Below are 64816 nucleotides of genomic sequence, written 5' to 3' on the forward strand. Positions count from 1 at the left end.
TTTATATTCCATTATTAAACCTTGATGGACAACTTTTGATGTTGAAAAGTTTAATAAATTTATTTACTATTTTATTGTAGTTTAAAATGATACGTTTGTAAACTACAGTACAAAAGCTGGTTATTCTATATATTTAACTGTTGAAACAGTAATATTGTGGTAATATCTTGAATTCAACCAAATATTTATATTGATGGTTGCTTATATCCATATCTTGGACATCATAGGGCCCAAAACCTTATAGGACAGTATTATTCTGCAGCTGTCTTTCTAAGTCCAAGTTTACCAAATGTCTTCTAATTATTTTAACCACACATTCCTAATGATTTGAATATGATATTAGCTAAAAAATTCCACTCTGATTTTGGTGATCAAGTCTGTTGTTCTTCCTGTCTCTATGCAAATTATATTTGCATCAGTACAGACAGTGACACTGTGTCATTGATAACAGTGGATTTCAAAATGTGAAAAACCAAAGTGACCATGAGTTCCCAGTTCCCATGACCAGCATAGTTTTAGTCTTATGAAGTAACAGACAGTGATTTATAAAGCATGTCACATTGACTTCATCGGGAATGGCGCGTGTGATCTTCAGATCTCAGTATTGAAGCAGATCTCCTGGAAATCGAGGAGCTCAGATTCATCAGCTTTAGTGTTATAAAGGGCACAGCAGTCAAAAGCGGGAATTCCTGTGTAATCACACTGACCTCTTTTCTGGGAACTAATGGATGTTTGGGATAGTTGGAGAGAAAGCAGCATTCTTTATCATCATTATCTTATTTTTTCTCTCTTATTTTATTTTTTTTTAAATATAGAAGTCAAAGTTCACCAGAACACGAAGAATGGCGTCATTTATTCAACCTGTGCCACTGGATCTATGCAGGGTGGAATATAGTTCCTGAATAAATTTAACTTTAAATAATTTAGAGCAGCTTAAATATTAAATAAAAATGTTAAAGGCTGACTAGCTGAAATAAGATTTAGTTTTTTAAATTTATTTGTTTGTTTGTTATACTGTTTATTTATTTTGCAGTTGACGTTTATTTCAAGGAACGAACCATGTTTTAGTTTAACCATAACTACTCTGGTTAATGAGGGAACAGATGCAGATTCAAATCTAATCTAAATGTCACTTTTTAATAATCATAATCTCAAAATGCACACCCAAAAAGGTGTTTACTTTTCATGTAATGTGAACACTAACCAGCTTTAGAGAACTATGAACATGCAAACGATTAAAATATTAACAATTAATCAATACCTTTTAAAATATAAAGTTTTTTTTAACTTGAATGTATAACTGAATAATAGTGTAACAGAATAATAATAACTGAATAATAAGTTGGATCTGGAAATCTGAAAGAAGTGCATGGTATTATGGGGACTGCCTGATTTATGAGACTGCATATAGTGTTTTTAGACTTGTATCTGGTTTTCTCCTGACCACTAATTAACTGTTGGTCACTGCAATGGTGTGAACCACAGGCCTGTGTGTGGCACTTTGAGGACATTCAGAGAACACAGCACGGCCATGTGCAGTCAGACCTCATGCTATCTGCTTCTTCAGGGTGTCCGCAGGGTCTTAAAGTCTTCAAATGTCCTAAATTTCCAAAACTAAAATTTAGGCACTAAAAGTCTTCACATCACTGAAATATGGCATTGTGTGTCTTAAATACTTTTAAACAGGTCTTAATTTTGCTTTTGTCCATGTAAAGTTTCCCAATTGGTACAACAAACACATTTAACAACAGTTAAATTGATTAATTCTATTTGTCAATATGGTTTAATTATCTTCCTTACATCCTTAAAGTAACATTTCTTTAAAGTTCTCCATGTGTTTATGCATAAAAGTTTATTGTGAATAAATTTAGTCCATTATAGTATAGTGTATTATTTTAAAGTAATAAAAATATATATTATCAATCATCGAAGAGCAAACATTCCCAATAAATTCTGAAATTCTGATGTTTCAGTTTTTTTTAAAAGAACATTTTGTTCCCTAAGCATTCTGAAACGAGTAGTAACACTTGTATATTTAATATTTCGAAAGATTTCTAGCAAGAATAGTCCATGAAATACTGAGAACAAATCACTAAAATATGTTCTGCTAATTTTTGACAATGCTCTGATTAAAATAAAGCATTATTTCTGAATTTTCTCTCAGCATTCAAAATGTCCTTTTTTAAACAGTTTTTGAAACTAAAATGTATTTATAAATATATATTTAATATTTATAACCATCTTTTGACACATTATTTAAAATATGTGGCTAAGTAATAACAGAATTTAAATTTTAATAGGGGAAGTAAAAAAATAATTCACTGGCCATTACAAAAAATCCTTAGCATTTTGCCCTGTAAACGTCTGACATATCATTCATAAAGGTCTTAAATTTGACTTGGTGAAACTTGCAGAAACCCTGTGCTTTAAAGATGTTTGTCACTGTAATCTCAGCTCTAAAATAGATCTCTTATTTTTCTTTCTAGGATGAGAAGTATTGGAGTCGCCGTTGTAAGAACAATGAGGCAGCGAAACGCTCTCGCGACGCTCGCCGGCTGAAGGAGAACCAGATCTCAGTGAGGGCCGCGTTCCTGGAGCGTGAAAACGCTGCTCTCAGACAGGAGGTGGCCGATATGCGCAAAGAGCTCGGCCGCTGCCGTAACATCCTCAACAAATACGAGAGCCACCATCTGGATCAGTAAATGAAGAGGAGGAAAATGTGATAAATGCGATGATGGATGGAGAACGCAATGAATGTCCTGTGATAGACAAGCTAAGAGACAGAGGAAAGTGCATCGATTATATTGAAAGATGTATGAAGACCGCACAAGCTCAAGTTGTAAACTGGAGAGAGAGAGAGAGAGAGAGAGAGAGAGAGAGAGAGAGAGAGCATGTCACCTCTCTTAATAGTTTTTCTTTTTCTTTCTTTATTTCCAGTAAGGTACAATGGTAAGATTTTAATTATGGAGAGAATTGTATATTTTTATATGATAGAACGGGAAATGGAAATTTTTGAAATTAATTTTTTGTATATTTTCTATATCTTCGTGAGGGCTGTAAAGTAGTGATGGAGGGAACGGGTCGAGGTATCACTGTAATATAAAGTCAGATTTATGTGGTATTTTTGAATCAATCAACGCTTAATCCCAAAGTATACTTGAGTTTTTACACATGCGCACGGGTCTTTGTACAGTAACACAAATTTTGTCATCATTCAGGACAGTGTACTGTACACATGACGCTCGAATTTTGTAAGCACGCATACAATGTACATGTCGCTAGCACATGCTTTTGGACAGTTTTTGTACAATTCTGAACCAGGCCACTGTAAAAACCGCTAGACGCTAAGTGTGATGGGATTTTTATTGCTCATAGAGAGAAAAGATGCAGACAGTGGTTGACAATGACTCAAGTGGATTATACTCTGAACGATTGACTGCTACGTGCTAACGTTGGCATACAAAACAAAGTATACTTGGGGCTTTAGCAGTTGAAGACTTTTTATTGTTGTGAAGGAGAAGAGCGAGCAGCAGAATTTTAACCTTTTAGAGATTTAGAAAAGAACTTTCTAGAGAACTTAAACTGTAAAATACTGAGAAAAAGATATACATTTAAATTTGTATAGAAATGTTAATATAGATTTATTCAAAAGCACTTGTGATAAACCTGTTCGTAATATTTTGGTGAAGGCGAACAACCATGAATGAGGAAAATGATGTGGGGGGGGGGGGGGGGGGGGGGGGGTTATGGGCAGTTAATCAGTTCACTGCATAGGGGTGTGTGATATTTATCATCTACAATGCTTGCGGAATTGTTTTAATCATTTGTGAGATGACATTATCGGTAATGCAGTAGTCCAAAGAGAAGAAAGAGCCTCAGGTTACGAATCAGATGACACAAGCAAGACTTTATTTTATAAAATAGCTCAACAAGAAATAGGGTTTATTAAGTTCCATTTTAGACGCACGGATTTCTATTTTACTCCTTTGTGGGGAAAAATGTTTGTTTATTTCCAAAATTAATCAGTTTTGAAATCATCTGAGCTAATGTTTCTAAATGAATCAGCCTTTTTGAACAAATCAGTTGAATTAATGATTGAATCAGTCCCTCATTTTCACCACATTGTGTGATCAATTAGTTCTGACTACATATGTTTTAGGCCGTTGTAACTTCTTAAACTAAGTTAATCATGGTCTAATTTACAGTGCTCCGCATAATTGAGTACAGCCTATCTTGAAAATGCCTATATTCACTGAGAAATGGATAAAAATATTCAATGTATTTTGGTGCATTTAAACAAAACCGATTTATTAAACGGATATATTTATTAAAATAATATTTTACTCACCAAACATATTTAGAAATTCAAAGGTAATACAAATAAATTCAAGCAAAATTTTGTGAAAAAATTTACAACCTACAAAATTTCATCAGAATTGTTCACTTTTTTTTTTTTTTGCTTCTCTTGATTTTTCCTCTTTTTTCAAATTTGTATTTAATATTTTTCTATAACATATACATTTTGGTGTACTAGTTTTTGGACCGTTATCGTAAGCTATTATGTTAGATAAGCTCCAAGTTTGGCTTTACTACAGACTAATCTAATCTCTATGCACAAATATAATATTGTATAGCTTCCTATTAAAAATATGAATTTAAAAGATTGATTTCTAAGGGGTGTACTTGTATATGCTGAGCACTGTATATAAATAAGATACGCAGGCTGTTTTAAGTCAGTTAGTTCAAAGGACTCCAGGCAACCAGGATTATTTACAGTGCACTGCACTTACAGATGTTTTAGTGTCGCATTATCCTCAACAGGCCTAAATAAGCTGAAGTAGCATTACAAAAATAAACTAACAGGTAATATTGTTCAATTATTATCTGAATTTTTTTTTTAAATATCACACACCTCTATTTACTGCTGATATTTATTTGCCATTCTCAACGCAAAACTGAACGTGTAATGATGGTTTAGGAAGATGGTGAAGAAAGACTTGCATTAAGTATCACATTTTATCGGCATTTTTGTCTTGATTTTCTTAAACGGTGAACTCGGTTGCATTTTTTTTTCTCTCTTCCTCAAGTTGCTATCTCCTGTCTACAGTGTACTACTCTTTTTATAGGAATCTGACTCATGGTTGAATACTAAAAACGCTTTTCAGCAGCAGCAGCACACATCCACAACATGCAGATCTTAAGAGTGAACTTTCAGAGGCTGTTCTTGCTGTGCAAAAACACAATTTGAGCCTCGACGGATTGAATATATATATTTGGGACGTGACTCTCATCTGATTGTATGAAAAGATATTGGATGCACATTTCAGAACAGGCTGACATTGAGACATTTGTGCTATTGCTGGTTTCGCACCTGTATATGCAAAGACATTGAAGCGCTTTTACTTTTATCTGAACAATATTGAATTTTTACAACCTGATTACTGGTGTCAGTATGAAATCTGTTAGTTTTGTGGTTCCTCAGTTGTTTTTTTCTTCTCCGGTCATGTCTGTCTGTTTCTTTCCTTAATGACCATTAAAGTAACTTCACTTATTATGAATTATTATTGATCTGATTGTTGTTATTACTATAAATGAATTATTTTTCTTGTTTATTTCCTTGATGCTTTCAATGTTCCTTTTATAGACTAACGCGTCTCCTTTTTGGCTGTGGAGATTTTGTTCTGTTTGTCATCACGTTCATCTTCAACATCGGTTAGAAGTGTATCATGACTGCAGATCAATTCAAAGAACGCTGGAAATAAAATGGACCCCCAAAATGGATTTCTTTTCCTGTACACTAGCATTATAAAGACCCATCATCATACTGTTTGCTCCGTCTTTCTCTTTTTTCGTGCATGTAGGTGTTTGAGCGAACTGCCTTTTTTTTGCCCAGTAATTTGCCGCCTGTTTTTTCCATCAGTGACAATATACTTTTTTCATATGGATTATGGGTAATGTAGTCCTTACTTTTCTGCACTTCCACATGTGGATGACTATGAACATTTTGTGTTGTGATTCTCTCTTGTTTTATTTTTGTTTGTTTTTTTTTGATGTACAAATGCCCTAATGCATCAGTGTTACCCACACTGCACCTAGCCAAAGTAATGCAGGGGAATGTAGTCTTTTTCTCCAAGACCACAAATAAAGTATTGTTCTTACTCACTAAACACACTCTGGGGTATGATTCTGTTGCATTTTATGTAGGCATGTTATGTGTATCACAAAAAAAAAAAATTTCCAGTCAGTCGCTACAGCCTTATCACCCTGCAGCCTGCAAGACTCACTGAAGCTAACCAGGGCTGAGCCTGGTTAGTACCGGAATGGGAGACCACATGGGAACACTAGGTTGTTGTTGGAAGTGATGTTCGTGAGGCCAGCAGGGGGTGCTCAACCTGTGGTCCGTGTGAGTCCTAATGCCCCATTATAGTTATGGGGACACTAAACTGTCAGTAAGCACCATCTTTCGGATGAGACGTTGAACCGAGGTCCTGACTCTGATCATTAAAAATCCCATGGCACTTCTGGTGAAAAGTAGGGCCAAATTCCCTCTCTCGGCCTTTACTGATCATGGCCTCCCAAGCATCCCCATCCATTAAATTGGCCCTATCTCTGTCTCTCCACACTGTCAAAAGCTTGTGTGTGCTAAGCGCGCTGGCGCCGTTGTTCTGTGGCTGCCGTCACATCATCCATGTGGATGGTGCACACTGGTGGTGATGTGGAGAGCTTTGGGTGTATGGCCATACACAGTAAATGTGCTATATAAATACACATTACATAATGTACTGTCATGGACTGCGGTTCATGCGGCCAAAAATACAATATTTAAAAATTTCATAATGTAAGAAGTAACGAAAGAGGTGATAAAAATAAAACAAAGACATAATAATAATGAAATGTGGTGTAAGAAATGTGATTTCTAGAATAAGAAATTATTCTAAAATATTGTTAAGACTTTAGTTTAGGTCACAATTCACTGTATCAACAAATCTTTAACCAACACTACTACTTAATAAACTACCAATTAGCTGTTTATTAATATTTAGTAAGGTAGGAGTTGGGTTTAGGTATTGGGTAGAATTTGGGATGCAGAAATGATCATACATTATAACTATTAATGAACAGTTCATAGCTTAATAGGCAGGTAATAAGACAGTATTAATAGCATGTATTGTGACCCAAACTAAAGTGTTGCCAAAGTATTTTATATAAATTTGAATATACATTTTGGAATGTATTGTTCATGATATGGCAGAATGAAGATAACATTCATCTGTTTTTTCACATAAAAAAAACATTCAATAATAATATTAAGGGAAGTCGATTTTAAGGGGTGGTCAATCAGCTATGTTCAAAGGTTTATCTGTGTTTATGGTGTGGACTGCAAGTGTTCATGCTTCACATATTATTATTTAAATTAATTCTACACCTCCGCTACCGTTCTCCCAAATATGGTCAGTTGACTCCTGGTTCAAGCGTGGGCAAGTGCTAGAAGGGATACAAATTAAGTTAACATGATTATTTCCTTTTATTAATAAAATTACCCATAAATTTTTGTTTTATAAGTGAATATCCTCACTTAGATCAACCCTAATAATCTACATCACGTTAATGTAAAAACAGTAAGTAGCCAGAGATGTATCCCTTTTACCCCTGAATAGTTGCAGCCCTGTAGAGTTTTTGATCCGGTCTAAACATCCTGTGTCAGATTATGCTACCAACACTGTATTTTAATGCTAAGGTTTGGTTAGGGATTTGGCTAGGTCACGGCAATACCACAGCCTGATATCCCTGCTGAAAAATCCAGCTTAAACCAGCCTAGGCTGGTTGGCTGGTTTTAGCTGGTTGACCAGCCTGGTTTTAGAGGGGTTTTGGCCATTTCCAAGCTGGTTTCCAGCCATTTCCAGCCTGGTCTTGGCTGGTCAGGCTGGAAAATGACCAGCTAAATCCAGCTAAAACCAACTTGACCAGCCTGGTTTAAGCTGGACATAGCTGGTTTTGGCTGGGCTCCCAACCTGGCTAGCCTGGTCAAGCTAGTTTTAGCTGGTCATTTTCCAGCCTGACCAGTTAAGACCAGGCTGGAAATGGATGGAAACCAGCCTGGAAATGGCCAAAACCACTCTAAACCCAGGCTGGTCAACCAGCTAAAACCAGCCAACCAGCCTAGGCTGGTTTAAGCTGTTTTTTTCAGTAGGGATCACACAATTCCACATTAAAAATTATGCTGACAGCACAATCTGATTTTGATGCCGAAATATGCCACCTAGTTTTTGAATGGAAGGTAGGATTTGAGAGAGTAAAGGACAAATCGACAGAACACCAGCTTTGATTAAAACTCTCCTGCCTGTTTTTTATGCTGAACTGCTTCACAAATTAAGGTCAGCTCAGCACTGTTTCTTATGGATGGGACGATAAAACGATTCTGAGGATCAAATTTCCTTTCTTATAATGCCTATTAACATGCTTTAATGTGACTGTTTCTCTGTAATAATTATCCTGAAAACAGTCGCCGTCAACATAATTCGTAAATGTATAGGATAGTATTTATTTAGTCAGATGATGGACTTTGCTATTTCTGAAAATAAGGGAATTGTATTATTTGCAAAAGCCAGCACATCGGGCCAAAGCAGTAACATGCAAGTCAGGGAGTTGCATGAACTTCTTAAAAAACAGCATATATTTACGGTTCAAAAACATCCTTGTGCATCTTGTAGTTACATCTTCCTCTCCATCACTGTCTGACTTATACATGTACAGTAAGGCTACTGGTAATTTTGAAATTACATTTTTGTTGTGTTAGAATAGCATACATAGGCTTCTGTCTCTTCTGGTATGCAGCAGCTTATTTGCATTTAAAGGGACACACACACACACACACACACAAAATGGGGTTTTCTCACTCCCAAATGGGACAGGCTTGTCAAGATCCCAAAATGGCTATAATAAATGTTCTGTTGTTTTTTTCATGGAAACTTCACAGAAATACTTGCTTGGTGATTTCCAAAAATTGTATATGTTTTTAAACTATTAGAATGACCATATTTTATCTATAACCTACTGAAGATAAAAGTAGCTTTTTTTAACTTTAATATATTTAACATATACTTAATACCCACATAGCAAAATTTCTCTGGCTCACACAATCAGGTTTTGCTTGGCCCACATGCCGCAGTGAATTACGGTACATGACTGGACCAAGTCGGGCTTACAGACAAGGGCTAAAGATGGACCATATCTGTGTCAATTCTCAGCCAAGTTAATAACTCATAACTGGACCTGAATTGGGCCAGATAGGTTGGTGTGTCATGACTGCAATGAAATTGATAAACCAATAAACTATTAATAGTTCCTATTAGTGTGTGTGCACCATTGTGTGCAATATTTGTATGTTTATAACCACCTTCGAGCGTAGTGGGGGTCACGAGTCACTGGAAATGTTATTTTAGGGGTCGTGTCCTGAAAAGTTTGAGAACCCCTGAACTAAGCTAATCTGTTTTATTGTTGGCTTTGATTGAATTTCGATGCGTTTTTTATATTAATCTGTACGTCTGATGGAAAAGATTGTTTATCTTTGGTCTACAAAATATATGAACGGAAAATGATGCAGCTTGGCTCACAGAATATGGAAGTTTGTTGCTAGTAATTCTCAGTCATCTTTGCAGGAATGTAATACGATTATTGTACAAAGTAATATTTATCTTTACCAACAATTATCAGCATATTTCACAATGTGAGTACAATGTGCATCCCAAGAGCATACGTCATCATTTTCACAGAAAGTGTACACAAAAAGATGTTTTCCATGACCACATCCGCATCCAGCTTATTGTCTCCATAGCGTGATGTCCTCACCCAGAAAGGGAAAATCAAAACAGGCTTCAATGAGTTGTTTCCAAAGCCTGTATTTAGGCTTTGTTAGCTTTGTTAGCCTTCCTGTCTTCCAAGAACGATACGATAACAACATAGGTGAATTGGATGAACTAAATTAGCTGTAGTGTATGAGAGCATGTGGGAATGTAAGTGTGTATATGGGTACTGAGTTGCGAGTGGAAGGACATCTGCTGCGTAAAAAATATGCTGGATAGGTTGGCGGTTTATTCTGCTGTGGCGACCCCTGATAACTAATGGACTAAGCTGAAGAAAATGAATGAATGAAAATTCTGTCATCATTTACACACCCTTCACTTGTTCTGGGCAAAAACTGATTCTTAAAATACATCTTTAGGTTAAGCAGAAAAGGTTTGAAACAACTTGAGGTTGAGAAAATTTTCATTTTTGGGTGAACTATTCCTGTGTGTAATTCTTGTATGGCACTAGCGTGCTAACATTAAAAGCTAACATTCAACATATATATTATCATATATATGACTAATTATTTGGTCAAAACCTAAATAAATGTTTTAAGCAATTAATCTTTATGGTTGTCAAGAGGAATAGATTGATCTTAAGTTGGAGTGGGCAGTATGACACGTTGGACGTTGGACAATGATACTGAAACAATGGCCAATTTAGTACTGGAGGTTTCTTGGCTGAATTTGACCAGTCTGGGGTGGTTTTCCAAAATTCATCCTTAGCCAACTAAGGTCACATGTTTCATTTTTACAAACATAGTTTGTTGATTTGGTGTTTTCCAAATCCATCGTTTCAACGAACATTCGCAAACTGCATCGCAAACTTCCATTGCAACTACACCTCTGGAGCTGTAGTTAGAAACATAGTTCCTGGCTGTGTTATATTCCCAGTTATCGCCCTATGCCCTATTCATTTAGAACCTTCTAACATTTAAACTTGGAATGATTTTTTTAAAAAGCATTAAAGTCATCACTCTTAAGTGTAATTTGTAATTTAAGTGTTAAAGTTCAGTTTTAGCGATCTTCATGTTTACAATTGTGCTCCCTTCACAGTGCACTGAAAATATTTATGCCATTTTGAACGCAACCGTGACTCATGACGAAAGCTATAAAAGCGGAATTTACGATATGTCTCCAAAGCTTGTGAAAACAAAAAACATAGCATACATTAATGCTTTTAATTTATAGGTTATTTATTAAGTATCTGTACTGTATATGACATGGGCCTGTTGGTTAGAAGATTTCTGCAATGGTTTGCATGTGTCAAATTGTAAAAGTAGACTTTTCCAAAAAAAAAAAATGTACAAACAATATCCTACTTAATGATAATAATAATAATAATAATAATAATAATAATAATAATAATAATAATAATAATAATAATAATAATAATAATAATAATAATCAACATCATTAATATTAATAATATTATTATTAAAGTATGATTTTTTTCATTTCCTAATAAATAATAAATTAGCTAATATTGGATTTTTTTTATGTGTGTGCATGTAGAACAATATAATTTACACAAAGAAATGATGGGGTTCTTCTCTAAAGAAGTTGTCACCACCCTGTTTAGAGCATCATTATGGGTATTTTACGTAATAACTAACGTGGGTCAAATGATGGATCTGCGACAGAGAAACTATGCAATGTATACTATGCAAAAAATACTTCGATAGTTCAGCCGCGAGTTGTGTCAATATTTGGGAAACGCACCCCTGGTGGACGATCTTCATTAATTGCTTATTCCACCAGCAAGTGCAGAGGGTGGTGCATGTCTTGCTGGCACATCTGTGACCAAGAGAGCAAGTCTTTGTGATGTGTCAAAAGCCACGCTATCCAGGCTAATGTCAGCATAACACCTAGAAGAGGAACCACATCCAACAGGACTAACTGTGGACGCATTATGAAGCTGTCTGAATGGGATGTCCAGGCTAACCCGAATTGTATCCAAACCTTAGCTACCAACTCACTGCAGAATTAAATGTGCACCCCAACTCTCCTATTTCCACCAAAACTGTTTCTCTGGAGCTCCACAGGGTCATTATACATGGCTGGGCTGCTAAAGCCAAACCTTTGGTCGCTTCTGCCAATGCATGTTGTCGGCTTCAATGGTGCCAGCAGTAAAAATCTTGGGCTGTGAACAGTGTGAAACCATTATTGTTCTCTGATGAGTGGTTTGGCGAACATGAAAATGAAGTTGAATCATGGCCTGCACAATCACCAGAGCTAAATATTATTGAGCCACTTTGGGGTGTTTTGGAGGGTAATTTCAGTTTCATTGCCCAACCCCCTGTAAACTATGATGCAGGACTATTTTGACATGGTAGAGTGAAATAAATATAAACATACATGAATGAGAAAATAAGGCATAGGATCTGCAATAAGAAGTGACAAATAATGTAATAAAGATCAACATTCTCCAACAATAAAAATTCCATAGGAGTGGAATAATTTTATTTTAAGCGTATTTGGTCACATTGGTGTTTTGTATTTGAACCGTTTCGGACCCTGAATCCATTACAATGGACATCACATGTCAGGCTGTATGCATGTGTGAGCATTTCACCTAATTCAAAGCCTACTGTCCATGATATTGGAATTTTGTCATCCAGTCATCCAGAAGGGCTCTGTTAGTTGTAATTTGAAAAATATCCACTAGGGTCAAGAGAAGCATGGCAGCACTTTGTTCCAAATAAAGAAATAATATACAGTTGAAGTCAGAATTATTGAACCCCCTGAATTATTCGCCCCCCTGTTAATTTTGCCCCCAATATCTTTTTAATGGAGAAAAGATTTTTTATACACATTTCTAAACACAATAGTTTTAATAACTCATTTCTAATAACTGATTTATTTTATCTTTGCCATGATGACAGTAAATAATATTTGACTAGATATTTTTCAAGACACTTTTATACAGCTTAAAGTGACATTTAAATGCTTAACTTGGTTAATTACTAGGCAGGCTAGGATAATTAGGCCAGTTATTGGATAATGATGGTTTGTTCTGTAGACTATCGAAAAAATATAGCTTAAAGGGGCTCATTTTGTTTTTAAAATGGGTTTTAAAAAACTGCTTTTATTTTAGCGGAAGTAAAACAAATAAGACTTTCTCCACAAGAAAACATATTATCAGACATACTGTGAAAATTTCCTTGCTCTGTTAAAAATAATTTGGGTAATATTAAAAAAAAAAAAAATGTAAAGGGAGGCTAATAATTCTGACTTCAACTGTATTCAGTGGTTTTATTCACATTGATACTCTTTAAAAAAAATCCAGAAATTTCACAACATATTACTGTAATTTTTTGACAGTAAATCAAATTAGTATCGCTTTAAATGATATAACTGTGAAATTTGATGTATTCAAAATTTATTGTGAAATTAAGACAGGCATCCTGATTACATGATTACAGCAAATTACTGTAAAAATGGCTTTTGCATGTCAGTAATAGGAATTCAAACACTTTTTATTTTAATCCAACACAGAAATTCATACATGCAAACTTTTATGCTAGTACAGGCATTTATATATATATATATATATATATATATATATATATATATATATATATATATATATATATATATATATATATATATATATATATATATATATATATATATATATATATATATACAGAGAGAGAGAGAGAGAGAGAGAGAGAGAGAGAGAGATTTTTACAGAATTTTTGCTATTATGAACTTACATTATGAATTTACATACAGTACCTTACTGTGAAATTAATTTACTGTAAATTTATGGTCACATTTTTACATTGTTTGTTCAACAATATTTTCATAGATTATATAGAAAAATTAAGAATTGCATTTACTAATTAAAGAATGGTTTGTAGAATTGTAGAATTACAAGCTTTAAATCAGGGCTTCATTAAAGAATACATACAGTTGAAGAATTATTAGCCCCCCTTTGAATTATTATTATTATTTTTTTATATTTCCTAAATGATGTTTAACAGAGCAAGGAAATTTTCACAGTATGTCTGATAATATTTTTGTCTTCTGGAGAAAGTCTTATTTGTGTTATTTCGGCTAGAATAAAACCAGAATTTTAAGGTCAAAATTATTAGCCCCTTAAAAATGTCTATCCTCTCGTCCACCAGCCAGTGGGTTCTAATAATGTGAAGTCTATAAAACAAAAAACTTAAAAGTTGAAGTTAAATGCTTCAGTTTTTAAGTTTGTAAAATTCAGAAGTAACTTCAGGTAACACCAACAATTTGTATTATTTTATTTTTAAAATAACCTTGGTATAAAAGGTTTTGCAGTAGGCTACAACTGTGTTTTGACCTGATGGCCAAATCAATTAAAGAATGTTGCCATTTTTATTACTTTTATATAGTCTCATTTATGGAAGCCTTAAGAACAAATAAAATGGTTCATTCAGAAATCATAATTCAGGTCTGAAGGTGTTAACCTAACACATTTAATAAGCGAGTATTTGAAGCTTGTCACAAAACACCTTTAAATGTATTTGTTCCCTTCTCTAGCTGAGAGAAATAAAGAGACTGTGTTTCTCACAAGGTGTGACATTCATCAAAAGAGTGAGATGTAGAAATAAATCAGCGGACTTAACCTGAATGTGCCTGTTTGTTGGCTTAGCTGTTCGCTCTGTGTGGGAGCGCGTCACGTTTAACTGTCAAAGCGCGCGCGTGTGTGAGTGTGTGTTTACTCTTGTTAAAAAGGAAGTCGTTTCCCTGCCGTCTGTGGATGCTGAGTTTAACGGCGGTGTGCTGAGATGAGTCAGTGTCAGTCAGGTCACTCATACTAATACACACTCACACACAGTCAGTGTTCAACTTGGCATGGTGTGTGTGTGTGAATGTGGAGAAGAGTGTATCCACGAGGCCTGTCATTTGAGTGTTTGAGCTCATTTGGCATCAGAGGAATTGGGTGAAAGGTCTTTCTCAATCCGGCGTTCAAAACACTCCAGATACGATCCAGATGTGTGTGTGTGTGTGTGTGTGTGTGTGTTCTTGCTTGTACGACGGCTCCACTCCTCCCTCGCCATCACACCATCAGAAAACCCCCTCCTCCAGACTCTCCCCATCTTTAAATCCCCTCTCCTGTGTCACCAGCGTTTTCATAACCTTTGCATTGAGAGTACGGGAAAGATGGAGCGATCTCTGCTCGTAGCTCTTCTGTGTGTGTGGGCCCTCAGCAGCCTGTCTGCAGCATCAGGTGAGTGTGAGCGGAGGTGTCTGTGAGAAAATGATGGGTAGCTTTCTTAGCAGCAGTCTTTATTTATCAGTTTTTATTTTAATTTTTTTGATAATAAATAGTGAATGAATGACAGCTTTTGTGATATGTAGGAAAACACAGACTTTTTAATGTATACTATTTTAATGCTCAGAATTTATTATTCATATTTTATCATATTTGTATTCTAATTTAGTTACACTTTACCAAAAATTTTCATAATGGCTATTGTATTTACCAACATGAACTAATAACGTGCAATGCTTGTACAGCAATCATAGTTCAACACTTAGGCCTCCTATTGCATTATTAACCCTTTAAATGCCCCACCAAGAATTTTTTTTTTTTGGATTGTATTTCTTAACTGCTATATCGCTAGTTAACACACTCAATGCATTTTTTAACACATCCAATAATTTCTAAAATATCAACCTCTACCAAATGTTAGATATGTTGGTTTATGGTAAATGTACTAGAATTAATACATATTCTATAAAAAATCTAAAAATATGAAGTGTAAGACTAATTTATTTAAAAACGTAATCAAAATAAAACATTTTGAATACTAAATCATCTTTATTTATTGAAGTATACCATGATATATTTCAGATTCTCATTCAACATGTTTTGTTGTTTATTATTTATTGCAATAAAACCAAAATCAAGTCTAGTAGTGCAACAGGATTGTGTTTGTTTGATTTTCCTGTAAACCAACAATGCAAACCATTATTTAAAACAGTCAATCTTTAAATGACATTAACAGTCATTATTTAAAACAGTCGTAATATGGTAGAGCAGGCAGTTAAAGGGTTAAAATACTAATTCATGCTTGTTAACATTAGTTAATGTACCTTGAGTTAACAAGAACTAACAGTGAACAAATTTATTTCTAACTCCTAACATTAACAAAGTTGAGAGTAAATACTAGAAATAGAACCTTATTGTAAAGTGTTAATAAGGGCGGATTTAACCAATAAACAAGATAAGAGGACGCTTAGGGATGCAGGAAATCTGAGGGCCCCTAAATAAATACCTAGAAGTATAAATTATACCTATAAATTATATATAACATCATTTTGTCTCTAAAAATATAAAAGTTTAATGTTTATTACATCTGCGCAAAAGTCCAGCACTCAAATCAGGCAACGATTTAGTTTTGAAAATGAAATAGTTTATATTTCATTTTTAGTTGTGAATTCATTTTAAGAAAACAGATCATTTAAAAGTATAACTAGATGCTTTGCGTGTTGTTGTTATTATTTAGCATTAAGACAAAATGTGATTGAGTGATATAAGAAAAAAAAAAACAGTAAAATAAATCCATTAAAAATAAAGTACAGAAGGTGCATTTTAGAACTTTTGGGCCCCATTGCTGGAATTGCTTAGGGCCCCCAAATGACTAAATCCACCCATAGTGTTACCCACAGTTATTAAAACACAGTCTCCATCATGTTTTTTTAAATGAAATTTCTGTTCACCCAAGATTGAAAATACTATCATCATTTACTTCATATTGCTCCATATCCTCTTTGGAATTCATACCTTTTTGCTTGTATAGTGGGAATCAATGGGGTCCAAAATAATTCTGGATTCCTTTTACTGTGGGAATAAAAACCAGAGAGACATTAAAAAAACTTTTTTTAATGTCATAGGAAGTTTTCAACATAGGCTCGTTCTGAAAACGTAGCCCTATATACATTTCTGCAGATTCTTCAGAAGTACGTATGGCTGCATTTTGTCTTTAAAACAAACAATACGGGGCGGTATTTTCGTGCTTATCAGCTGGCCGATAACCACCTAATGAACGGCTTTCCCGCTGTTATCAGTTTGTCCAGTAGCTTGCTATGTACGTCAGCAGACTTGAGATGCAGAGAGGAGTTGACCACAACGACAGGGTTAGGGAAGTGGGTGGGCGGGTCAAGCAGTGCTTTTGAAAACACTATTGGTTGGGTTTACGAAAGGAAGAGGGTGGGTCAGTAGATCGGTCAGTCAGTCAGTCATTCAGCCAGTCAGTCAGTCAGTTGACAGCGGCCTCTGGTAGATTTATATGAGAATAGCAGGCGTGAATTGCACTTGAGAGAGATATTTGAGTTCTCAAAAAGATACACAGCGGACTGTTGGATTCGCGAAAAAACGGCAAAAAAAATGTAGCTCCTGGGATGTATTATAGCGGTACTTTTCAGAATGAGCCTAGGTTGGAAGTTTTGTAATAACGTGGGTAAGTAAACAGAATTTTAACTTCTGCTTTACAAAAATGTCGAATTTGTAAATGTTTACTACCATACTCTCAGAAAATTGCCTTGAATCTGTTTTAAAAGCTAGTTTTCCATGAATTTTGAGTACATACACAGTTAATAATCTTCAGTTTCTATCCAAAATGCGTAACTGTGTTAAAGAAAATTTACTCATTATTTCAAGTGGTTCCAAACCTTATTTCTTAATTCTATTAAACATTAAAAAAATATTTTAAGGAAAGCTGAAAACCTGTAATCATTGACTTCCATAGTAGGAAAAACTAATATTATTAAAGTCAATGGTTACTGTACATGTTTCCAGCATTTTTCAAAATATCTGCTTTTGTGTTTAACAGAAGAAACGAGTAAAATAATGGCAGAATTTCCATCTTTGGGTGAACAATCCCTTTAAGCTCTTTATTTTGCTACGAGCATTCTATTTTGTTATGGGCTTGTAACATTTAATTGCTGCATCCTGTTTATGGGTGGGCTACATTCATCACTGTCTGCTTTATGTGGATATATTGTGCTAAACACCTGGTTTCAGTTCAGTGAACAGAGTCTTGGGCAGATGGCCAGACATTTAGGAGCATGATATTTTATGGCACAGAGTAAATAGTTAGACAGACAAATTGTATTTAAACATTGTGTTTAAAGTGTGAGGAGTCGCCTGCATGCACATTAGTCCACTGGTCAAAAAGAGATTGAATTGTATGACTTTGAATGTATGGACTTTATTTTGATGGTCCCTATTGCACATTTTGTTGACTAAAAGTTGCATTGCAACTACATGCCAATTAATTCTCATTTGAGTATTAGTAGGCTGTTTGCTTAATATCTGTTGAGACTGCTCCTTCAACAGACATTTAACTGACTATAAGAAACTTTGCAAGTATATATCAACTTACTCTAATCTTAACCCTAACCCCAACCTAATGGTCCGTTTTTCACTGAGTGGTACGGTACGGTATGATTCAGTTCGGTTTGGTATGCTTTTATGGTCTACTGATAAGAATTAGTTGGCATGTAGATGCAATGTAACTTAAATTCAACAAACGGACCATCAAAATAAAGTGTGACCAAATGTATTCTCTTATGCATTGATTGGGTAAAAAAAATACAAAACAAATTCAAAACTGTACAGTACCGCTATTTATCCTTTTTCAAAGAACACTTCTCATGTTGTGTGTTATTTGTGAATCTAAAAGGTCCATTTCAGTAACTGATATATGTAGATGTATTTTATTGGCTGCCAGAAGAAGCATTTACTGATGAGTGATTTATTCTTGCATGACTTAAAAAACACTCCTGTTAATGCTTGGCTATTTCAACCCATTTTGGTAAATTATGAATAATCCCAGCAGTTGTGTTAAAGTTGGGGTCTACATTTAATTAAAAAATTAATTCAGGCTTTTAGGCTTGCCCATATTTTATATTTGGGTTGAAATAACACAGCATTTATTCAAATACTATTTTGTTTGTGTTTATGATGAGATAACTGACCGGCTCAGTTATTTGTGGTGAACTGTCATGTCATTGTAAACTCACTAAAAATCAATGATATACAAAATCCAATTTAAAGTAGGTCAAACACTAGACAAGATGTGTAGCATCACACCTTTAAAACATGAACACTTATTTTAAAAAGCCCCTAATATGCATTATAAAAGGTCATATTTTGGTTTTGGTTTACTTTCATTGTCTTATATTATGCATTCATTTTACCTAATTGTACCAACAACTCCCATAGGATTTGCTCAGCAAATCGGGCAATTGTATTAATCATCAGAAATATGACAGAAACAAACACAACACAAGGTTGGCTTGACTATACAGTGTTATTATTGTGAAAATGAACTTTAACCATTTATTCTGCTGTATCTTAATCCATCTCAGAGTGATCAACGTTTACTCATCTTCAGTCATGATCAATCCCATCCCCCGAACTGTTTGACGACGGGTTGAAGTTTTACCAGATCTAACACCTTGTATGGGAAAGTTTCATGTCACGTCAATATGAAACAGCAAAAGATTTGAACTCAAGATGAATCACATAATTCACTCTGAGTTGACTCTTTTTATGGAGAATCAATAGTTTTAAACACGGTGCCCTTTCAGATTTAAACCTCAGCTGGATGTTTTCATTCACCTAGAGCTGTGTTACACACTGCTTGGAAGGCCATTTTCAAAAACCCATAATAGGGGCTCTTTAACACAGTATTTTCTATGGATGCACACAGTGCTCAGCTTTTGTCCCCTTATGGTGCTTAAATTTAAATGTAATTTCATCTCATTTTACAGTCGAATAACTTATTGAATGCTTATGTCTAATTCACTGACTATATTCTGATCATTAACTGATGTTACACTGTCAGTGCTGTTAAAAGCTCATTCACACAAACCTTACACCAGAGGTTTATCTTTTACTGGTTTAAAAATATTCTTTGCGTATGGTGAAGTTAAGAGAAAATAAAATTCAGGCCCTGATTGGCCATTGTATTTAGAAAAGCTTAACAGAATCATGTGATTGGTCGCTGTGGTAAAACAATACCAATTTTTTAACAATGAAACCAAAATCAAGTGTAGTAGTGCAACAGGATTATGTTTGTCTGACTTTTATTTTGTAAACCAACAATGCTGTGTGTAAACCATTATTTGAAACAGTCATTCTTTAAATAACTTTAACAGTCATTATTTAAAACAGTCAAAACATGGTCAACCGTTTGGTAGAGAGGCAGTCAAATGGTTAAATCCAAAATTACAAATATAATAGCAGTAAGGGTGCAATATGGCTGTATATCATGTATAACACCCATATCACAATGCTAAGAGTGTGATATTGTGTTTTTACAACAGTTCAACGGCATAATCGTCTATATATAAAAAAGAAAATCAAACACAGAGAGTCTAAAAACCTTTTTGTATGAGGTACTACTTTCTTCTGCCATTCCTTCACATCTGCAGCTGACGTCAGAACAGCAGAAGCCATTACTAATTCACCAACGTCACTTTAGAGCTAGTATTTGAATAATTCTGTAGCATAATGTCTAAACTGATGACAAAACAGGTGATTTTGCTGACATTTTAAGATTATAAGGCTGAACGGCATGAAATGCCATCAGTCTAGAGACATTTCCCAGTATTTCTCTGTTGCAATTAGGATATCACAATAATTAACCCCAAAAAAGCCAAAGCCAAAGCAACATATTACTGTTGTGTTTGCAATAAGGAAAAATGCTAAACACATGCGGGCATTTCTTCTTTCTTTCTTTTTACTCAACTAGTCTGCAGTAACGAAAACAGTAGACTCATTAGAAACAAACATATGGCCAACCAAAAAGTAACTCAGGGTTATACAAAGAGTGGCCAACACAAAATACATACATTCCTGATGTGTAATTCCCATCTCACACTCAATACACTATAATTATATGGTATAAATACAGCACTACAACATACAAAAAAGAGAGATATATGAAGTTTGTCACTCATCAATGTCCTAATGTTTTGATCAGCTGTACTTAGAAACAAACTACAGCCGAAAACACCTCTAAGAGATTATTATGCGGTCTCTGTCGCCACCTTGTGGATGGACAAGGTTAACTGTCTTTGCTCTGCTCAGTATGACAGCCTTATGGATGCCAACGCGGTGTCTCTCAGAAATGATAAATATTTAAAATAGGCACTATCCTTATAAATATCTTGCATAGATGCAATCTAAACAACTACATTCTCACCTAGAAAAGCTGCAATATTTGTCAAACTGTAGTGAGTTTATTGATCTGAGGTCACTCTATGTGGCCGGAGTAATACATAAGGACGAGGAGGCTGTAGGAGTTCTGATATTGCAGAATATCACACGGCTAGGAGCCAATCAGATTCAAGAACCAGACAGACCTGTTATATATATATATATATATATATATATATATATATATATATATATATATATATATATATATATATATATATATATATATATATATATATATATATATATATATATATAAAAGTACAAATAAGGACAAACATTTTATTATTAAAAGTTTTCCCCAGGCTAAGTTTTTACAATTTGTCCATGTTTTATGCAAATTTTGACTAAAACAACTCAACATTTTTAAACCAAGACTTCAAAAGTCATATTTGACCCAAAGTTTAGCCAAAATTTGGGTCAAACATGGACAAACTTTTTTTTATTATCAAGAATTAACCCTGGGTTTGTCCATGTTTGACCTAAATTTTGTCTAAAACATCCCAACATTTTTTTAACCAATTCTAATCTGCCTATTGTGCCTATTGTGTTTTTGTACAATTGTAAAATTTCTACACACTTTATCTTGAAGAAGATGCAGCGGAGCTGTGCCCAGAGAGAGTATTGGGTAACGAGAGAAGACAGACATGCCCAAAAAAGTGTCAGCAAGATAAAGACTGTGGCAACAAACGCCAGTGTCTCTGCGATGGCCAGTGTGGACTCAGCTGTGTGGTCCCAGGTCAGAGCTGCAAACATCTGAACACACAAACATTTACTGCTAGCCTTAAAAGAAAAGAAACTACAAACAACTGTTAAATCTATGATACATTATGAAACATTTTTCAAAGTTTTTGTGCAATTCTACTTCGTGAACAGGTCGTATGTGTCCGTGGCCTCTCCCGTCTGGAAAACATTCTGATACAGTTCTCCTTTCCCCTTCACCCTCCTTCTCTGCTCTGCTTGAGGTTCGTTGTAAGTCTGGGTACACCATGTCTAACGGGCTGGATGCTACAATACGCCGCTGCCAAGGTGACCGGCAGTGGAGTGGAGATGAGCCTGTTTGTACAGGTAAAAAAAAGTAATTTAAATATCTATGCATCCTTACATCTTGCCATCTCTCTGGGACCTAACACTAACATTTTATACTCATTACTAGTCAGTGACTTGAGAAGATTCACACTGCAAAAAAACACTGCTCAAACTAATTGAACTGCAGGCAGATTATTTAGCTTGTTTTTACCAAAAATTTAAAGGGCACCTATGAGGAAAATCATCTTTTGTAAGCTGTTTGGACAGAACTGTGTGTAGGTAAAGTGTGTACACAGTCATATTGGAGTGATATGAAAACAATAAGTCTCTTTTTTAAAATTTCTTGACGCTAAATAGGATCCAAATCCCTCCCATTTTCAGGCCTTGCTTCAATCCCGATTTGTGGACCTAAATCAGGTTTATTTTGTACATTAACATAATAATATCCATACTGCAGTGGATATTAACGTGTCTCCTTTCACATTTGCCATGCAAAAGCAGTGCAAAGCTAACGTGTGTATGCGTGCGTGCACATGCACGCTAGTGAACTTTATAACGTCATTGTGTGTGACTTATCGCTTCAGAAAGGTTTTAATTAACTCCACAACAAATATATCAAATAAACGTAGTGAAAGTTCTTACTATAGTAAGGGAGATCTGCTTCATTTTTGTCTGTCACTGAGCTGTTTGTCTACATGAAAGTTGTGGCTGTGACAGGAACTTGGGAACGGTGGGCGGGGAGAACCAGCTCATTAGCATTAAAGGCACAGGCAACAAAAACAGATACAATGTCCAAACAGCTCACATTTCCCAGATTTGAAAAGTTATAATAAATAATCTGATGGGTATTTTGAGCCGAAACTTTACAAAAAAAATTGGAAAAATGGTTCAAATTGGTGCCCTTTAAACTTGACTTGTTTTTTCTGAAAACAATCTGATTTTTTTTTTCGTCTAAAAATGCTACCTAATTTAAGAATTTTTAGATATTTCAACTATAAAAGACAAAAACTTAAAGTAAAAAAACATTTTTTGTAGTGTAGCATCCATAAATAAATAAATATATATATATTTTTATATGTAACTGTACATGAATTATTCACAAACTGGGGAAAAACACAATTGTTATTTTCATTATTTAATATTATGATTTTTCAGTTTGTTATGGATTTAATGCTGGTGGAAATTCTCTTTTGAAATCTCTCTCATTTGATGGCAACAGATTTATGAAGTAATCTCATTTGGAGGATATTAGGCACATGTTCCATTTTCACACTATGAGCAACTTATTTATTTATTTATTTATTTGACATGAACATCACAATTACACTGGACAACCAAATACGATTGTTTAAGTGTTTTAGCGGACTTGCTAATTCGCAACACCTGTCCACAGGAGGCTTGACATAATAAAAATATAAATAGATACACATACACAACATTATAATTTTTTACATAAAATTACTGAAGGCAAAAGCAAAGGCGACATGATCAAACAAACTAATAGTAGTAGTATTTGTGTGAACACTGCTGTTTTGTTTTTGACCACTTTTTAAGAACACTACTAAAAATATTTATATTATTTTCTAATTTTTGGCTAACAGGTAAATCATTCCACAATTTGGCTCCCTTAACAGAGAAAACAGGTTGACCAAATGAGGTCTTACACTTTGGTACTAGACAGTCACCATTAGCAGTTGCTTGTGTGAGAGGTTTGATGCCTAATGATTAGACCAGAAAACAGCACTGGAACATGATTTAAACATTTAAAAACAAATTTAAGATAATTAAATTTAATAAAACTATCAAAATTAGAACTAATGTTTACACAAAACATCACAATGATGCCATCGCATAGGCTTTAAGTCCATAACAGAACTTCATATGCAATTTAGTGATAAACCAAAATTTCCCATTGATATGAAAGTTTTAATGATCATTAATAGAGAATTTCTTCACAATTTTCAAAAAACAGTAAATTTACTGTCCATCATTAAGCAAAGTCAACAAGTGTTTTCTTTTGTGTACAAATATGAATCTACATTTTCATTCATACTGTCTGCAGTTTTTGTTCAGACCATAGTTGGTTTAGACCAATGTATAAGTTAGAGCAAGATAACGTAAGAGATTTAGCTATTATATAAAATTATTTAACAAAAATAAGAATATAGTGCACAGAACTGTGCATTGCTAGAATGTTTTTAGGTATGAGGGGCCATTTAGGATTTTGAATGTGAAACTTGTTAAAAATGTGAAAAACAGGTTGCAAACAACTAAAATGAACCATTCAAGACAAGTAAAACAGTTATTATAAACTGCCCACATAAAAAGAACAAAGCTCTGTATACCAGCTTACATATTCTTAGAACTACAATAGTGTTTTCAATTGGATAATCATACTGCATTCATATTATTCTTGTATTGTATTGTATTGTATTGTATTGTATTGTATTGTATTGTATTGTAGGAATTAAGAAAGTTATTGGCGAACTGTTAAATAACATTGTTACTCACATTTGGAGCTTATATTAAGTTTTCTGTTTATCTATAGCAGCAGTCTCAAACTTTGGTCCAAAGCTCTGCATAGTTTAGCTCCAACCTCCTCCAACTCACACCTGCTTAATAGTCTTCAGTAAGCTGCGGTCACACTAGAGTTTGAGCTTGTGAAATTCTGTTGTGTGGCGCTGAGAAAAGGGGCGGGATTAAACAAGATGATTGGACATTAAAAAAGCGAGCGATTGCTCCATTCTTTAAATTTCTGTCCAGAAAGGTCATGTTTTGATCCTCGATTGGTTTCACGCAGTCAAGTGATGCAATTTCGCAGGTCAGAGTTCACCAAGCTTGAACTTTGCACCGCAGCAACCTGCGAAACTTGACGCATGACCTTGCGTTTCTGGTCTGATGCATTCGCGTGCATATGAATGGAAGTATTTGGGGAGAAAAGCCCAGTGTGACCGCAGCTTTAGTCTTGAACAGTTCTTGAACTAGTTGGATCAGCTGTGTTTGATTAGAGTTGGAGCAAAACTGTGCAGAGCCGCGGCCCTCAAGGAATCGAGTTTGAGACCCAGGATCTATAGGAACTTTCAATCTAGAACTCAGCTTTAGAACCTAGCCGTAAGGTCAATTTTCTTATATTCTCCTGGTGGCATTTACACCATCACAAGGTACTCTGAAGTGATGTAAGCCAGTTGATAGCATCATCAAATTTGATATATCATAAAAATCAACAACTGGAGAAAGGATAATGCCATGATCTGAGTATGTCAGTGAAAGAGTGCTCTGATAGGCTCTTCAGTTATGAATCAGAGTGAAGCTCAAAGAAGCTGGCTGTAAATTTGTCGCATTTCTTAAATATTTGCAAACAATCTGGATTATCAAATTCTCAGATATATTTGCATATAAGAGTTCACACTTAGCTGATGATTGATAATAAAGCTTGTTTGGCATGCTGTCCCAGGAGAGAGCCCTGAGCTTATGAGATCCCCAGCCATGGCTCCCTCCCGTTTGTAGGGCGAGAGGGGAGTTTGAGCTGAGGTAGATCTCGATGAACTCCACCTGGCTTATTTTTGGCTAATGACAGATATAGGATGGGTGAGAAGTGGTGTACTCGCTAAGAGCTTGGCTATGGAATCAATTTGGTGTGTTCAATTTACTTAGATTGTGTGTTTTTTGGACTGCGGGAGGAAACCGGAGAACGTGGGGAAAACCCACGCGAGCACAGAGAGAATAAGCAAACTCCACACAGCAATGTCTAAAAATGGCTTAGAAGGGACTTTAACCAGAGACATTCTTGCTGTGAGGCAACAGTGCTTATCACTGGGCCGCCGTGTCACCCATCTGGAAAGGGGGAAGAAAACTCTGGTTATTTATAGTGAATTAGGAATCATCTGATTGGAGAATCAATCATGAGCTGATGCGGGAGCAGTTGAGAACAATTGTAAGCACGTGAGCCTCTCGAAATTAGTTTATAAATAAACTTCACCTAGCGAATCCCTCTGTGGTGAGCAAGAAGTACTGTGAAAACAGTATGTAAATGCTGCTTTGTGTACTGTTTGTATATGTGCAGCACTAGTTCCAGTTTCCAACTGTGGAATGAGAGTGCAGATACTGCCACTTGCAGCTATGGAGAGATACATACTCTCATGCAGGAGCAGAACTTACATTCTCATTTCATTTGGCTTAGACGTAGCTAAGGCAAGTAAAAAATACAGTAATTTTCGACACCACTAGGTTTTTGATTTTTTGTTAGGACCGATTTTAGTTCCACTAAAAGGTGTTTCTATATCTAAAGCAAGGGTGCCCAAACTCTGTCCTGGAGGGCCGGTGTCCTGCAGATTTTGGCTGCAACCTGCATCAACCCACCGCAATGGATGTTTCTTAAACGCCTAGTAAAGCCATGATCCCACTGCACTTTTTGGCCCCATAGACTTCCATTTTTATGCATGCAAATGCGGCAGAACGGAAATGCAAGCTCATGCAACAAGTTTTGCATGTCGCTGTGTTGCAAAGTTCAAGTATGGTGAACTCTGAGCTGCGAAATTGCATCATGTGATTGCGTGAGACCAATAGTAGATCAAAACATGACGTCTCTGTACAGAAATGTAAAATATAGGAACCAATCACTTGCTTTTTTATGTCTAATCATCTTGTTTAATCCCGCCCCTTTTCGCAGTGCCGTATGACAGAATTTCACATGCTCAAACTCTAGTGTAACTGCAGCTTAGGAGCTTGATTAGCTAGCCTAGGTGTGTCTGATTAATGTTGGACCAAATCTTTGCAGGACACCGGCCCCCCCAGGAGAGAGTTTGGGCACCCCTGATCTAAAGTCATTTCCAGTTCTTATGGTGCAAATAAAAATGTTGAACATGTTCTTCAGCTCAATGAAATTTTCTTCACACTTAAAAATACAAATTTGAATAACGGTTTACTCAAATGTTCTTTGAGTTTAAAGAAGGTCCTGCAGGGGAACTTAGGACAGATTTATAGGAGACTAAATCTGTGCTTTTTAAAATACTATTGGTTGGGTTTAGGGAAGGAGGAGGGTGGGTCAGTCGGTCGATCAGTCAGTCATTCAGTCAAACAGTTAGTCGACAGTGGCCTCTGGTGGATTTATGCAAGAACAGCAGGCGCGAATGGTACTTGCGAGAAAAATGTGAGATCTCAAATAGCATACACAGCGGCCTCTGGTGGATTCACGAACAAAAAAACTGCAAAAAAATGTAGCTCCTGGGACGTATTTAGCGCTCTCCAGAAATGTACATAGAGGTACGTTTTCAGAATGAGCCTGTCTGGGTTGCTTAAAGACTAGGTAAGGGTCCTTAAATTTGTAATATTTGAAAACTCCTAATCCGTACATGCTGTTATTGCAGACCTATACAGTATATAAAGGCTAATTCTCACTTTATTGAAAGACGAAAACACTCTTTGTTTGGTATGCAGTATCTGTGCGTCATCCCTGTCAGTGTCTGTTGGCATTGGTCAATGCTCATTTTGGGCCAACTCAACACTCAACACATGCAAAATGATGTACTTTACTCTGGTGATTATCTGGTTAGTGTCTCATTGGGTCAGACTGCCCTCATCCTGTTTGCAAACTGTCAAGTTGTTGTCAGATTTACGCAATTCAGGGAGAATACTACAGTACATAGCAACAAAGTGATGGTGGTGATATTGAGGACAGCCGGCCATGAATGCGAGATAAAAAATGAGGAATATGTGTCAGTGTCTGCATAGTAATGTGTGTGTTTTTTGGTTATTTATGGAACAAACGCTTAGAGCTTGTAGACCTGGGTCACTGCTTGTTTCTGGATGGGGGGGTTTTAGACTCCAGCTCTGTGGAGAGGAGGCGTAAATCGGCAGAGCTCCAGGCTGCAACATTCCCAGTATCACCCCCTCTATCACATGCACGCATTTACTCTCACATTTCCTGGAGTAACATGAGAGGTATTTCTAGGAATGAGCTGTCAAAAGAGCTGAGGTGGGCGTTTAGGGTCTGTGAAAACTGTCCTCCAATTCTCTATATTTGCAAATCAGTGGCATGGAATATTTCACAAGCAGAGGCAGGCATGAACATACGCCGGATTCACACACAAAGTTCAAGCCCATTCAAAGCTGTACAATAGAAGTTTGGTGTGTGTGCATGTTGACTGTGTGATTTCCTCCCCCTTCATCAATCAGCCATCCTCACAAAAGGGGGAGAGATTTGATACATAACTGCATGCGTCAACTGCTCAAGAGGGAATGTGAGAACAGCTTGTTCCAGATGGATTTTTCTGATAAAACTCAAAATCGAGCCACACATTCTGTCCATCCATCATCTGGGTACCCGCTCAGCCACACGGTGACCTGCAAATCCATTTGTCAACCCTAAATATCCATCTGTCTGTTCACCCTGTCATGTATTTGTACTCCTGCTTCCTATTGCAGTAGATAAAAGCCCCAGGCTAGTAGTCACAGGGTCATCCATTTGGATTCCTGTCCCGACCATGGATGAAGAGACTGAATAATGGACCTGAAGCTGAATAACAGAAGGCCTTTGGGTGTATTTATGAGCTTTGACACTAGAGGAATGCTTTCATAGTCCCTGTAACCGTTGGTGGAAGTAGTGGCTTTTTTGCATAACCTTTTTGGGGAACTAAATTAGCTCATACTTTACTGTAAGGCTAAGGTGTCAAACTCAGTTCTCCGACGGCCGCTTCTCTGCACAGTTTAGTTCCAATTCTATTTAAACATACTTGATCAAACTAACTGAATCATTCAGGCTTGTTTGAGACCAACAGGTAAGTGTGTTAAAGCAGGGATGGAACTAAACTGTGCAGGCAGCGGCCCTCAAGAAACTGAGTTTGACACCCCTGGGGTAGGATCTAACCCTTGACAAAAGGAACTACAGGGGTTCAAATGTACATTGATTGGATGAATGCATGCCACATAAAACACAAACACTGCATTTTAAAGTATATACAAGACTTGTTGAAAAAGTGTGAACATGCAGAAAGCTAAGGTTAACAGTATTTACCTGTCACTGTTGACTATGGGTGACACAGTGGTTCAGTGGTTAGCACAGTTGCCTCACAGCAAGAAGGTCACTGATTCGAGTCCTGGCTGGGTCAGTTGGCAATTCTGTGTGGAGTTTGCATGTTCTCCCTGTGTTCACATGGGTTTCCTCCGGGTGCACCGGTTTCCTCCAGTCCAAACACATGCGCTATAGGTGAATTGAATAACTAAATTGGCCGTAGTGCATGTGTGTGTGTGTGAATGAGTGTGTATGGATGTCTGCCAGTACTGGGTTGCAGCTGAAAGGGCAATCACTGTGTAAAACATATGCTGGAATAGTTGGTGGTTCAATATGCTGTGGTGACCCCTGATGGATAAAGGGACTAAGTTGAAGGAAAATGAATGAACGTTGACTATGGCGCTGTGTCTTTTTCTTTGCCTTGATGATATGTAGCACTAGTTGTAGGATATTTCTTTGCCTTTCTTTTTGGTCTTTCAGTGACATAATTTACATTCTGTACCTGTTAATCCCATGACACAATAAAAAGCTCCATGAATGCAACCAGGAAACTGTAGCTCTAGCAGGACTGGCCTGGTGGCTAGTTCCTATAACTGCCTGATGTGGAGCATTTTTTTTTTTTCTTGAGAAACTGCATTCTCTACTAGCAAAACTTTTGCACTCCCCAAAGAAACTTTGCCTTTGCTTGTAAGCTTTTGAATTTTCCAAAGTAATTTGGAATTTGCTCACAAACATTTTGCAATCTCTCATCCTTTTAAATGTACTCTGCAGAGCCAATTATGGCTAGTAAAAGGAAAGCAAATATTGTTGATATAATATGTGGCCAAGTTATATCAACAATATTTGCTTTGCTTTGACTCTTGGATGCGGGAGAAATGGGAAAGAATAAAGATCCCATTGATTTGACAAGGGCCAAATTATTATAACAAGGAAACTGGGTGAGAGTGTCTCTGAAACATCAAGGATTGTGGGTTGCTCTCGGTCATAATAAAAGTAGTAAGAATTTATCAAGAATTTACAGAATTTGTCTGAGAAAGGACAAACCACAGATCAGCAACATGGCGCTAAACCCAAGGTTCATCAATGCTTGAGGGCAAGGAAGGCTATTCTGTCTAAACCAGAATAACTCCAGTGTAACCCTTCTGGCCCCACTCCAAGCAGGAATCAAACCAACGTTTACAGCATAGGAGTGAGCACTAATGGCAAAGATTAAAAACATAACACTAAGACACAGCCTATGACATCAGTTTCTAATGCATGTCATGATGAGGCCTGAAATTAAAGTTTACCAGCTCAACTTTTACTAGCTGGCAATAGTTATACAACCACCTCAAACCTTACTGCTACAGGTCACGGCATCAATAAAACTCCTTCAGTTTTATACATCCTACTCCAAGCAGGATTCAAACCAGGAAGAGAGGGCACTAACAAACACTAAAGACCACAGCAATAGCGCCAGTCACTAGTGCGCATCTGGAGGCCTGGGAAGTGAGTTTTATCTGTACAGCTCTCACTAGTTGGCCTCTGTTACGCAAACACTGCAAACCTCACTTTTATCCGGGTCACGGCACCAATGTAACGGCTCCTTCAGTTTTGCACTTCCCACTCCAAGTGGTATTCAATCCAGTGTTTCCAGCATGAAAGAGAGGGCACTAAAAAACTCTTCTTCCATTGTGCAATGTTCGCTTGCTGTTGAAAAAAGTAAACTCTGAGCAAAAAAGCACGTTATGTCTTTTTCATTCTCGAATCAAATGGAAGCAGAGGCAGGGTTTCCGTTAAGGTGTCAGCATAGACTGTAAAAGATATGGACGTAGTATCCGTGACATCACCCATGGGTGTCTGAAGAACCCAAAAGAAGCAACCAGTAGGTGTGGTCAACCGTCGTCATTTTGTTCACGCGTCATCGCACTGACTGGGGGATACCAAATAAGGGCAAAGAGGCGGAGCGTGAGTGGAGCTACAGACGCCTGCTGGCATTTTGCTAGACGGGCTTTTCTTTGGGAGAAATGCTTAATACTTCACAAAACCAAATTACTTCCAAACACTTAAAATATATTCTGTGTTAGCAAATGCAGGGCTATTGATGAAATCCAGGCATAAAATTGCATGACAACATTTCAGATGACTGTTCTATAGCCTACAGCTAATCAATCTGTCAGATTCTGGAGTGCTGTCAAGTTTTAAAGACAATTATAAATGATAAATTATCCTAAATAAAACAAATACATTTATAGATATGGTATATAAGAATATAATTTCACTCACCTGGGAAATGGAGGCAACTTGAATGGTTTGTGAGCATAATTAAGTGCACACAGCATGCCATATCATCTGATAATTTTAAGAAATAATTCCAAAAGGCAGCTGACTGTGTAAAGCCACATAAAACAATGTAAAAATAGGATGTATATCCCGAGTTCAGCGGCTAATCAGCCGAAATCAGCTGAGGTGAAGTGATGGTAACCAGCGAGACCTAGCTGTCACTCAAGTGGCCACGCCCTTAATTATGCAGACTTAATATAACTTAATATAAAATAAACGGATGAGTTATAAAAAAATTCATCCCTCTCACAATTGTCATGAACGGTAATATTAGCTATATGAACCAAAATCGTTCTTTGTACCAGGATGTAAAGACCTTTTTTTTCTGCTGTAAAGTTGGCCGTTGGGCTCAATAGAAATTTGCTCTATTATGGAGCCAGGACTAGGGGAATTTTGATGAATTAGAGTTTCAGTTACTTCCTTATTTGCTTCACGAGGGAGAGCGGGAGGTTGCCGCTTGGGTGACAGCAGTGTTTGTGTTGTCAAGACAACTACGGAGACTTTTGAAGATGGAGGACAGACTTGTGGTTGCTGTTTTGAGTTATCCGCCCTGCTGAAAAATCCAGCTTAAACCAGCCTAGGCTGGTTGGTTGGTTTTAGCTGGTTGACCAGTCTGGTTTTAGAGGGGTTTTGGCCATTTCCAGGCTGGTTTCCAGCCATTTCCAGGTTGGTTTCCAGCCATTTAAAGCCTGGTCTTGGCTGGTCAGGCTGGAAAATGACCAGATAAATCCAGCTAAAACTCAGCCTGGCTAGTTGGTCAAGCTGGTTTTAGCTGGCAATTTTCCTGGAAATGACCAAAACTCCTCTAAAACCAGGCTGGTCAACCACCTAAAACCAGCCAACCACCCTAGGCTGGTTTAAGCAGTTTTTTTCAGTAGGGCGGTGCTGTATGACTCACAAATCTTGAATTTCACAATATTATTAAATGTTAAAATTATACCAATATCAACAGCAACACTCTTGCACAATATGCAGCTAATTCAGTCGTTGCCTAGTGACATAAAAAGCGCACTGCACTTCTTTTTCTTGTCAACAACGTCTTGTGGTGCGCCGGCCATTTTTTTTAAAAAATGTAAATATGTGTTTGGTGTAATCGGCCCCTAAAAAGTCTTTTTTATTCGGGTCACGGCACTAGTGTAACTTCTTTGCTTCTTGAGGCTAGGAGAGTGAGTTGTATACCCACATAGCTCCGTTACATCAGGGAAACAGGTTAATACATTTTACTTGATTGATTTTGCCCACCAAACCAACAAAGCATTTTAGTGCATATGCACAAAATAAGAGTTAAATAAGCTATTTTGATTTTCCCATCAGCCTCCCCAGGTGGAGGTCTTTCAGCAGAGCCGGGTCTGGTGCCTGAGGTGTCCTGTTCATTGCCTGATGATGATGATCTGCTCTCTGTGCAGGGCAGTGCCACCACGGGATCCACCATCAAGTACCAATGTGCATCTGGGTGAGACTGAATAGAAAGAATTCAACTGGAAAGAGATATCTGCGACTGATAAACAGAATGTCTTGTTTTTTATGCTTATGCAATCTACACACCTCGTCCTCTTTCCCATACAGATCTGTGCTGATTGGAAATAGTGAGAATATCTGTCATGAGAACCAGACGTGGCAATACCCTCACCCCATCTGTCGCCGTAAGTGTGTATGTGTGCGCACGTCTACATAAACACCTTCACATGGGAATCACTAAGACAGAGATCTTGCTTTAAAGAAATAGCAGGTGTATTAGAATGTGTATGGTTGAGCGGAAGATGTTGAGCCGAACTGCTAAAGAGATCTCGGTTGTGTGCTCTTGCACACCATGCTACAAAGTAATGAGATGAGAGGGACAGCGGGAGAGAGAAGAGCAATAAAGACTGTGTGGGCTTGTGAGTAGGTGGATGGGGCACTATGTGTAAATGAATTTTTGAGTGTGAATCGCTACTGAAGCCGGTGCAGGATTGACTAATGTATGGTGGTGCAATGCTGCTCCCTGTTGGATATGTTATGCATTTAGGCCCTACAGTTTTTTTCTGTGCATTTGCTGCATGGCCTAGATAAAAACTAAATGATTAAAACTACTATCTGATACATTTTGAAATGCAATTGGAAACCAGTGAGTGCCTTTTCGCAAAACAAAACAGGGGAAATGTAAAAATGTGTGTACCATTACTTCAATCACTTAATCAGTAATCAATCACTTAAATGTATTGTGGACGGCAGGGGCGATTTTAGGATTTTCATTTTAAGGGGGGCTTAGCTCCTGAGGTTAATAAAAAAAAATATATATATAAAAAAATTATATATATATATATATATATATATATATATATATATATATATATATATATATATATATATATATATATATACATTTATATATATATATATATATATATATATATATATATATATATATATATATATATATATATATATATATATATATATTTTTTTTTTTTCTTCTTAATATTACATTTATACGTAGTAAATTAATAGTAAGAAATTAATAACAGTTAAAATGTTTAATATGGTAAAAACAACTGTACTGCAAAAACAGAGATTGCCATTTAAGTTCTGAATGAGCCAAACGGACTCAACTCACCTGTTTACCATGATAAAAAACACATTTTTTGTTTCCATGTATTAAATAAATAAAACTGACACTTTTCAAAATAAATGGCAAATTTAAATATATATTTTTAAACCTACAGGCTAATTCACATATTTCATGATCTGAATCACAATAATAAATAAGAATTATATTAATACAAGACAACACGTGATGTTTTTATCTCTGTCAGTGACTCTGACAATTAAAATGAGTACATTCACTAAGTGGTTCTGTCACTGTTTTTTAATCCTTTCTGTGAAAGACTGTATGGTATAGTTAATGCCACATGCACTAACACAAAATATTGGTAGTTAATTTTGAAATTAAAATAAAGAAATGCTTGATAAGAGCTACTTTTTCGAGGAAACAGCTGTGATTATGAGGTGAGCTCCGATGAAACAGTAGATGGGAAACCCGATGGCTCCTCCATGACATTGGGGTACAAGTGATACAAGTTTATCTATAGCAAAGAACTGCAAATAAGCAGATATTATAGGCCTAAGTACTATTGTAATGTATAGATAAACACACACCTTGTTCTCTCACTCTGCACAGCTGTGGTTCGCTGATCAAATGAAAAACAAAAGATGGGAAGGAGCTGAATTCTTCCGCTGTTTTCATATCAAATTTAAAGGGGACTGAGACGATAATTTAGTGGACAGTTTATGAGCTAATCGCAAAAGTTTTAGGGGGGCTGAGTAGAAATATAGGCCTAAAGCAAAGCCCATGGTGGACAGAACAAGTATGTAAATCAACAATGTGCACTTTCTATATTGATACTTTTTGTTGTCAAACATAACTGAAAATTCTCTCCAGTCTTTCAATATACTACTTACAGTAATGTATACTTTTGTACTGTTCCATTTATTTTTGGATATAGATATCTAGAAAAGTACAGGCTTGTGAATTTTTAGTCAACACTAAAATTGTCCCCCTAAACATTAGGCATCTGACGAACATGCATATCATGTCTATATTGCATCTGTCAGTGTAATAGATGTTGTTTGGACATGTCTTGCAAAGTGGGGTAGCCATAGTTTACATCAGGAAATACTAAAGAGTGCACTGTTAGAATGGCTGAACATTTTAAAACTTGATTATGAACTGTGTTTGTTAATGAACAATGACACAATTATTTGCCATTTATCAGTATTTGGCAGTGATTTGTTCATTGATTGATTCACAAGTAATTAATTTTGAGAGACGAATAGAGATTTTGAGCATGTTACAGGTATTTGCAGATAATCCATTGAGTGGTGCATTTTCTGCAAGTTGTTTTGACACTAATGGTTTGCAAATGTTATTCAAAAATGTATATTCAAAAATTGTTTCAATGTGAATGAAACTAAACTCATATCCACAGACTCCTTCCGACCTGAATTACGTTCCAAGTTTCAGAAAAAAGTACATTTTCCCTCTTCTTAAGACTTACATAAATTAGAGGAAAAAGATAATCTTGAACAAAATGGACATCAGGTCCAAACTGTTATACATCAATAGCAATATATCAACATGAAATTAAACATAAAATAATACAAATTGTTGATGTTTATGTGAGGTTTCTTCTGAAGGTAACAAACTAGAACTACGCAGCAGGCACACAATGTCATAAGACATAAATATTAGGTTAGATTTAGGTTGTGACATCAGGTGACCAAAATTTAGAGTCTAGTCAGCGTCTAAGGACAACGTTATTTTTATGTCCAGTAAAGACGTTAAAAGATGTTGATATTTGGTTGATTTTAGGTTGTGTTGGAAAGTTACCAAAGTCCAACGTCGAGCCAACATCTTAAACCAATGTCATATTGACCTCAAATACTGACATTTATTTGTCAGGTATGGCAACCAAAATCCAGTATCTGATAGATGTCATAGTGGTAATGTCCACACAATATCCAGCTGTAACATCATTAGGCGTTGATATTTGGTTATTTTAGGTTGGACGTTGGACATTGACATTGGCCTGACATTGGGTTCTGATGTCAACCAGATTTTCATTTTCAAACAAAATGCAACATCCCCACAACGTTGGGGAACAACATCAATCTGACATCATGTTGACGTTCTGTGCCTGCTGGGAATATAAGTGTAATTTTTAGGTTTTTGTTTTATAAACTGCATATCATTAGAACCCACTGTACACTATAATGGAGGGTAAATTCAAAGAGATCTTGTCATCATTTACTCACCCTTTACTTGTTTCAGACTGTTGTGAGTTTTTTTTTCTTTGGCCAAACACAAAAGAAGATATTTTGAAAAAAGATGGAAAATTGATTTCCATAGTATTTCTTTTTCTTATTGTGGAATTCAATGATTACAGGTTTTCAGCTTTCTTTAAAATATCTTCTTTTGTGTTCAACAGAATAGTGAAACTCAGAAAGGTTTGGAACCACTTCAGGCTGTGTAAATGTTCATTTTTGGGTAACAAATCCTTTTAACAATCCACTGTCCATCATAATGGATATTTAAAGTTTAAAACCACATATTTAAAAAGGAAAAAAATTCTGAGCTTGCAATTCTACAGTCAATATAAATATAAATTTACACACATTTACTCAAGTAAATAAACAGAATTAATGATGGGCTAAAAATCAGCAGAAATCTGCGGAAAATCTGCGGAATTCTGCACGCGCAGATTCCGTGTGGGCTTACCCATCAGTGCATGTACACTCACATTTGTGCCAAACTCCAGGAAAGATACATTTCTGGTGGGAAAAAAAAGATCTTGTAATCTTCTAACACCTGACTAGGAGTGCTTCAATGTATCAGGCTTTGCCCTTGGCCAGTACCAAACTGTTTAGTTTCTGTCTGCATTTTACAAAAAACATGTTCATTCATTCATTGATTTTTTTTTCGGCTGATTCCCTTTATTAATCTGGGATTGCCACAGCGGAATGAACCGCCAACTTACCCAGCACATGTTTTACACAGCGGATGCTCTTCCAGCCACAACCCATCACTGGGAAACATCCACACACACTCATTCACACACATACACTACGGACAATTTAGCCCACCCAATTCATCTGTAGCCTACCACATGTTTTTGGACTTGTGTAGGGAAACCGGAGCACCCGGAAGAAACCCACACCAACACAGGGAGAACATGTAAACTCCACACAGAAACGTCAACTGTGCCAGCCGAGGCTCAAACCAGTGACCTTCTTGCTGTGAGGTGACCCACTACCCACTGCTCCACCGTGCAGCTCAAAAACATGTTGTTCACTAAAATTTCCACCACACCGTGAGAGTGAAAAAATGAACAGTGTCATGATTTTCCAAAAACAACAAAAAAAATTCTGACAATTTGGATGACTGTGACAATGGGCTCATTGCTTAGACCCACCTCTACTAAATAGCCAACAAAATGCTAGTTTTAGCATCATGAAACATGATGCTAAAACTAAATCAATTGTCCTTAGCAAAACTGCCGTCTTTTCCCTAAACAATGACTGTGTTCATATTCTCCTCCTGTATTATACACATAAAAAAACACAACTGCCAAAGTGCGCATTCTGATGACTTTTTATTATTCAATAGCAAGTAGCGCCACAGCCTACATTTCAACAAATGTCTGGAGGATCATACGTTCTACATACATCTGATTTATTAAACCCACATTGTGATTTATACTGGTCTTAAAAGAAATTGCTGATTAAGCCTGCACAGTCTAAATAGTAAGTATGTGCATTTGTATGTTCTCAGGTGTGGTTTGTCCTCCTCCTAAGGAGGTTGTTGATCGTGGACACCTGGTGGCCGTCCAGAGAACTGAATATAATGTTGGTGACACTATCTATTACCTGTGCAAAAAGACCTTCTTGTTGGATGGACCAAATCAAGTGACTTGTCTACCTAATGGGACATGGAGTGCAGAGCCTGCTTGTAGAGGTAAGGAAGGCTGGAAACAACACAGCACATTTAAAACTTTTTGTCAATCAAAGGATGTCACAAGTGTAAACAGTCTAAAATGTTTTAAGCTTGTACATGTTCAAACACTTTGAGAGCAACATTTGATTGAATTGCACTAGATGTTCATGTAGTCAAATGCATTTAATCTCTCACAAAAGACCACTCTCTGCCTACTGACTGAACATTTGATCATAAAAAACAAGCTATTCATACTTTTTGTTGTCCCAAAACACATGGATTAAGATCAAAATTGTAGTTTTCTGCTTGTTGCACAATATATCGCAAAATTACTGTTATCACGATAATAGTATATGTAAAACATGTATCTGAGACAAGTGGGATAAATTACATTTATTTGATGTATTGGTTGTTTTTCTAAATTTGACCAATCAGATGGGTCCTTACTATCTTTATCCCCACCTCTCTAGTAGTTGCTGTTCTGCTATTGGCTAGAGTGGCCCAAAGGCGAAACCAGAGCTGAAAATAAATACTTATGGCTGGAGTCAATACAAGAGTACTGAACATCAAAATTTTAAATTAATGTTTGCACCTTGACGGGATTAGAATTAATTAGATCTAAAAAATATCTTTTGCCGGTTTATTTTAATATCATTTATTAAATAAATCATTTAAAAAGATAGCTAATAATTAATTTTTTTCAAGGGAAATTATATATTGTGAAAAAAAATATTGTTATCGCAATACTAAAAAACAATACTGCATATCTTTCCAGTATCATGCAGCCCTAATTTAGTCATTCATTGTTGCTTTTGTGTTGCATTCTGAGTTCTCTTGTGAAACAAAAGTAGTTGCAAGAGATGCACCTGAATGCATGTTAAAGGTGCAGTAGGTGATTGTCTTCAAAAACTTCAAAAAGTCTCTTCAAAATCCAATAGTGATGATTAAAATAAATGATCTAAATGTATTTAAAAAATGTATATAAAAAATTTGTCGGGCCAACTATTGCCATAATTCTGGCAAGTAGCCCAAATTGTCTGTCAACAAATCGTCACCTTAGAATTATAAGGTTCTATCTGACATTTTTGTCAAAATTGAGTTCTTTGACATAGTCTTTTTAAAGGACAACTTATTTTGATTATGGGATTTTTTTAATATAAGTTGTTTACATTTTAAGACTTTTTATTTAAAAAACAAATGTTACACGCACACTGTTTGCTATATGGAACGCAAAACTTTGCAGCTCAATATCTCAAAATCCTTCAGAACGCAGATAGAACCTTATAATTCCAAGGTGACTAAATGTAGATTTGTACAACTGCGCACCCGTTCACGCAGATCCGCCATTTGCGCTTGCACGTGCACCATGTTCACATGCACATGAGAGAGAAAGAGTGACCAGTAAAAACAAATGCTGAATCAAAACATTTTAAAATCCTGAATCAATATCTTCCAAACTAAGATTGTTGTGACTATTTAAAATTTCATATAAGGGACCTTTTACAGCATTGATAATGTCAATTTTTATTTAGTTTAACAACAAAACATAAGTAAATAGCGCTATTCTGCCTAGCCTGCTTTGCTGAGGTGAAGTTGTTTTTATATTTACATCCCATTGGTTCATTTTTGAACAATGACAACCTGTTACACGCTTTGTATATTGTTTACCAGGCTACTTTGAATATTCAGTCTGAAATAGCATGTGGTATGACTTAAGTCACCTTTCCACTGCACATGACATTTGGAAACGACTGTCGGAATACGCCCCCTTGTGGCAGTCACACAGAATTTTCAGTTTTGTCGAACACCATGGGAGAAAAGCTGTTCTCGCAGTGTCCGAAATAAAGCAGTGCAAAAGCAAGAGTCTTTATTCTCTGTGCGTTCACCGTGGTTAAATTAATGAATATTAGAAACTTATAGACTGCAAAAAATTTTGGAGGGAATATGAAGACAGCATAAAAAAATAAATAATATTTGTATTACTCATTTACGAATGTATTTTTTAATGTACATTTTTTCTGATTAAAAAAAACCAAACAAACAAAAAAATAAACAATTTCTCAGTTTGCGCGCACTGACCTGCTTGGACAACACTGAAATACATCACATCTGGTTGGCCGGTCGCATACGTTCTAGTCACAGGAGTTTAAATATTTCAACGTATCCGTAGCTCAGTTTGGATCTGAATTTTCCGCATATAGAGATGATCAGAACTCCACGCAGCTTTCGGACTACTCTCCATGACTTCCGGTCTGTTGCTTGTCGTTTGTCGTGTGCACTGGAAAAGAGGCTTTAGTAATAAGTGTAATTCCTGCACGCCGCTGGCCGAGCATAATGAACACAGTAGTCTCTTTAGGACAAAGCACGTGAGAGAGAAAGACCAGCGATCTTTGCATGCATGAAATATTGCACATTATGACTAGTTTTGCTTGTTACACAACTAAAAACGTGCTAGATATAATACAGTTTTTCATTCGGAATTGTAGTATTATAAAGTACTGTAAAGTTTTCTAACTCGCGAATGACATGATTTAGTAGTGGGTCGTCTGCTGTCATCTTTACGATGCGTATATAGGCAGATCGCCTACTGCACCTTTAATACTGCATAATGTATCATGGCTGACCACTTGTGAATTAATTACTGAATATGCATGTTAAAGCAAGGTGGAGTCTGAGCAGTGGATTCAAGGTTTGCAATGTTTTGGTCTGCAGCCGTACATCATAAACCTTTTCTCTTTGTCATGACAAATGTGTCCCATCATTCTCTTTCCTCCCTCATCTTTCCGATCAGCCCGCTGCCCAGTTCCAGCTCAGCGCAGCAGGGTGATCGTGGGAGGAGTAAAGCGCTGGCCATATGATCTGACGGATGGTGTGGTTGCTCATGGAGAGAATGTGACATTTTTCTGTAAACATCCAGAAAAACTGTGCAGCTTTACTGCCACTGAGGTCTGCGTAGATGGGGAGCTAAAGGCACCTAGCTGCTACCTTGGTATGCAATCAACACAATGTTACACACTCACTATATTCAATTCAAATTTTCAATCCAAGTTTATTTCCATAGCGCTTTTACAATGTAGATTGTGTCAAAGCAGCATAACATAGAAGTTCTAGTAAATTGAGACTGTCAGTCCAGTTTTCAGAGTTCAGTGTGGTTTAATTTTCACAGTGCTAATGGTACTCTGTTGATAACTAATCATCTTGTTTTTTAGACCCTACCTGGCTGCAGTTCAAGCTTTACCCTCATCGACTGGTTTCTGAGATTGACGCATGTGATCCTGCTGATCTTCAGTGATCTCATCAAAACATTTTCATCTTGGCACATAAATCTCAATCTGACTGAAGTCTGGATCAACATAAATTGTCTTAATGTGCCAACTACTTTTTGATTTTCTGGACCGGATCTCAGCAGGATCTCACAGTTATGCCTTATCTAACGCTCATGTTTTCTATTTGATATTTTTCTATTGTTGCTTTGACAAAGTTACCTTAAACAGAGTTTGTGTCATATCTGATGTATGCAAACACCCTCTCACTTGCTGGAGGTTGTGGATGCTATTAGTTGCTCCCTTGTTATGTTGTCGTACAAAGTGTAAAACTGCTTTAGAATTAACTCAGACGTGTATCTTATTATACTATTTCTTTGTTAAAAAGTGTTTTCTGCTAGTTGGTACATTCATCTGTCACATAATCAGGAAAGTCCTTTCAGGCTCTGAAATCATGCCATGTTGTGATTCTCTCTAGATTTACTTCATTCCAAAAGCAGTTTTATGAAATATATAGCATTAACTGAACTTTGACTGAACTGTTTGACTGGATTACATGAAGAGTAGAGTAGACCTGTGTGTATTATAGCATAAAAAGCCTTGCTGAAGCAGCTTTGCTGAATGATTGCTTTCATAAGGACTCTTTGAATGTATTTTCCTCTCTATATACTATGATTCTACAATAAAGAAACTGGAAAATGTTTGTTGTCATTAAAAGAATGGATTTTAGTTCAATTAACCATGAATTTGTGGTAACACACAGAAGCCTCATTAATTAGTTGCCCTTTCTATGGGCAGCAATATACACACCGGCTGAATCCAAAACCCTCCTCCCTAAAGACCCACAAATTCGCTTGTTAAGTCTTGATGTATGAGGGACGTATAGAATACTGTTTCTGGGTCTAAGCCGCTACTCATTTGAATTGAGAAAATGTTTATGACCACTTTTTAGTCATAGCAAACATTAAAGCGAATTTATATCAACTCATGATGTACACAACAGACTGGGCTTGCTGCATCACAAATAGCATAATTGTAACAATTTATAAAAAACGTATCTCTTTTTGGTCATCTGATATTAGACATGGATATACACATTGCGATCGTGATTTTCGAAAGTATTACATCGCTTTAAATACATTTATTATTACCATTTGATGAGTATCCCCATAAAGTTTGATATAGCTCTTGGACCTGGAAGCCGCTTCCCGTGACGTCAAACTTAACAAGCGGATGGGCCTTTTTAGTGGTGTTTGTAACCATAATGGAGATTTAGAAGTGCCATAATGCACAGCAATAACAAGTCTATAACCCACGTTCACTCAAAAGCTAGAAAACCCCCATATATAGTGCACTGTGAGAGTTTATGCGCCAAATTCATTTCCGCTTCTGACCACAAGATGGCATCTAAAGAGAAATCTTATCGGTGTAAGTTTCCAAAAAAAAAATCCAACCATTCATTCATTTTCTTTCGGCTTTGTCCCTTATTTATCACGGGTCACCACAGCGGAATTAACCGCCAACTATTCCAGCATATATTTTACTCAGCGGATGCCCTTTCAGCTGCAACCCAGTACTGGAAAACACCCAGACACACATATTCACACACTCATACACTATGCCCAATTTCATTCATTCATTTTCTTTTCGGCTTCATCCCTTTATTAATCAGGAGTCGCCACAGTGGAATGAACCACCAACTTTGCCAGCACATGTTTTACGCAGTGGATGCCCTTCCAGCTGCAACCCAACACTGGGCAAAAATATGGCCAATTTAGCTTATTCAGTTCAGCTATAGTGCATGTCTTTGGACTGTGGGGGGACACCGGAGCACCCAAAGGAAACCCACAAGAACATGGGGAGGACATGCAAACGCCACACAGAAATGCAGGGACTCAAACCAGTGACCTTCTTGCTGTGAGGCAAAAGTGCTAACCACTGAGCCACCGTGTCGCCCTACCCTAAACATCTCAACTTATAAACGCAAACATCCCAGAAGGACTTGAATGCAAGACTAGTTGACTGTGTGTAAACCATAGTTAAACACATGTTAAAGTAACAATGTCTAGAATACACTTAGCAGATGATGAAGGGATTAAAGTAATGACATGCCAATAAATGATGCCAACGAACAAGCGCTGAGGAAAACTGACTGTGCCGTTGCCTCATGTCACCTTGTAAAGCCTATGTTGGGGCAAAATAAGTTTGAATAGATTGCTCTCACTGCAAGAGAGAGTGCACATAATTCCTCCATACCATGGGGTGGCAGTAAATAGTGCTGGCATTGATAGTCCTTGGTCTTCTTCTTGGGTATAATGAAGAAAAGGGACAGCTGTTTTTTGTGTGTTTTTTTGTGTGTTTTGAACAACATAACCTGAGGATTTTATATGCAGATGAAAACAGAGACTGAACTTTGTGATCTATTCTGAATTCAGAATATATTTTTCTTGGACAACCACATTTTTTTTCACAAGATTTGATCCAATCTAATGGCCAAATTACCAAACGAATGATTGAACAACACTGGCCTCAGGCACATCAACGTATACAGAATGTCTGAATCTATGTATACATATAATTTTAAAATTCTGCATAATTGACTTAAGGGTGGCGCAGTGGCACAGTGGGTAGCGCTGTTGCCTCACAGCAAGAAGGTCGCTGGTTCGAGCCTTTTTTAATTAATGCATCAAACACTATTAAATAATAATAAAAATGTAATAATAATAATATTGACATGAGTGGGGCAGCACGGTGGCACAATTGCCTCACAGCAAGAAGGTCATTGGTTCAAGCCCCAGCTGGGTCAGTTGGCATTTCTGTGAGGAGTTTGCATGTTCTCTCCATGTGCGTGTGGGGTTTCCTCCAGGTTCTCTGGTTTCCTCCACAAGTCCAAAAACATGCTCTATAGGTGAATTGGGTCAGCTAAATTGTCCGTAGTGTATGTGTGTGAATGAGGGTGTGTATGGATGTTTCCCAGTGATGGGTTGCAGCTGGAAGGGCATCCGCTGCATAAAACATACGCTGGATAAGTTGGTGGGTCATTCCGCTGTTGCGACCCCTGATTTATAAAGGGACTAAGCTGAAAAGAAAATTAATAAATGAATAATTGACTTATATGTCTAGACCCACATGGAGTCTATGCTTACAAAAATCTAAAGATTTTTGAGACCATGATGAGTTTATTGAGTCTATTTAATATTTAATGTTCAGTTTCACTTCGGGAAAAAATATTTTGATCTAATAAAGCTGTCAAAGTATCAATCAAATTCATTCATAATACCCAAGAAATCCCAAACTAGCAAAATCTAATAACAATATATACCCTAAATGCTTATTTTGTACTCAATATGATGAAACACTAAATCATTCATTTTGGAAGTGTACTTATTATTATTATTACTATTACTTATTAAAGTGTTTTGGGTTGACTTTTCCAATTTCATAAACAAATTCTTATTTCCAAACTTTTGTATATCCCCAAAAATTGTATTGTTTGCTTACTCTCTAAACTTAGATCCTTCTCATTGTAAATGTATTATTAACTTACTGTTTTTCTGGCTACATTTTACAGCCATAAATGTAAATATTCAAAGAAACACCTTTATTGTTTTTTTTTTCAGAAAGGATTTTGATTTATATGTGAACTCCTTAAAAGACTCTAATAATTATATTGCATGTAAAATTCCTTGTTGGTGTAAATCATTTAAACAGATTGCGTTTTATTTATGTTACCCTTTTTGTCTCTTTGTTCATATTATATCTTTGTAAATGTTCTTTCTTGCATAATAATAAAAATGTTCAGTTGCAAATGTTTAGATGATTTAGACCAGGGGTGCCCAGACTTTTTCTTAGAAAGGGCCAAAAGCTAAACTTAATTGAGGTTGGTGGTCCGGAGGTAATGTAATTTCCTAATTTATTATTAAAAGTCATCATATAATTTAATTAATACTATAATTTATCACATTTAAAATACTTTAATTTTGTTAATAATTATACATTTTTGTACATTTCATAAGGAATATCTTATAAACATGAACAATCCTATTTATAACACAAAAAATACACTGCCTTGATTCGCTTGCAAATGTCTTCTGCAGTGTCCACTATTCATCAAGTGACTGTATTTATTTATTTATTAATTTTTAATCTAATTCATACACAACATTTATTTAAAACTTTTAATTTCAGTCTGCTTTTTGTAGATCAACAGTTAAAAAACAAAACAAAAGTTGTGTTAAATTAGAAATGACAATCTCTGTTAAAAGCATTCCACTGAAAATTCCCCGTCATTCTCATTCTCTTCTCAGATAGGATGGAGGGCCAAATCAAAGGTTACTGTGTGCCAACAATGGCCCGTGGGCCCTAGTTTGGGCATCTCTGATTTAGATGAAAGTAATATTTTCTATCTCTTATTAGATATCATATGAGAGACTTGATTTGTTTACCAAACAAGTTCTAATAGGATTTGAACTGCAAACCTTAAATAAAAGTTAAAAGTCTTTTTTCCCCATGTGTTTTAGTTACTGTACTCTCAAAACCATTCCAGATAAATCCACTGATTTAAATTGTATTTATTTGCTCATTTATGTATTTTTACAAAATCCTGTGCAGAAATGCAAAAAGAAATTCAAAATAAATCTGCAGATTGTGCCTGCTTGTGTCCTGTACAAATAAATGTTTAATATTCCATATAAAAACTATCAAAAAGATTCATTCTTTTAGCATTGTTGTGGCATTATTGTAATTAAGCACTTGCCTCCTCTCATTTGCATTACCAAAATTGTATAAATTTTAACTAATAATAATAAAAAAAAAATAATAATAATAATGATATGAAATAATGATATAATATATATAAAATATATATTCAGTATTTTTGTTAAATATACAATGATTGGCGGGTCATTCCGCTGTGGCGACCCCTGATCAATAAGGAACTAAGCCGAAGGAAAATGGATGAATGAATATGTTTCAAAATACCAACCCTAAACATGTCCAGGTCGGACGCAGAAAACTGCAACACCACGACACCCCCTCCCCTCTGCTTGCTCAGCCTCTCCGCCCAGTCATTCATTCATATTTGGTCTTCCGGAAGTGTCTCAGGGTCGGGCCAGTCAGTGCCTGCGCGAGCTGACTCGTGGGGTGAGAACAGTTTCATATCAAATATTTCACTTAAAAACAAGCAATGTGTGCGAATGGCTGTGCGCTTGTGGGACAGAGCGTGTGTTCTTGCGGCTAGCAGTGAAAGAGCGCTGGTTGTCTGAGAAAGTTTTGAAATATTGTTTCCAGGGAAGCGGTGTGTCTGAACGCTGTCACCGGGCGGCTCGAACCCTCGGTACGCAGAAAATGGCTGGCCGCGGGTTCGAGCGCTGTCAGTGTTTTTCCAACCGAATGTGTTGATAATTTATCGTGTCTTTGAAATACTCACGTCATGGATGAGTATATTTTTTCACACACACACTTTTGTGCATAATATGGCACAGGTTCGACTCTGTCAGGACCCCACGGACGTCAAACGCGGTGTTTGGTTTTATTTTTTTCTTTAAATGGACGCGTAATGGCGTCGAAGGTCCCCGTGTCGAGCTCTAAACTCTCTCGGTGCGGCATGGCTGAGTGTGCGGACAAAAGGCATCGGTGTCAAACCCCGAGCCGCGTGCGCTGACAGATCAACGGGCTTCATTTGTGATCAAATCCATGGGCAGGAGGAGGAGGAGTGGAGCTGCTGTCCTGACAGTGCGCCGTCGAGCTCATTGCGTTACTACTAACTGCACAGCTTTTGAGCGCTTTTAAACATATTACACAAATTAAAACATAAATATAATCTATTCCCAGGACAGTGTAATTCTTCATTAATAACACATTGAAATCACATGTCAGTCATTAAAAAGATTTTTAGATGACTTATATTGTTTAGCATCCTTGAATACATTTTTGTCTTTGTTAATTATCATTTTGTTTAATCTTTTTGTCATAATCATAACCTTTTGTCTTAATGTAACTTAAAGTAACTTTTATTGAATGTGACATAGAAGGGATAGTTCACCCAAAAGTAATATTGTCATAATAATTTACTCAAACTTCACTTGTCACAAACCTGTTAGAATTTCTTTTGAACAGAAAATAAGTAAAGTTTAAACATGTTGGCAACCTGTAACCATTGACTTCTATAGCATTTGTTTTTCCAGTGATAGAAGTCTGTTATTACAGTTTTGTAACATTTTTTCAAAATATCTTTTGTGTTCAACAGAAAAAGGAAACTAATAAAGGATTGGAACCACTTGAGCTTGAGCTAATTTTCTATTTCTTTAAGGTCTAACATAACACAAATCTAACATTTATATAAATTGAAAGCTTTAAAACTTATCATAACTAACAAAATGTTACTATAACACTAATGTAGTAAATAGAAAAAAACCCAATAAAGTATTTTATGGATAATATTATTCAGCAATTGAATATTGTTTTTTAACATTACACATAGTTCCTTTCTATTGAGGACAAAAATGTCCATGTCATGAAAACATTATAAACATTATAGTTTAATATTTATTTTTTTCACTGACACAGATTTCTTTACATCCACATCAGTCCTGATGACAACCAAAGGCTTGAATGCACAAGACACGTCACTTCTATAGTTTTGAAAGTGTAATGGTCACCATGGCGAATGAACTACTAGTACAGGAGCCAATCATCGATCACGATACACTGACGATTCTCTGGGAGAGAGAACACAATCTCACGGCAATTCGTAACTTTTTGATTTAGTGGCTAATTCATATGAATTAGTTTTAATTAAGTTTAATGAAGTTTATTGGTTTTGTAATCTGTATGAAACAAACACGAGGTACAGTCTGTCCTGTCAAACACAAATCACATGATAGTAACTACTCAAATGCTCACAAACTTGTAAAGTGCACCTGTCAATCAATATTCAGAGGACAATAATGTGTAACATGGCCATAAATGAGGTTGGTGTCGTGATCTTGTTACTTTGGAGTGCTCATGTGCATTTGCTCGGGGAAACCTGAAGAAATTTAGATTTAGTTTGATTCGAATGTTTAGAAACTAAACTTATAAGACAGATGTTGTTTAATTTTATTGGTGATTCCAAATATGTTATGTAATCGTAAGTTTGGCAAACCGTTTGGGAGAATTTGATGTTTCCCCATTCAGACAGAATGCCCGAGCATACCAGAGAGGCGTTTTAAAGATGGTCGCCGGATGAAATGACTAACCTTAAAGAAACTTTGTTATAACTACAAACGTCATTCATTGTAAGATGATGGATAAGTTAATGATTAGAAACTCAAACAACATGCATAAATGGTTTATTGATTTTATTTAATACAATTATTGAAGTGGATCAAAAAGGTTTTCAAAAATGTCCTAAGACAACAATGGGTGCTGTTCAATAGGTTTAGGACAACTTTGATGAAATGTGATGATCCACTTTAAATGTTGACTACTGTATATGAACAATTTAGAAACAGAGTTTAAAAAATATAACAATTCTGGCAATATGTGTGCTGATATACAGTACACAATATTATAAGAGAAAACTATCTTATGCTTTTAAACTGAGGATGTCAAAAATCTTTAAAAATGTTTAATTCATTTATTTTAATTCATTTATATTTGTGTGTGAGAGTGTTTTAATAAAAATTAAAATAAAAAACCCTGAAATTTAACGATAAACAAACTGGTTTATGTTTTATGCTTGATTTTTTTACATTTTATATTTTAATTTAATTTCATATTCCTAATAAGACCTCCTATATCATCTTTTCTGTCTTCGTTTAACTGCAACATGTTATAATTTTATTCTGATTGTAAAGTGATTCATGCACCATGTATTCAAAACAATTCCTTATAGTTAGGTTTGTACACAATTCAAAAGATCTTCCACATCCATTTTATTTTATGTACTGAATGACATTATATATTAAATTGTGCACAACAGACAATGCAACTGAATTACTGTCTCAAACACTAATAAATAATGATTATTAAGTATGTATTAAGAATAATATTTACATGAGTACACAAAGTGGCTATACGTTTACAAATATTAATATTGGTTGAAGTTCCAGTTAATTTGTACATTATAGCACTAATGCTTTCTGAAGGATTGTAATTACTGAGTGTGTGTTTTTGTAGGCGTCAGTATTGTATGAAGATAACCTAAAAATAAAATATGCTGTTATCAAAGGTGAAAACAGATTTATTATTTTTGCGTATTGTTATTAAATTATTAGTACTGTTCCTTAGGGGAAATAGATCCTTAGAGGTGATATTGGACAGCTTAGTAAGAATATAATTATTTATAAATTAACATTAAGCTGTCCAGTATCACCTCCTCTGTCTCTTCTGTTTAATTGCAACATCTGTTATGATTCTGTTATGCTTAAATGCTTGCATGCAATTTCTTATTGCTTGCAAATTAACTTTTTTTTTTGAACAACACAAGAACCAAATTGTATTTTATTTGTGTGATATAGTCCTTTATATATTTAAATGCACACAACAGTCAATGCCTCTCAGAATGTAGCAAATTAAAATTATTGTTTTTTAAATATAGCATTGAATGTTGTAATAAATAATTATGGTTATACAACGTAATATTACTTGGTAAAAGTGTGCAGTTAATTTGCACATTGCATTACTAATGTTTTTTTTTTTCCCTGAAGGATTACTGGCTTCAACAGGTGATCATTTGAATTTTGTCATTCTAATTTGTGTTCTGTTATTTAAATCAAATAAAGCATCATGTTTTATTCTTTTTTTGGCCTTTTTCAGATTGATGCCTTAGATGAGACATTCATGACTGATGGCAGTGCTGGAGGCATGGGTGAATATCAGCAGTTACATCAGATGGACAAGGAAATGGAAATGGTGCCATTACATGGATTATGCAAGATTTTGTGGCCCTGTCAGGCAATATTTCGATGTTCTCTCAGGACTGACTTACTCGACGAGTACTGAATAATGATTTCTCTACTGCTGAACGTACTGAGGTTGCTATGCGAAAACAACAAGCATTGGACAGCTTAGGTGAGATCATTTCACAAAATAAATGGACTGACCTTACTGCAACCAAAGATTGTCAAATGTCTGTGGGTCAAGAAGGCGAGTCATCAGGTGAGGGGCTTTCATTGAAGAATGAACATAAGGACAAGGTGCCACCAGATGGGTTTCCTGTCCCACCACAAGACCAGACAGAAGATGTAAAGGATTACAGCAAGCAGAATTCACCAAAATATACATCAATCTCAGACCAGATGAGTCCTCTTGAAAACCAGACTCATAAAAATAAAGATGTCACTTCTGAGGAAAAGACAAGAAGTCTACCAACAAACATGCAGCTGATACCCAAGATGAAGTTTGATAATGCTAGGACAGACATTTGTGAAGTAACAACCAAAGCTACAAAAATTGTTAACATCTCAACCAATGATTTGCTAGAAATTAAGGTTCAAAGACAATCTGTTCTGAATAAAGATTTTCATAATGACAAGCTAGTGCCATCTGATGGATGCAACCTTTTTGAGAAAAAGACGCAGGTCATTGATGTGGCACATGCAAGAGGGAGCAAACCTGTGATTGACATGAATGCAAACATTGAAAGTTTAGAACATATTAGAGAATGCACTGAAGATGATAAAATACAAACTTTATGTAATGTAGGAGAAAATAGACTTTTTTTCAAAACAAACTTGGCAATGACCAGTGCAGGAAAATGTCTGGGACAATGTGATCAAGACGAGGTATTAGATTTAAGTCTACCAAAAAAGAAGGACCGCAATAAGGAGAGGCAGTGTGAATGGGTTGTAGACACTGAATATGAAGGTTCACTTCACATGGAAGTTGACGAAATTGAAGATGAGCCCCAACATGATGAAGTGGAGCAGGAGGATGAACTTGGAATTTGCTGGATGCCATCATTAAGTGAGGCTCACGCATATCTCCCACAGCATTGGGATGCACATCTATCCTCCCCCTCGCTTGAAGCCATGCAAACTTCATCGTACCCTAACGCCATAACCCCAGACCCAGTGGAAACTCTACTTATAGATGACCAGGGCATTCCTTACACACTCACCCTAGATGGGCAGAAAGTCCCACAAATTGATAATATACAAGATGTTGAAGGGTTCAATGAACAAACAGCTCAAAGCCCAAGGCAAGCTGAAGAGAAGCCTTCTTCGTTTGCTTGCGTACAGGATATTGCAGACTCCAGACTGCAGACACAACCTAATTCACTGAGTCCAAATATGTCTCTTGGCCTTGTCTCAGAGGAAGCCTCACAAGTTGCCCCAAACCAGGAGACTACAGCTTCTTCCAGTTCTGTAACTCTTGCAAAACCCACAATCATACCTGCTGTGTCTGACTTGGCATCAGTTCCCATTCAGATTGTGGCCAATACTACAGGGTCAAATACTCCTATTCTTCTCCTTCCTCCATCTCAGCTTCAGTCACTTTCCTCACCAGCCTCTAAGGCTAACCCAGGACTAATTACGCTTTCTTTACCGGTTTCTCTTAGTCAGAACACTCAGTCCTCCCCCATGTTCTTAGTTTTGTCATCTCCTCAGGTGTCCTCAACTCAGAGTTTGTCCTTGCCTGGGCAATTATCTCAAATTTCCTCCTCTTCCACTGTTGCACTTCCCTTAGCCACTTGTCCCCTTGATTTGGGATCTACATTAATTTCCCATCCGTCACTTCTCAGCCTCAGCACGGTTTCCTCTGCCACAGCTACAGACATCTCAGGATCCAAAAACCCCTCTAATCTTCCTGCTAGCCCTACCTCATCAACTGCTTCCTCTAGCACTTTAACAGTGACCTCTACAAGTCCAGCCAAGCAATTCAGCACTGATGCCTGCTCTGACACACCAGTGCCCACTTCCTTTCGGGAGGCTCTTCTCAGATTGGCTGTGTCTGTGGAAAAAAAACAAGAAAACCAGACTGAGGCTCAATCGGTCACTTCTCCTTCCTCATGTTCAGAAGCAACCAAGCCGAATTCCTCTGCCACAGTCCAGGAAAGTAAAAACCAGGAGGTAAACTGTGACGGTGAAGCTGAATCTACCTGTGTAGATCAAGCAGACTCACTAGATACCCCCTCTTCCACCTCATCCCTTTGTCCTGTATCACCCAGCAATCCTTCAAAGAGCCAAGACTCTTTAGGCCCACGTCGCATACTTTACTGTCAGTATTGTCCTCGGATCTTCTACTATCTCTCGGACCTTGAGCGCCATTCCATCACACACTCCCAAAGCAAACCCCATGTGTGTCAGCTCTGTGGCAAGGCTTTCAAAAGATCAAGCCATCTTGAGCGACACAAACACATCCATACAGGACAGAGAAACTTTGTGTGTCAGCTTTGCCCAAGGCGTTTTCGTGAATCAGGGGAGCTAATGAGACACCAGAGAGTACACACCGGTGAAAAACCCTTTCAATGCTTAATATGCCATATGCGTTTTGCAGAGCGCAACACACTGCGACGTCACACAAAGCGCAAGCACCAAGGCCAGCAGCTGGAAGCAGTGGACATGAAGGAGAAGCAAGAAAGTGAAGGGATTTCCCTTGCTGGTGTGCAAGCAGAGGCAGAGGAGAATGCAGAGTGGTACAGTTCAACAGTTCCTGAAATAGAGTCTGACAGTGACTCAGGGGGAGAAGGAACTACATAAGGACATAAACAATTAGGTTATATTTATTTATTTTTACCCAAAAATGTTAAATATAAGAATTGTTGTATGTTTAATTTATTCTATATTGACATAACAATTCCTTAATTCTCATTAGTTTCATATAATTTTCTACATTTCATTCCTTTGATACTTGAGGCTATTACTGCTGATGACTGAACGAGGCAAAATTCACTAAATATTCATTCTAATAAGCTTCATTTTTGAGATATTCAAACACTTTGTTTTAAATCTTCGGTCAATTATTCATTTCATTTTTTTTATGCATGCACGTCATTTTTCCTCATGGGTGTGATGTAGCTATTGTAATGGACTAAGACACTCAAATGCTCTTTGTAATTTTAGATTGTGATTTCTTGAAATAACAACATTGTGACAAGGAATAGCAAGATATCTTTAACTCTCCAAATTATTTGGCCAAACTAGGCCTCACATATGCTTTTCTTGGCCATTTATCGTGTATCATGACTAAAGTGACCATTCTTTAGCTACAAGAAACTTGGGCAAGAGCACAACTTGGGCATTCTTTAGCTACAAGAAATGTGTGTTTCAAACATGTTCAGTGCAAGCCCATTGTGACTGCGTTTGTAACATGCAACCTGCAGAGGGCAGTTTAATAGCACTGTGACCTCTTTATGCTTTTTCTCATTCCACAGTCATTGCTTTCATTTACATTTTGTCCTCTGTTGCTTTATATGCATTTTCCATTATTTTCGGCTAGTTCTTCAAATAACAACTGAGGTATCACATATTGGATCTACTGCTTATTCAGCTCCATGCATCTGACCGAAGGTTCACTTTATGCTTCATGAGGAACACTGATAAATACCAGTTTACTATGGAAACCTGAGTTATTTAACACATTCGATTGTTTTTGTAGAATATGCTGCACATCTGTTGTGTACAATTCTACAGACTTAGGTTTTTATTATGATTATTTCAGAACATCCTCAGATTTATCCACTATAAAACATCTTGCTGTTTGTTCCTTTTGGTTTCTGGCTCTAGGTTATATTTTCAGAAGGGAGCATGTGTGGTCAACAATATTTAGATTTTAAATGCGGTGATTTTTTTTTTCTTTTCTGAACCTGAATTATTATAAAATCCTGACCTTCTTTCAGGGTCTGCTTAATTTTTATTGCTCTAAATTATGCTTTTATATGGACAAAGGAGGTTTTATTTCTTCTTCAGAACTATTGCGGAATGTTCTAGTCCATCTGCACATATTATTTGTAATACAAAATTATTTAACTATTTAATACATTTTCACAATGATGTGCAGATATAATTGTCTGGTGCTCTTGCACTTTTCTATTTATGCTGATAATGTTACATTTAAACGTAGCAGAACACCTAACTAGTAACTACACTCCCAGAAATAAAGGTACAAAATCTGTCACTGGGACGGTACCTTTTTAAAAGGTACACTGTTGTACCGTACAGGTGAACATTAGTATCTTTAGGGTACACTTCTGTACCTTTAAGTTACTGTGAGGTAAACATTTGTACTTTTTAGCTATTAATATGTACATTTAAAGACCTGTTGGGAACAAAAATGTATTTTTTAAAAAGGCAGATTTTCTACCTTTATTTCTGACAGTGTAGGTTATAACCTGAATAAAAAAAGCTGGCTTGACAAAAAGGTTTAACCCCTGATGAACAATTCTGTTTATGTAATTTGCCATTTAAATAACCTATCATCATGCACAGACTGGACACCTTGGGTCAATATAAAATTCTGTTGGTTAATTTTCAGATTTGATTATTAATCTCAATATTTGCACAGGCTAATTAAAGCTTGTCAAACCCTTCTCTTTTCCATGCTTAATTAACTTTGCTCTCAACTCATGGCAGCACATATTCTACAGCTATTTTATGTGCTGGACAGTATCACTAAATTTGATTCACACAGTTGTTTACGTAGTTTTATTCATATATATTAAGACTGGTTTCGTGTGTTTTTATTATTGAGCTCATTTCACAGTAGATTTACCACATGTTTGAAAATACATATTTGGTTCTATCTTACAAGGAGTGTGTTGAAACTGACTAAGAACAATCTTGCACCAATGAGAACTATTTATTTATGGTGGAAATGTTATATTTAAAATGGTGTGTTACGTCACAGAACACTTATATATTTAATACACAATTTAAAAACAAGACTGTGGATATTTAAACAGCCTAATTTCTGTAACCTGTGTCACAGGATTTTGAATAAAATGAATCAAATTCAGATGTTTTCAGGCTATCTATCATTTTTAGACAAAATGATTTTATGCTCTTGATTTATTTTAATTTATTTATTTTTTAAATGAAGACCGATTCATATATTGACTCAGATACATAGACTGCTCAGGATATTAATGATAATTCTGGCTTGAAGTGTTTATGCATGGATGTACTTCGCCTCCTTTAACCTTACAGGCTGTGCTAGACAGGAGTGTCTGTGTACTTGTGATTGACAGCTCAGATGTGCTCATAGGGTCGCTGTTCCATTTGGCAGCATCAAGGAGAGCGGCTCCCACAATCAAGCTGACAGCAGGTGTCTATAAGTGTTGGGTATGAATGTGTGCATTTGGATGTGTGAGAGCGAGAAAGAGAGAAACCGTAGAAAAAAATATAGGAGACTTGCATTTTTCTGAGCTTGTTACATTGATGCCTGGCACTTGCCGTTAATAAGACATTTGCACAATAATGGGAATGAGTGTGAGCGTGCGATAGTCTCTTGAAATGGATATCAGGCAGTATAATGTGGAAGAATTTCCACATAATGAAAAGGAGTGTGAAGAGGTAACGTTTTAGACATGGCTCATGGTTTGTTGGCAGGAAGAAGCTTGTTTTAGTGTAGTCAGCCTTAGACATCACTTCGTGGACCATTGGCTGATTCGTAAGGCACACAAAATGGAAGACATTTTGTGAGCTTCGACGTTTACATCTCATTAAATTCTCCAGGATTTCTGTGGTTGTCTTTTTTTTTAAATAAAGCTGTCATGATGTCAAACCCTCTCATGGAGGACAAAAACTATTGTGACTACGCATTTAACAGGATAAAATAAACACTGGATTTTATCTTCACATCTGAACACTTCAACAACCAAGCACTAGTCTTTTATTGTAGGGACATTAAGCCATTTGGAGTTTGGCACCTTTAAATGAGATTGCCTTCTTTACATGTTGGTCAGCTGGCCTGTTGGGTGGTCCCTGGTCAGAGAATACTGTGAAGAGTTCAGTCCTTCTGCTATCATTGTGAAGGTCAGGAAATGCAAGGCTTGAAATCTGCCTCCACAGCACATTCTTTGTAGGAACTATCTTGTCCTTCATATAAAAGGGTTCTTCTAATCCAAAGTATTTAAAACAGGCCAAAGAGGATCAAATTTCAAATTGTAGTATTTATATTGCCACTTTCTTCTCCCATTTTTTTATTGCGCATATGGAATTTGTGACATAATGCACAACAGTTTTTTCCCATACCCTTCATATGCTCTAAGCTCTCGTTCCGGAGAGGTCCCTAACCCTGTTCCTAGAGATCTACCTTCCTGCAGAATTCAGCCCCAACCCTGATCAAACACAAATTAACCAAACTAATTATAAGATCTAAGGCAGCACTTGTTTGTTCTTCAAGTTCTTGACTGAACCTGTCAGGAAGGTAGATCTCCAGGATCAGGGTTGTTGACCTCTATCAGGTGTAAATAATGTGCTGCAGAGTTTAGCTCCAACTCTATCAAACACACCTACCTGTAGCTTTCTAGTGACCTTGAAATCATTGATTAGCTTGTTCAGGTGTGTTTGATTAGGGTTGGATCAAAACTCTGAAGAACACTTGCTGTTTATCAATTCCAAGAACGCAGAGAATGGACTTGCAATCTTGTGAAAAATTCTTCTGCATTCTTCCTGCATTCTTCCTAACATGCACAAAAACCTTGTAAATACAGTTTGCACAATAGTAATAAAACTGATTAGAATACAAATTTCAGCAAATAAACACCCTTAATGTGTTTATGCCTTTATTCATATTTTGTAGTAATTTTGACTTTCACCGTCTCGTTTAGGGAAACTCCTGATATTAATAAGTTATATCTCTGAACTTTGATAATAAATCTGTATGAAATGCTGCGCTTCCCACCTCCTTTATTCAGTCGCAATGACTTCTGGGACTTCTTGAGTGAGTTTGGTGCTCAAGTCTGCATCGGTGCATTCTCGATACCAAGAACACATCCGGGAACTTTCACACGTCCTCAGTTCTTCGGGTCTTGAGTTTTGTAACTGAACTTTGGCAGTTGATGCTGAAGAATGCATAGTTTAGAAAGAACCAATGACTCTCCTTAAACTTGCCCATCCCCGTTTTATGAAAGCTGTCCAAACCTGCTCCTCAAGGATCACTATCCTAAAAAATAAACCGTAATTAAAGGCCTGAATGAAGCTAATCAAGATCTTCAGACCAAAGCTTATGGTTGCCAAGCCTGCAACCTTCAACCAAAAAAGTACTGTTGTAAAGCTAATGCTCCAACTTTATCACTGTACAAGCAAGGACAAAACAAGCTGTATTTTTTTGGCTATGGATGTTAATGAAAGAGTATCTTCCTCATGCTAAATAAACCGCTTTTGTGTGAGAAGATCTTAAATTATGTATGAACAGTATATTGGGTAATCTTCAAAATGTTTTCCTTTAAATATTAGTTTTATCTGGTTTTAAATTTGCTGTTTATTAGAAAAGTCACAGACAGTTTTGCGACTGGCAGAACTCTAGAGTATATATAGATACTATATAGAGTCTGTAGTCTTTCATTAGTTTCTGTTTATTTTGCAAACAGTAACTGATGTCACACAACTCTGACCAAAGGTCAATGGAATTGGTTATAAAATGCACACATGGTCCAGGTTCTTCAATAGTAGACTCTTCCACTCTTCTATAATTTAGACCTTCTCTGTTCAGACTTGAAACATATTGACAAGTGTGTTGGAGCTGGATGAAGTCCTTCAGTACAAGATTGGGCATCTAGTACATTTGAGGGGCTTTGGCACCAGGTAGCGACAAGAACTCACTCATAAGAACTAGCCACCAAATGCAGTTCCCTGAGAACTGAGTTCTTCCTGGACCATTATCCTGCTTGCATTCACACCGTCAGCAGCTCTGAAAGTATGTAAATAAGCCAGAAGTGACATCAATCTCTGCTTTTAACAAAATCAACAACTAGAAGGTTGACAACTAGAAGCTGTTTTTGTTGTCTATTGTAGGTTTTGTATTAACAGTGATGGAAAGCAGATGTACGAGTTGTGTTGTTGAAACGGCACAATGGGGACTAAATCCTCTCTTACAACGTGTAGTGCTACATATCATCAAGGCTGAGCAAAGAACACAAAGCTGCTGACAAAAGCAACAGGTGAAAGCCTCAAACATTGGTGTTCTGAATGATTGTCTTCTGACACTTTAAAATACTCTGAATATGTTTTGTATTGAATGCATTTGCCCAAACAATGCATACTTGCGTTACTTTAGTTCTGGTTTCACCAATGGTCCCTTTAACAAATTATAAGTTACATTTAATCTACATGCAAAGTAATTCTCATTAAAGTATTAGTTGACTGCAATGTTAGTTGTAAGGTTCAAACTAAGTTTATAGTTCTTTATAGTGAGGGCGCGGTCTGTCGGGGGAGCAGTATCAAAAGATACTAAGCAGACATTCTGCTAATACTCATAGATATATCATAGTCCCTATTGTACTGGATAGACCCTGCATCTTAAGCTAATTTAGTGTTGTTCCAACTGTCCAAATGATTTTCCTAGAAACTTGTAACATTGTTCCCAGTTCCTGTTGTGCTAACATAGATACACTTACCTCAAAATATTGTAAACTAAGTGTCAGTTGCTCCAGTGCAAAAGCCCTTAAGAGCCCTTTAGTTCAGCCTATGAAATGTTTATGGAAGAGGTAATATGCTGGTGGACACATACAGTACGTTTTCTGAGAGTTAGAAACTAAGGCTTAAGGGATCAGGAGATACATAGTTGAGTGTTGTGGCAAGAGAGGCCATATGGTTGGATGAGTGGCCTAAATGTCCTGCTGCTGATGGATATGATGGTTGGTTCAAGCAAACAGACTTCCATAACTAGAGATGAGAGACCTGGACGCAGAGCATTTAAAGAGCCCCTTTTCCCTATGCAGGAAAGCACAAGGACAAAACCTAGCCTATTGTAGGATGATATTTCATATTTATGCCACCAGAGGGCAAACTCACTCCAAGATAAGCATGGACTCATCAAGCATTTACAGTAAGCAGACTTGCAGCATTTAGGGTTGTCCATCTTTTCTGTTACAGTGGTTTTTCCGCTGGTGTGCTTAAAAATGGGTTTCAAGAGTGTTCCTGGATATGCTTTCTGACACCTTGTATTTAATGACCAGTGTAAAAACTGGGTCTTAAAACTATATCAGCCAAGAACCACTGGCCCTATTTGCACTGCTTTGGATCAATAACAAAAAAGCTGACAAATAGTTTTTGGTTGCACATTATTTTGATGGTCCCCTTTAGACATTCTGTTAGACTATAAATAACTGCAACTACATGTCAAACAGCAGCCATCCAAGCATTAATAGATCGCCTGCTTAAAATCAGTTTTTTTTGATGGTCCCCAAACAGTATGCTGTATGCTCACTATATATTAATAAGCATCCCAACTCAACCTCAACAGTCTACTAATACTCTAATAAAAATTTGATGACAGGTTTCTGTTGCAGTGTAAAAGGGACAGTTCACTCAATTCTGTCATCATTTACTCACCTTTAACTTGTTCCAAACCTGTTTGAGTTTCTTTCTTCTGTGGAACACAAAAGAAGATATTTTAAAGGAAGCTGAAAACCTGTAACAAATGACTTCCATAGTATTTGTTGTTCCTACCCTGGAGGCACAGGATGTCAAGGGGACGTCAGATTGACGTTGTACCCCAACATTGTGGGACATTGCATTTTGGGGGAAATTAAAATCAGGTTGACGTCAGAACCCAATGTCAAACCGAAGTTAATGTCTAACATTGAACAGATTTTGGTCACTTTCCAACACAACCTGACAACAACCAAATATCAATGTCTAATGATGTTACAGCTGGACATTGTGTGGACGTTACCACTATGACGTCTATCAGACATTGGATTTTAGTTGCCAAACCTGATGAATAAATGTCAGTATTAGTCGTCAATATGATGTTGGTTAAAGATGTTGGCTCAACGTTGGATTTTGAGCACTTTCCAGCATAAAATCAACCAAATATCAACATCATTTGTTGTTGGACATCAAAATAACTTTGTCCTTAGTAGCTGGCTAGACATTGAACAGGGTTCATACGGTCATGGAAAACCTGGAAACGTCATGGAATTTTAACATGACTTGTTCCTGGCCTGGAAAAGTTTTGGAAAAACAGGAAAACCCACAAAGTTTTTGGAAAGTCATGGAAATTAATTAAACAAATATCTGTATGCTTGACTTAGGGCTGCGCGATATTGGAAAAATCACGATATTTTGTATTTCTGTGATATATATTGCGTTGTGAATACAATTTCACCATGTGATTTAAGAGGTTAATTTGGATTGATTGGGGAGATTTTGTAGGGGAGTGAATCTCGAATAATATAACAATATAATCGATACAAATAAATGATAAGCATAGATAAATAGAATATAGTAAAGATAAAAGTGAATTATAGTTTTCAGGTATTCACTATTCAGGTACAGATATTGAATAATCAACACTGCATAGTCTTCATTGTATATTATTTAATCTTTATTAAAGTTACAAAAACATTTCTTGTGACCGGATGTTTTTTTAATATTTGAAATATTGAAATGTTCACACAGACACAGACCTTAAAGGGACAGTTTACTCAAAGATTAAAATGTACTCACTATTTACTCACACTTCACTTGTTTCAATACTATAGGAGTTATTCAATTATATTCTATTTGTGTTCATTTAAAAAAACAGAAAACTCTTAAATGTTTGAAACAAGTAAAGGGTGTAAGGAAAATCTTTAAAAGTGCATGCAGATGATCAACTTTTACTCTATTATGATTAAACTCTCTATTAAACTATAATCCCAACTTTGCATATCATGCAATGTGACTATTGCACACATTGCGATGTCGATGCTGAAACAGTATATTGTGCAGCCCTAACTTGAATATAGGGTAGTTGTCTTTACTTCTTTTCTGTCCTTGGCCAAAAACTTGCTCTCACATTGTTAGTACTGTGTAAGCATTATCAAAATCAATTTTACATAGATATAAAAACAAATTTAAACAAAATAGATTGTTTCGTGTTCTATGATATGCTGTAATAAATTTGAACGTCATTGTTTTTCTTGTTATTTACCATGTGTATGTGGACGTTAAATGAAACATTACGTCATTAAAAATGTACTTGAAAGTTCTGGAAAAGTCATGGAGTTTTAGTGGTAAATATGTGTATGAACCCTGATTGAATTTCAGTCACCTGACATCACAACCTAAATCTAATCTAATATTAACGCCTTACGCAATGTGTGCTTGCTGGGCACTATGATTTCAATGATTACATATTTTGGTTTTCTTCAAAAGATGACAAAAACTCAAGCAGGTTTTGGAATATGTGACAGGTATATAAATAGTGAGTAAATATTCATTTTTGAGAGAACTATCGCTTTAAGTTGTATTCAATTCAATATGAAAAGTATTGTTAATTTAAAATATTCATAATTATCATTCTGACACAGTTATCAGATCTAACCCTTTCCCATTTTCTGCATATATGATTGCAGATCGCCTGGAGAATGGCATAATGAAATAGAGGTTCCCACCTTGTGCGCGCAGATATATATCATTTTGACATTCTTCCTTGCATCTTTCAAAACCAATTAGACGTGTGGTGTCGTTAGAATGTATAGAATGTGTTGTTTCAGTTAAGCTGCTCATGCTGTGACACAAAATGACACAAGCTAATAGAGGTGAGCAGGGAGGGATGAGACAGAGATGGACAGTAACAGGTGTTAATCACAGAGGGATTCCCGATAGGGGGGGTCGATGGAAGGAAGGGTCATTACATCACTTTTCCCCCAATAGCCGAGGCATAAATTCGCAAGTGCGTCACACAATAATGGGCCAAATTTTTTCATTGCTATCATTCACGCTCATAATAGTTCCAATAGTTGAATTCGGTTTCAAGGTTGAGACAATGTCTGTTGCTAAAATGGCTAATTTTGGCTTTACCAGCTGCTCTGCGCTGCTATGATCACAATACTACAGCTTGTGTCTGTCTTCTGCATTACTGCTTATGTGTGGTGCACAAATAGATGTGCACTCTGCTTTGGAACTCTTGTTTTGAAGCGTTTTGCTTTTTATTTCTTCTGTGCGTCTCTTTCTCTATCACCCGCTGGCTGTCTCTGACCTGCTGATGCAGCAGCACACACCAACCTGTCCGTCAAAGCCACCAAACAGGTGGTGCAGTAATGATCTCCCTTTCCCAACCCCCTCCACCACCAGCCGGCCTCCGTCTCTCACTGGCAGACAAACATAGTCACATGTTTGTGGATTTACATTGAATCTAATAGCTAATTTGATATGTTTTGTATTCTCTGTATTTGTATGTCTATAAATGAAAGTCATGTTCGGGTATATTTAAAAGGTATATTTCACTTAAAAGTGACGCAGCATTATTTGCTCACCCTCATGTTGTTATAAACCAGCTGCGTTCTTCTGTAGAGCATATTTCTATCCTTTAAAGGCACAATATGTAAGATTCTTTTCAATTAAATATCCAAAAACCACTTGAACAGCATCTCAGATGTTTCAAAGAATGTTTAAACTAAGATATTTAAACAATTTTAACTAATGACCTGGACTGTCAACTCCTGTGTGGCCATACTAATGACGTCACATCCCCGATTTCTGGTTTGTTTTTTATACCATAATAATAGGTTTTGAATACTTTAGCTCATCAATGAACATGTTTTCTGCAGGAGTTACATTGGATGTAACAAAGACCTATAATTCCCATAATTCCACACTGGGGTTATCAAATAGGTAACACCAGCCTGATCTCATGAGAAAACGTAAGTATTTTACGTTTTGTCAGTTTAGTGGCTAATTCGAACGAATTCATATGAGCAAATCATACTAAATTGTATGAATTAGATAATTTGAATTCATACGAATTAGCCACTAAATCAAAAAGTTACGAATTGCCATGAGATTGTGTTGGTAACAATTTATTTTGATGGTCCATTTGAGACTGTTAGTAGACTAACTTGACAGTTAGTAGACTGTCTGCTTAATATCTATTGATTCTACTCCTTCAACAGACATTTAACTGACTATAAGAAACTTTGCAACTTTGCTTTTGTACACATCAACACTAATCCTAACCCCAACCCTACTTAAAATCTAACGAGAATTAGTTGTAATGTAGATGCAATGTAATATAAATTCAACAAATGGACCATCAAAATAAAGTGTGACCATCAAATCAGACATTTGTTTGTTGAAAATACACACCCTCTAGTGGTGAAAATTACATACTGTGCTTTTAAAACTTGCATGCTTGCTGTTCATTCATTTTCTTTGTGGCTTAATCTCTTTATTAATCCGGGGTCGCCACAGCGGAATGAACCGCCAACTTATCCAGCACATGTTTTACGCAGCGGATGCCCTTCCAGCTGCAACCCATCTCTGGGAAACATCCATACACACTCATTCACACACATACACTACGGACAATTTAGCCTACCCAATTCACCTGTACCACATTTGACTGTGGGGGAAACCGGAGCACCCGGAGGAAACCCACACGAACGCAGGGAGAACATGCAAACTCCACACAGAAATGCCAACTGACCCAGCCAAGGCTCGAACCAGTGACCTTCTTGCTGTGAGGCGACAGAACTACCTACTGCGCTTAACTGTTCTGCCTTGTGCTAATGAATACTGCTACAAACTCTGCAAGTTATTTTGAAATATGGTTAAATTACGTTTTAAAATATGATTATTATTTTGAAATGAGATTAAATAGCAGTTTCCTAATACAATATATAATTCAAACTGGTATAAAAATTAATTTGATAAACATGCTGGATGCAATGATGCAATTTGAAAGCATAAATAATTGCAATCCCTCATTAATAACTTGGAAAATTAATTTTACTAGCAATGTACGCTATTACTAAAAGCTTATTTAAAAATGCAATTCTGTCACAGGCCAAAATGCTGTATTACTAACAAGTAATACATGTAAAAACAGAGAAGAAAATAAATAGATTATAAAATAAAAAGTAATAATAATATTGAACACAGAAAACTACCATTTATTTCAATGACACTTAAATGTGGTGCTCTTTGGACATGCTATCTAACTTTGTAGCTGTTTACAAGTGTTCACAGATGTCTGTCAATATATCAGTCTGTGTGGATGGAAACAGAACAAGGTTGAGTATACTTTGAAAGCTTTACAGACATGGCAGTGCACAAAATTGAGTGAAACATGGAGAAAAAAGTACCTCAATGCTCTAATAAGAGTTACATGACATGTAGCTGCAGAGTGACTTATAGTCAACTGAATGTCTAAAGGGGACCATCAAAATAAAGTGTAACCTTTCTTTCTCCCTGTTCTGTTTGTAGCTTTTCTGCTGTACATAATGTGCTGCTGAAGGTCACTAGTTTTTACAAGCTCTATCAAGTACCTGTGGGGGAAGGTCTGGCCTTGTCACCCCTGTGAGAGAAAGAGGAGATAGGAGACACCGCACGTTACCCACCCAGTAGTGTCGCTCCTCAATGAATCTGTCAGCAGGTGTGTGTATGTGTGTGCGTAAGTGTTTACTTGTTTTGGTGGATTACGAGCACAGAAATTTGTATAATAATATGGGTATCACAACTTGGAGGTGGTTTATGAGGACATCATGTGTCCTTGTAGTTCAAAATTATTAAAAATTAAACTTAGCAGGTTTTT

General features: G+C 36.4%; 3 protein-coding genes across 4 annotated transcripts in view; all 3 read left to right on the top strand.

Annotated features, from left to right (window-relative positions):
- The window catches only part of dbpb (D site albumin promoter binding protein b), a 13734-nt gene extending 10023 nt beyond the window's left edge, over positions 1-3711 (top strand). Inside the window, exon 5 of the mRNA XM_056476252.1 lies at positions 2487-3711. Coding sequence (XP_056332227.1) covers positions 2487-2702 — 216 coding nt within the window. The 3' untranslated portion in view covers positions 2703-3711. The remainder of the gene's footprint in view (positions 1-2486) is intronic.
- An 11215-nt stretch (positions 3712-14926) lies between these two features.
- On the top strand, positions 14927-41850 carry ntd5 (ntl-dependent gene 5). The gene is made up of 8 exons (XM_056476005.1): positions 14927-15054; positions 21650-21796; positions 21934-22125; positions 32732-32870; positions 32984-33060; positions 37725-37907; positions 40678-40875; positions 41096-41850. Exons 1-8 carry the CDS (start codon positions 14988-14990, stop codon positions 41176-41178), a joined length of 1086 nt encoding a protein of 361 aa, XP_056331980.1. The 5' UTR covers positions 14927-14987; the 3' UTR covers positions 41179-41850.
- A 4387-nt stretch (positions 41851-46237) lies between these two features.
- LOC130243431 (transcription factor Sp2) lies at positions 46238-55087 on the top strand. Of its 2 annotated transcripts, XM_056475602.1 has the most exons (3): positions 46239-46291; positions 49840-49857; positions 49949-55087. In XM_056475602.1, the coding sequence occupies exon 3, from the start codon at positions 50173-50175 to the stop codon at positions 52831-52833; it is 2661 nt and encodes an 886-aa protein (XP_056331577.1). In that variant the 5' UTR covers positions 46239-46291; positions 49840-49857; positions 49949-50172; the 3' UTR covers positions 52834-55087. The 2 variants fall into 2 exon arrangements, with proteins under 2 accessions (XP_056331578.1, XP_056331577.1); XM_056475603.1 differs by lacking the exon at positions 49840-49857 and having other exon boundaries at positions 46238-46291.
- The last annotated feature ends 9729 nt before the right edge of the window (positions 55088-64816 follow it).

Source organism: Danio aesculapii, chromosome 16 (genome assembly GCF_903798145.1).
Source record: "Danio aesculapii chromosome 16, fDanAes4.1, whole genome shotgun sequence".
In the NCBI taxonomy this organism is placed as follows: Eukaryota; Metazoa; Chordata; class Actinopteri; order Cypriniformes; family Danionidae; genus Danio; species Danio aesculapii.

Bases quoted from the DNA above. Each gene is read 5' to 3' on its own strand.
- ntd5 (XM_056476005.1), top strand. From the start codon at position 14,988: ATGGAGCGATCTCTGCTCGTAGCTCTTCTGTGTGTGTGGGCCCTCAGC. The intron at 22,126-32,731 runs GTAAAAAAAAGT...TTTTCCCATCAG, and splicing joins AGATGAGCCTGTTTGTACAG to CCTCCCCAGGTGGAGGTCTT. The intron at 33,061-37,724 runs GTAAGTGTGTAT...GTATGTTCTCAG, and splicing joins CCCTCACCCCATCTGTCGCC to GTGTGGTTTGTCCTCCTCCT.
- LOC130243431 (XM_056475603.1), top strand. From the start codon at position 50,173: ATGCGAAAACAACAAGCATTGGACAGCTTAGGTGAGATCATTTCACAA.